Source organism: Phaseolus vulgaris, chromosome 10 (genome assembly GCF_000499845.2).
Source record: "Phaseolus vulgaris cultivar G19833 chromosome 10, P. vulgaris v2.0, whole genome shotgun sequence".
Lineage (NCBI taxonomy): Eukaryota > Viridiplantae > Streptophyta > Magnoliopsida > Fabales > Fabaceae > Phaseolus > Phaseolus vulgaris.
The window spans coordinates 7,299,473-7,371,368 of NC_023750.2; the positions used below are offsets into that span (position 1 = coordinate 7,299,473).

General features: G+C 33.3%; 5 protein-coding genes, 1 long non-coding RNA gene and 1 pseudogene across 10 annotated transcripts; 3 read left to right on the top strand and 4 right to left on the bottom strand.

Annotated features, from left to right (window-relative positions):
• The first annotated feature begins 1,283 nt into the window (after nt 1-1,283).
• Nucleotides 1,284-6,440, top strand: LOC137819048 (uncharacterized). Of its 4 annotated transcripts, XR_011082222.1 has the most exons (7): nt 1,290-1,732; nt 1,881-1,933; nt 3,787-3,933; nt 4,777-4,883; nt 5,040-5,146; nt 5,614-5,677; nt 6,059-6,440. XR_011082222.1 is itself a non-coding variant. In XM_068622771.1 (6 exons), coding segments are annotated over exons 3-6 (342 nt in total). In that variant the 5' UTR covers nt 1,284-1,741; nt 1,878-1,933; nt 2,056-2,102; the 3' UTR covers nt 5,041-5,151. The 4 variants fall into 4 exon arrangements, 2 of the variants coding, with proteins under 2 accessions (XP_068478872.1, XP_068478871.1); XM_068622771.1 differs by lacking the exons at nt 5,614-5,677; nt 6,059-6,440 and adding an exon at nt 2,056-2,189 and having other exon boundaries at nt 1,284-1,741; nt 1,878-1,933; nt 5,040-5,151; XR_011082223.1 differs by lacking the exons at nt 1,290-1,732; nt 1,881-1,933 and adding an exon at nt 2,196-3,196.
• A 3,902-nt stretch (nt 6,441-10,342) lies between these two features.
• On the bottom strand, nt 10,343-19,543 carry LOC137818819 (uncharacterized; annotated as a pseudogene).
• A 9,509-nt stretch (nt 19,544-29,052) lies between these two features.
• On the bottom strand, nt 29,053-31,052 carry LOC137813525 (uncharacterized). The gene is made up of 8 exons (XM_068615847.1): nt 30,894-31,052; nt 30,532-30,799; nt 30,362-30,458; nt 30,170-30,291; nt 30,073-30,077; nt 29,550-29,704; nt 29,327-29,447; nt 29,053-29,223 (listed from the first exon to the last, which is right to left on the bottom strand). Exons 1-8 carry the CDS (start codon nt 31,050-31,052, stop codon nt 29,053-29,055), a joined length of 1,098 nt encoding a protein of 365 aa, XP_068471948.1.
• Nucleotides 31,053-33,384: 2,332 nt separating this feature from the next.
• Nucleotides 33,385-34,555, bottom strand: LOC137819268 (uncharacterized). Its single transcript, XR_011082263.1, has 3 exons — nt 34,213-34,555; nt 33,761-34,122; nt 33,385-33,684 (listed from the first exon to the last, which is right to left on the bottom strand). It is a non-coding gene; the product is annotated as an uncharacterized lncRNA (long non-coding RNA).
• A 6,495-nt stretch (nt 34,556-41,050) lies between these two features.
• Nucleotides 41,051-42,329, top strand: LOC137813533 (uncharacterized). Its single transcript, XM_068615856.1, has 5 exons — nt 41,051-41,108; nt 41,185-41,246; nt 41,389-41,667; nt 41,747-41,848; nt 41,925-42,329. The coding sequence occupies exons 1-5, from the start codon at nt 41,051-41,053 to the stop codon at nt 42,327-42,329; spliced, it is 906 nt and encodes a 301-aa protein (XP_068471957.1).
• Nucleotides 42,330-46,507: 4,178 nt separating this feature from the next.
• On the top strand, nt 46,508-47,568 carry LOC137813542 (uncharacterized). Its single transcript, XM_068615869.1, has 2 exons — nt 46,508-47,198; nt 47,270-47,568. Exons 1-2 carry the CDS (start codon nt 46,508-46,510, stop codon nt 47,566-47,568), a joined length of 990 nt encoding a protein of 329 aa, XP_068471970.1.
• Nucleotides 47,569-55,522: 7,954 nt separating this feature from the next.
• Nucleotides 55,523-57,501, bottom strand: LOC137819425 (patatin-like protein 2). Of its 2 annotated transcripts, XM_068623276.1 has the most exons (7): nt 57,278-57,501; nt 57,006-57,190; nt 56,762-56,915; nt 56,539-56,685; nt 56,203-56,455; nt 55,934-56,102; nt 55,523-55,841 (listed from the first exon to the last, which is right to left on the bottom strand). In XM_068623276.1, the coding sequence occupies exons 1-7, from the start codon at nt 57,458-57,460 to the stop codon at nt 55,718-55,720; spliced, it is 1,215 nt and encodes a 404-aa protein (XP_068479377.1). In that variant the 5' UTR covers nt 57,461-57,501; the 3' UTR covers nt 55,523-55,717. The 2 variants fall into 2 exon arrangements, with proteins under 2 accessions (XP_068479377.1, XP_068479378.1); XM_068623277.1 differs by lacking the exon at nt 55,523-55,841 and having other exon boundaries at nt 55,938-56,077; nt 56,204-56,455.
• Nucleotides 57,502-71,896: the final 14,395 nt, after the last annotated feature.

Sequence of the window (71,896 nt, forward strand, 5' to 3'; positions counted from 1 at the left end):
AGAAGCATGAGACTTTGAGCCTTTAACTTTCATAACAGCAGGTGAATTCCTTAGCATCCCCTGTTCGAGGAAATCTGAAGTGTGAGTTGACAAGCCTTGCATGGATTCATGATCAAGAGAAGGCATGTCAACAAAATTATCCTCCACTCCACCTAGTTTATCAGAAGCGAGGTGGCCCAAGGGTGACCCTGCATTAGCCCCGCCAGGAACATTACTGTTCAATGTATCGTGGGGCTTTCCACGAGCTTCTGTTGCGGATCTTTCTTCCGATACTCTTTACATTGTTTAGAAACCACGATCCTCCCCTGATTTCGTTCATCAGAAATTATCTTCTGAGAAGATTTATGTTGAGGCCCTAGAACACAATCCTGATCATGAATCACCCGACACTGAGCAAGCTCATGCACTATCATCTTACAATGAGAGCAAAAAGGAGGGAGTTATTCGTATTCCACACCAGCTACAAAAGTATAGTTTGGATGTTCAATCCAAATGTGATCAAGAAGAGGGGACATCATATCAATATCCATCAGGACTCTGACAAACATACCCATATTCTTTCTCATATTATTCTCATCCGAAGGCAAAGGAGTACCGAGACCTCTGATGATGGAAAAAATCGCCCTTAGTTTACAATACTCCAAAGGCAATTTGTAGATTCGAACCCAAGCCTAAGTTTTGGTATTTTTCATGGTAGTTGGAACAACATCTTTTGTCCAGGAAAACAATCTCAAGAAACCTAGAGATAACTTCAAGGAACCCATCCCAAAGGCCCATCACATGTTTTCTAAAGAAGCGAACTCAAACTTGTAAAAACCCTTCCCGAAAGCAATTGTTTTCCACAGTCCAAGAGCCTTCCACACCAAGTGTGTGAGAGGTTTATCCCCTTAGAATGAATAACCTCACCATGAATATGGGTCTTATAATCCTCAAGGCCAACCAAGTAATTTGTCTCATTGATCCGGACCACAATCATGTCTTCTTTAATGCAAGGAGTAGGTAGCTGGTACAAATGAATAACACATGTAATTTCCAAAGTCTAAGTAAAAGATTCACTACAAGAAAAAGTTGTTTTACCTATGGATAATTACCCATGAATTTTTTTGGTAGGTAAAATGGGTTTTACCTACCAAAGATCCCGTAGGTAATGTTATTAAAAGTAAAAAAAAAAAAAAAAAAACAAGCTGAAGTGGCACATTACATACGAAAATGAGGTGGCAGGAAAATTTTTAACACTCAGTACCATGCTTAACCATAAGTAAAATAAAGTATTTTAAAAAAATAAAAGAAAATAATATTATGTTGAATTGGTTTCCTTTCCTCCACCACAGATTACACTCTTAGGTTTTCTTCAAAAATGTCAATGGAGGGTTCTCAAATCTAAGTCTAAACCGTGATGTGAGTAATCGAAACCTTAATACCTTCAGAGTTCTAAAACGCCCAAACAATGGAACTTTGAAGTTCTCGTTCTTTCTCCGTTTGGAAAATGTGTTTCCAATCTCTCTTTTGTTCCTGCAACCCAAATCCCGTGTCTTCCATAATCTACACTGAAATCTCCCATTTCTGGTTTCAATTTGTGAAACTGAAAGCCCTAATCTGGTGTTCGTAATTGTAAACCTAAATCCTCAACCCCGACTTCGAAAATTTAGTGAAAAACCCAATGGAGAGCTTCGTCGTGGTGGCCTGAAGCATAGACGATTCAAAGGAGATTTACGGAGGCTTCATTCATCCTGTACTGAGAAAGATATTGGCTTTTTTTTTCTTTCATTTATTGTAGGATAATGTTCAGTAGGTTTAGGGTATTTTCCATGATACCTAAAGTATTGATATTGATAATCTATTGTGATCTCATACTGTTTTCTTCATATGCGACCTTGAAGCGAAGAAGCTGGTGTTCTGTTTTGTATCGTGCAGGACCAAAATTTGAGGAGATGTAAGTCTTCTTTTCCAAAAACTTAAATTTTTGTCTTTGGAATGCATTATATATTGTCTTACTTTTTGTAACATGATTCCTGGATTGTGCAACCTACCTTACCCAACTCATGATTGGCACAGATTGGGGATCTTGTACTATAACTATTTTGCAATTATGGTCGGCCAATATGTATCTAAGTTTGCAGTTGTATGTTCAATCTGCTTGGCTGTGTTGGTCAGTCAGGTTAGCAAAGATGATGCAAACTGGTTCAGGGGTAAGAAAAATAAACTTCTGTTGAAAAAAATTAAAGAATCCTCCGGGTAATTCAAGGAACATGGACCTTCCGAATACAAACTGACCAATACAATGGCCCTCCCTCCAACTACCACACCTATTTATATTCCGTTCTCCTAACAAAACCTCCATTATTTGTTCTGTTATTCATAGGATTTGAAGTCCCTGTTGTACCCCTCTCCCTTCTAACATAAACCTACTCAGTAATAGGATGTTTCTTATTAATTCTCCTATCAAAGGACTAGGTAGTAATATATGCGATTAGGAGTGTGAGCATAGAGTGTTACCTGAGTTTTTGTAGCTCAATTCAAAATGTGGTTATAGTTAAGATATAAATTGCCTGAATTTTCTTTTGGTTTCTCTGATTGAATTCTTAACCCAAAAATCTGTTTAAATTTACGAGTTTAATATGGGAACTAGGTGAACACTCTTTCATTACTGTTGTTTGTTCTGTTCTAAAAGGCTGGGAAAGGACCAAGTGGTTTGGTTTTGTAGGATTTTCAAACAGGGATATCTTACCAATAAAAAATTAGTACCTACAAGCAAATAATGATGTAAATTATATTTTAGTATTATTTTTTAATAAAATGGAGATTATGTTGTATGATTCAGGGATTGAATTGAATCACTCCTTTGCTTGAGTTTTAGCCTATTGTACCCTCTTTTAGAGCCTTTTTTCATTTAATAAGCATAAGCTAAAATATTTGGTGTTACAAAAAGTTTACTGTAAATTGAATATTTTTTTAGGTTCATGATGCTTCACACTGTGAATTTTATGAATGTTGTGATAAAAATAGGTTTGCTTATTCTCTCTAAATCTGTTTGTCATGGCTTTTAATTAATCGAGTTTTGTGAAAGCTTTTTCTTTCAGTGCAACAAAGTTTGTAGGTTACAGGACCGGACCTCAAGCATCATTTAATGCCTAGAAATCAAATTATGAAATCATGAAGGACATATTACTGATCAAGGATTTTACATTATTTATATGTATTTTCTTTAACTACTGATGTAGATACTCTACAATTTTCTTTTTTTTTAAAATTGAAATGCTGCAAACCACCATTATCAATATCTGTCTATGATATGAAATTCATGTGATCCTAATAAAAACATATATGTAATTCATGTAATATTTTCGTTGGCTGAAAGTTCTCTTTTGCAGGACTCACTAATTAAACCAGTGACAAGGATCTTAGTTGGGGTAGCTTTAATAATCTTTATGATAACCTTAGTTTCGAGGGATCCTCCGGATTGGTTGAAGAAATTGAATTTCTCTAGTGTGAACTTCCCTTAATGAATTTTGGCTTGTGTAGTTATTGTCTTCACTCGCACGAGGAAGAGAACTAAAAATTTTCTGAAGAAGCGTGGTTGGTGAATGGACTTGAATTGATGCTTCTGTGATAGGGTTTTATACATCTCTCTATAATTTCAAGATTTGTTCAAGCTGACATAAGTTTTGTTGATTAATTATATTGTTGGGCGATATATAGTTAAAGCTGTCTATGACACCAATATTAAACTTTGGTTAACTGTTGAGTGGTTTTGAATCTTTGACACTTGTCTGATCTTACATGCAGGTGGGGAAGGCTTTGGTTGATGGGCAACTGCTGGATGTTTACTTTACCCCCGACCTCTACAAGCATATACTGGGTGTTAAGGTTACATGCCATGATATTGAAGCGGTTGATCCTGATTACTATATGAATTTGAAATGGATGTTGGAGGTGAGTTTCAATTTACAATCTTTAAGACTTTATTAGTTATTTTTCATAGGCAACATGCACACACTTAAGGGTCAGGCCATAATATAAGAGTGTTATTGGGTACGATAAGACTGATTGTGGGTGCTGAGGGAGAGAAGTGTCAGCCTCATCATAGAAGTGAGTGACTTGGGGGAGCTGCATGTGTTTTGGGAAGTCATGTATAAAATTGTGATTTCAGAAATTATTAATTTACCTAGGTTCGAGGCTAATCAATGGTTATAATTCAATAAGATACAAACTTAAGTGATTGGGTATTATAATATCGAATTCTCTAAGCTTTGTTGAATATCTAATATCAATAGTTCTTTTAAACTTTTCCTAATTTGAGTATAACAAAAGTTACTTTTAGTTTCATATTCTTTCCATTCTTATCTGGTTTAAGTCTAGCAGATCTTACAACTTCATTTATATTTGTTCCTCCCTACAATATATATATGGCTCAATGAATTATATAAATTCATTTCCTTTGTCAGAGATTTACATTACCTCATTCTATGAAATAGTTGAAGTATTGGAGAATATTAGCATTCTGCCAGATGTGTTGTGACAGTCGTTCGTTAGTGATATATGTTCAAGTATGCAACACCAATACATGAATTTTACCATGTAGTATGGTGTAAACGGTTGTGATGTATTCTCAAGGGTTTTTTGGGGGTGGTGGGGTGGCGAGGTTAATCTTGTTGGGGTGCTTCTCAGATTGTTTGTCATCTTAGAGTAAAAGTACTTAACTTTGTTAGGGGTACTTAAATTCTTTTAAAACACACTTGGTAACATATGTAGCCTTTGTTGTAACCTATTTTCCAGATTTCGTTGGAGGGCTTTAAGGCGTTACAGGGCATCTCTGGTCTGCAAAGGTTTCAGATTCACAAGGCATATGTAGCACCTAATCGTCTGCCATCAGCTCATACTTGGTAAGTAGATATGACTATGAATCTCTATATCTCTCTCTCTCTCTATATATATATATATTTATTTATTTTTATGTAAAGTTATACTTAGTTAATTTTATAAGTTTTTTAAAACACACTTGGTAACATATGTAGCCTTTGTTGTAACCTATTTTCCAGATTTCGTTGGAGGGCTTTAAGGCGTTACAGGGCATCTCTGGTCTGCAAAGGTTTCAGATTCACAAGGCATATGTAGCACCTAATCGTCTGCCATCAGCTCATACTTGGTAAGTAGATATGACTATGAATCTCTATATCTCTCTCTCTCTCTATATATATATATATTTATTTATTTTTATGTAAAGTTATACTTAGTTAATTTTATAAGTTTTTTAAAAAATGTTTCTGAAATTATTTATGACTATGAATCTCTCTCTCTATATATATATATATTTTTTATTTATTTATGTAAAGTTATACTTTGTTAATTTTATAAGTTTTTTAAAAAATGTTTCTGAAATTATTTATGACTATGAATCTCTCTCTATATATATATTTATGTACGTGTGTCTTTCATTTGATAAGGGAAAATACTCTTTTGCTTAGTTGGTCCAACTGATCCGAACTTCATATGCTTTTGTTCAAATATCATTGCATTTTCTTGCTTAAAACCACCTAAACTAAACTTAACCATTTCATTTACCGTATAAAAAGAATTAATATAAATTTTTAATGTTAATATATCTGTGTGCAGTTGAGAAAACAAGATATTGAAGCTAGACTTTTGGTGAAGATCAAAGTTGGATCCAGAAAAGCATGTGAGTATGTTAGAAAGCCGATTGCGTATCACAATTGTTTATTTAAAATATTTTTTTTTTAAATTATAGTTATATTATGTAAATTACATTGAAAAGAGAAATGGATATGTAAATTCTAAAATGTAAAATTCTCTAAACCAACAAAACAGAATGTAGCAATCAAGTATCATCACAATTCAGAACCATTTTAATAAAACCACAAAGGTGGTATTTAAAAAAAATTCAAATATATTTCTTCTTTCAATTTTAGATGTCCTCTAGAATTAATTCACACATAATTAAGAGGAAATAGGAAAATTGTCCGAATTAATTTACTATACATTAGAATTTGACAAGTGATTGATAAGGAGATTTTCCTTTTCTCTATTTTGTGTTATGCAGTTAGGTACCTATTCTCTTAGGTTGTTGATTGTTGGGATTTTCTTCCCTTCCTTCCTTCTGATATACGAAGTGTCGTTCAACAACAATTTTAACAAGTACTGTCACACCAAGAACCACCAAGGCGGAACTACCCAGGCAACAAGAAGATGACGATATTTATTATGCAAACTATTAGGATTATGTTTATAGTTTTTTAAATTGCGGATTATATAATTAGGTCACTTGACTTTTGAATTAGGGATCTTTAGTTATGTTTGAAGTTTATTTGGATTTTTACAGATATTTCAAGTGGATTTGAGTTTATCTTTCATAAATGTGTTTTCTTTTTCTTTTATGTTAGGTGTATTGGATGATGTTTGGTAATAAATTGTTCATTAGTATATCTTGGATATGAGTTGGATATATTAAATTTATACAAGTGTTAAAAAAGGCATTCATTTAAATACATGAATATACATTTTGATGGATATAGGATTACATACGAATTTACCCATAGAATATAGTTGGTGGGAAATATGTGTAGATTTTACCTACGGACTGGTGGTCGTGGGTATTACTTACGGACTGGTGGTCGTAGGTATTACCTACGGACTGTTATTACCTACGAACTCATAGTTCGTAGGTAAATTACCGATGCCAGTATTACATACGAATTTTTTTCCGTGGGAAATCTGTGGGTAATGCTGATTTACCTACGGATTTTTGCTGTTACATATGGATTTTGTCCGTAGGTAAATCAGTTTTTTTTTGTAGTGATTTCTTTTGGCCAGACTTATCATGTACGTTCGTATAAGAAGATACTTCACGATCCTTCAAACAATTTCATGAAATAAGGAAACTCTTATAATCCTTCGTCACTCCAAAAGACATAGGTTGTTGCCAAGAACCGTCGCTGACCGTCACAGTCCAGGCAGCGGACCACCACTACTCACCGCACCACCACCACAAATGGTCGTATCAGCGCGGCGCTCAGCTGCACCCCGCGCACGCACCACCGCTCACGACGCGCACACACCGCGCCGCAATACAGACCAGCACTCGCCGCTACCGCGTTCTGCAATCCTCCCAATAGATGCGCAAAACGCGATCCAGACTCGCCTCCGAGCACTGGCCGCCGTCGCGCCTTGGACAAACCTGCGCGAAAAACCTGGTCATCGCGAAGCACGATCTGGAACACCGCTGTCGTCCTGCGAAACCCTAGTCACCGCACGTCGCTATAGGACGCCACCGCCACCCCGCAAAACCCTCTTGTAATATAAATTAATTAAAAGTTAATACTTTTGTGAAAAATAATTAGCTTTTTAGTGAAAAATAATTAATTAAAAAGTTGATAATAAAAAAGTGATATGAATTATGTAACATTTAAATAAATTTTCATTTTTACATACTATACTCACAATAATTTTTACGATCTTGAAAACACGAGTAGTGTTTTTTATGAAAATTTGATAATCTAAACATATTTCTTAGGATTTCTTTAAATCAATAAATTTATTAATTTTGGTGTTTTTTTTTTATCTTTACTGTATTAGTTAATCTCGTAACAAAAACCTTGAATAAATTTTCACTACAAGAAAACCTTCATCTAGCTTCCATTTTTTTTGCGTGGGCCACTTGCGGACGGTACTCGCGTCGGCCAAATTGACTAAAAGCCCACGCAAAAATGAAATGGAACGCAGAAATGGATTTGATTTTTTTTTTAAAAAAAGTCAGCTTGCGTCGGCCAAAGCCCACGCATAGGCGTCGGGTTGCGTCGGCCTCAACCCATGCATATGCGTCGGTTTTGCGTCGGCCATAACCCACGCATATGCGTCCGCTTGGCTCACGCATGTTTAGGATTTTAAAATTTAAATTTATTTAATGCATATTTAATTCTTTATTATATTTATTTTAAAATTATTTTTTTAATGTTATAATAAATTATTTAATTTATCAATTTTGAATATAAATTAGTTAAATTAAATTTATTAAATTAAATAAGTGTTTGATTTAAAATTAATTGAGTAAAAGAAAATATTTATTTAAATTATTTAAATATTATATAAAATATTTTATACATAAATTTAAGAATATAAATTTAAAATGAAGTAATTAATTAATACAAATGGTAATGGATCTATTTAAAAATAGAGAATAAACTTGATCTAAAAAAAATTTATTTGGTTTAAGAAAAAAAAAATTAGATAAAACTTTTGATTGGTAACTGAAATAAATTTAAATGTTATATGTGTGCAATTGATGAATGAAGTAGGATTTTTGTTTTGATATCCATTATAATTTTAAAGATGTTATTTCTCATAAATGAAACATAAGATCATCTTAAAGAATTAGCGAAAATGTATATGATACAAACATATTAAGACTAAGTGCGTGAGTAAGTAACTTATTCTTAATTGTTAGATTGATAAAATATCCAAAATGTTCCAAAGTTGACTACAAGCTCTATAAATGTCATTGTTATAGTTACTGAGTATGATATCGAAAAAACATTAATGTTTTCCAACTGAAGCACATAATAACGTCATAAGTTGTAAGTAACGAGATGACACGTATGCAATATTTCTTATAAGTGTTTTAATATAGTTTTTCAATGTACTAAACTAGTATATGGACCCGTGCAATGCACGGGAATATTTATAATATTTTTTATTTAAATAATAATATTATAATAATAAATCTATATATGAAAATTAAGAATTATTTTAGAGAAAATTAAAATTATAAATCAAAATTACATCAATTATTGAAGTATTAGTAAAGAATTAAAAAAAATCAAATCGATCAATTATTCAATTATTAGTAAACAATTAGGAATACATAAAGAAACAAAAATAAAAAATCAACCCAGTGTATTATATTTATTGTCATGTATAAATATATTTAGATAGATGTTTTCTCAAATTTAAAAGGAAAGCAGGTTTCCATAAAAAGTAAAGTTTTCTTCTGAATAACTGTGCTTGAGCATTTTCTCTTTGAAATTGGCAATGAGTGTTTTGTAGCTGCGCATTTTCTTGTTCATCAAATTGTCAACGGTGTTTTGTACCTGCAAAATATAAAGCATACAAAATCTTTTAGATACAATATCCATGAGGTAGTCATATATTCATAATTTTATAAGTCATATATTCATGTAGCTGTCTTGTAGATGTTAACCACATAGAAAATGGTAAACACATTGTTTAAAAAAACAGCAAGCAGAACTTAAATGTATACACCTACATGTATGCATATTGTAAGTCGTTGTATTCTGTTTTCATATTATTAAATAAAAACTTTTGACATAATAAATTGTAACATAATGCAATATCTCATTAATTATAGGAAATACTATTATAAAATAAATATGAACTTCATTACTTGTGGCCAAGTGTATTTAAGGCTGAATTCAGAGAACAATAATTTCATGAGAAATGTAAAAAAATTCGATAACAAAAAGAAGTAAGATGTATTTTTATATTCAAAGTTTTATAACAGAAAATATACTCCGTAAGAGAACAAAACATACTAAAAAAATACAAATGGACTACATAGTTGCTTTTCTTTAGGTGCTATAATATGAGGGTTGATCAATATTGTATTCAATGTCAACACATCTCATTACACATCTGATGTTAATTGCATCATTGCAAATATAATAAATAAAAGAGAAATGTCAATAAAAGAATGGACAATTAATAGAATTATGTAAATATTAAAAAAGAATAAGAATGAATTTGTACCTGTGTTAGGTTTTTGATTCAGTAGTTTAAAGAAATCTACTGAAGAAGTGAATATTTATGAAACAAATAAGATAAAATAATATGATACAATAAATTTAATTAGCAAAAGTTCTATGGACTTTTGATGATTATGCTGCTTGTTTTTGTAAACAAAAAACCATATACCTGTCTGAATACAGCTGAATTTTGATCACTTTATTTAGGAAGAATTATGTAACAATACATGTGTAAAATATTATAATATAGAACCTGTGTAAAGTATAATAGCTTCCTATTTTCTGTACTAAATATCCCCTTCTTTCTCAATAATTACAATGGAGTTCCTGTATTAAAAACCTCCGAAGAAACAAAATCATCAAAACAAAATTATACACAATTTTAATTATGAAATTTATTAAGAAGAAATAGATGAATACCTTTCTTTGTATGCAAATTAAGAGGAAACCTGTAAATACCAAAAAAATATTAGTTTAGTCTTGCTATATTAGAAGAAAAATATCAGAATTAAAAATAGTTTTGTATTAAAGAATTTTCATACCTGATAAGTATTGCTGTAAAAATATTTTCAAATATTTTCAAATATTTCCCTGTAAACCACATTAGTAGTTGAATTAGTTGTATTTCCATCATCATCCAAAATTAATATTTTCAACCCTTTCTTGGATTTAACTCTGGAAATAGCAACATATAACTGTCCATGTGTAAACACTGGACGTGGTAAATATAAACCAACTTTATTAAGGGTTTGTCCTTGGCTTTTGTTTATTGTCATAGCAAAGCACAAAGATATTGGGAATTGTCTTCTCTGGAACTTTAAAGGCAAGCCTGAGTCAGAAGGAGTCAAATTCATTCTAGGAATTAATATGTTATCACCAATATTTGTTCCGGTAATAACTTTGGCAGCAATCACATTTTTCCCCAAGTGAATTACTTGTAATCTGGTTCCATTGCAAAGTCCATTGGCTTGATCAATGTTCCTTAGAAGCATTATTGGAACTCCTACTTTTAATTTAACACTGTGATTAGGAATTTCGGAACATTTGATATCGTTCAAAAATTCAGTTGTAAACCACTCAGCTTGAGCATTTTCTTGTCCTTCAGATTGGCAAGGAGAGTCTGAACTTAAATAAGTAACTTCTTCTCCGGGGATTAAGGTTAGAATGAAGTCATTGACTTGGTCCACACATTCTGTAGTAGGACACAATATTGCACAATCATCAAAAAATGCATCAGAGTTGAGATTCTGTATGTACCCTGGATAAACAAATTCAACCAAGTGCAATAAAGGTTGTTCAACATTTAGAATTAGAATGTCTTGTGGTATTTCAATAGTTGCATGTCCCAACTCATTTAATTCCATATCTCCATCTCCAATGTGAAGTATCCAATCTGCAAAATCTTTTATTTCTGATGCAGTTTGCTTTGATTTTTCACTGTTTAATCTCATATTTTCAGTAAGTTTGAAGACTTTGCAATGTTTCCACAATTCTAAGTAGTTCAATGTTGCCTTCACAATATCATATCTTGATCCCTTTTTTACAACAGGCAATATCTATCTAAAATCACCTCCCAAGACAATGACTTTGCCACCAAAAGGTTTAAGGGCATTTTCTTCACTTACAGCCCTCATGATATCCCTTAGAGTTCTATCCAGAGATTCAAAACAGAACCTATTCATCATTGGAGCTTCATCCCATATAATTAAATTAGTTTCAATCAACAATTTGGCCCAAAAGCTTCCTTGAGGTATGTTGCAGGTTGAATGTTCATTTATTAACAAAGGAATGCAAAATGTAGAATGAGCTGTTTTTCCTCCAGGTAGTAACAAAGAAGCTATGCCGCTAGAAGCTACATTTAACACAATCAACCCTTTTGATCTAATTGCAGTAGACAGAGTTTTCCACATAAAGGTTTTTCCTGTGCCACCATAACCGTATAGGAAAAAAAAACCTCCAACTTGTGACAGTACTGCTGTCATTATATTCTCATACACAACCAATTGCTCCGCAGTTAGAGATTGAAAAAGAGAAGAATGAATTTCAGACATTTGTATCTTGTCATAATTTAATTCATCAATAATTAATCTATTCTCATAAATAAAATAATCTGAATGAATAGGTTGTGGAAGACTGTTAAAGTCTTTTAAAGATTTACCATTAAGAATCAATAATTCTTCTATTTGTAGAAGACAAAGGTTTAGTATTTGACCATCTTCAATTGTAAGACCTAGCAAAAGAACAACAGTTCATATTTTGAACAAAATAATATGTTATAATGTTTGAAGAAAGCAGAAACTTATACCTGGTAGGTTAAACTCTTTCCTTTTTTTGTATACAATGTCATCAGATAACAATTTCCAAGTTTTGTTCCAAACTTCCTCAGGTCTAGACATAGTATTCATGAGTAGCAGTGTAACAAACAATCTTCTCAACTGAGTTCCTGAAGCAAGGGTGTTGGCCTCTATAATTGCATCAATAAATTCTTTATCCTCTGCCAACAGACCCATGGCATAGCATGCCTCTTTATAATTTTTGTAAATAACACCATTAATAGTCCTGATGTTATCATAATTACAACAACCCTTTTGAAAATTCAACAATAACCTAAGATAATATAATTCTCCTGTGCAAGGAGGAATATATGTTAGCCTTCCAATACTAACCCCCTTTTTCCTTGGTTTCCATTCTCTTTGTTCTGACATCCACACAAAATGGTTAGGGTATTGAGAATAAGTCAAATTTTTCCCCTCTGGATAGATTTTATTAGCTTCAAACCAAGCTAAAAACATTGTTCTTTTATGTTGATTTGTATGCAATATTTCATCAATATCTTCATTGTCCTTAAATAGAATGGGTTGCTCTTTTAATAGATGAAAAGTCAGCCTTTGAACTGGAGGCCATCTATGATGAATGTCAAAGGCAAGTATTCTCCAAACAGCTTCACAGGGAGATATATATCTACAATCATAATACTGTTTAATTTCATCTATAACTGGTGTCTCAGTAGAGTCTTTCTGAGGATTAGTAATTTTCAAATTTGCTCTATCTGGACCTTTGTTGACATATTTAAACAAATACTTGATTGAATTTGATTTGTTGCAATATTCTGTGTTAACATGAGCCTGATACCTCAGTAGTAGCAATGGGCTATATGGTACAACATTCCTATTGTCTAACTTAATTCCATTTTTAAGAATGAATATTCCTTTATCTCGACGTCTGTAACATGGATATCCATCCTCATCAATAGTAGTCAACAATTTAAATTTCTTTGGGTAAAATTTTGAACATTTACCGTTAGTCATGCAAGGTGAGGAAAACCGAGCTGCTCCGCATGGCCCATGTATCATATACGTTGCAACTGCCTTTGACTATTTAGGATATAAATCTGCCTGCGGTAATTCTGCTGAAATCACTCCATCAATGTCTGTTGGAGTTCTTAACTTTTTTTCTCCATCCAACCACAATAATATGTGGGCATGAGGCAAACCCCTTTTTTGAAATTCCACAGTGTACATGATGGCATTTTCATGTGTTCTTCTTGAATCAAAGTAGAAAATAAGGTGCGGAAGCAATGGGTGAGATGATTAAGACCCTCCTAGGAGTTGTGTTGGCCTTGTAGGTGCATGATGAGTATGGTGTTTGAGTGGTTCGGCCAGCTCAAGGGAGAAGGTGAAAGGATTGAAGTTTAGAGCCTAGATTTCTAGGAGAAGTAAAGCTTGTGCACAAAAATGGCAGCATAACCTTACTCAATTAAACTTGAAAATATAAGGTGTAGGCTCCTCCTTTTATAGGCTAAGGAGGACCATAATGCAACCCTAATGCTAGCCAAATGAAATGTAAATGTGAAGCACATGGGTGCACATGGCACATGGGTGCACAAATGAGCACATGGGGAGGGGTGTGTCTAGTTTTTATGCTCACCCCCCCTCCATGGTCTTTCTAGAATGTTCACACAAATATGCTTTCTACACTACTCTAATTACTAAGCACCCCTAATGGGCCTTTATGTAACAATTACAAAGGTCTTCTCTTCCCAAAACCGTAGCTTTGACCCATGTGTATGTGAAGCTAGACGGTCTAGAAGGAATCCTCATCATGGCCTAGACGCTCCTTATGTAGCCGCTCCTCATCATGGCCTAGACGCTCCTCTTCATGGGCTAGACGCTCCTTTTTGAGTCTAGACGCTCCTCATCATAGGCTAGACCGTCTAGTCTTGGAGGCTTGGCTTTCATCGTGTGGTGAGCTTGGGCCCTCCTCCATCATCCCCTCCCTCTTGAAAAGGATTTGTCCTCAAATCCAAAGCTTTTTCTTCAACTAGGGGGATGGTTGTGGCTGGATGGTGTCCATCATCTCCTCCTTCGGGAAAAGATCTATCCTCAGATCTACAGACTTGATCTCGGATAGCAACCTTTTGCTTCGCCAAAGCTTGTCCTCCTGGATCAAACGTCCACCTATAGACATAATCAAATAAGGCATAGGTGTTAGTTTGCAAATTAATTTTACTAGGTTGCCATTTTTGCTTTTCTTTTGGTTTTGGCAACCTTGGACAAAGTTTCTCTTTTAATGGTTGTGTGTGGTCTCTAATCATCTTATGTATTTTAAAAGGTTCATTTGTGGTTACTTTCTCTTTAGGCATAAATCCCATAGAAGATGGTAACAACTTAAAAGGAGAAAGATGATTGAACCCACACATAACTTTAAAAGTAGAAATATAAGTAGTTTTGTGAACTACTTTATGGTATGTTTGCTCACCTCTAGAGTTGTGTGTGCACTTCATGATTATTCTAGGCATAGTAGAAAGAGCTAGATTTTCAAATATATTTTGACCATGCGTTTGAGGATGATAAGAATTTAAAGTGTGCAATTTAGTTGCAAGTTTTCCAAAGGAAATCCTTAAATCATGGTTTGCGAAATTTGGAACTCTATTCAACACTATGCTTGAAGATAAACCATGAAGATGTATCACTTCTCTAGAGAAGAGTTTATCCATAACCATGAAAATTGAATCACAACCTTTTGTTGTCCTAGGGAGTTTTAATAGGAAATTTATATCTTCCCAAGGATCATTTGCAAAAGGTGAAGGAGTATAGAGTTTATGAGACATTGCCTTGGGCGTATTTTGAAAACAAGAATTGTACCTAAGGTAATGTCTTTGAACTTCTTTTCTCATGGGGGACAAAAGTTTTCCTTTTAAAAGCTCTAGAGTTTTATCAACTCTAATTTGTCCCATGAGTTCTCCTTCATGAAGACTTTTTCTCTTATGTGTAAGGATAGTCTCGTTGTGACAACCATTGTTTATAAGGATTTGTACACTTTGCAATGGTTGTCTCAATAAGACATGACAAGTTTCTTTAGGCACTACTTCACATAAAAAATTGTTTTTGTAGATGCTTATAAAAAACTTGACATTCACTTGGTGATATCCTAGCACATATGAGAAATAATCTATTTCATTTTTATCTATGCAAGCTTCTTTTAAAGACTCTTCTTTTTCACTTAGGCTTGCAAGTGTTCCTTTACAAAAGGTAAGGCTAGGTTGTTCAACAAGAGGTATATTTTCAAATGTATTTTCAACTTTTCCTTCTTGTTGAATGACCTTGTGGGAAGGAACACTCTTCTCCCACGCCTTTTGTTCTTCAAGGGTCTTCTCATGCTTTTCTTTTTCTTCTTTTTCTTTAGCTTCCCTTTCGACTTCCCCTCTCTTCTTTTGTATTTTTCTTTCCTTTCTTTCTTTATGGGAAGCAAACAATTTTTCTACCCTCATTTCCCAATCTAGGCAAGCTTCTATATTTTCTTTTCCATGGAAATGGGGTTGGTCTACCCTAACCTCTCTTGGGTTTTCTTGTTCTTTTCTATCTCCTCTATATCTTCTAGGGGGTGCTTGATAATAATCATTTACTCTAATGCTTCCCTCCCCAAAAGAATCATGATCTTTAGAGATATATGCATGAGAAGGTAATTTTTTTTAGAATGTGAGGCTTCTCATCCTTTGCTTTAGTCAAAACATTAAGTTTAGTCTCACTCTCCAATTGTCTATATGCAATTGATTGCACAGTTTGTGAAACTTCTTTCAAAAGAGTTTTTAAAGATTTTAATTCACTTCCAATAGACTTTGTAGAATGAGAAGAAGAAGACATGGCTAAAGCTTTGTGTATATAGGTGTTTTACTTTGAGAAAGTTTAGGAAAGTTAAAGAAGGTAGTTTCCCAGGTAAGGGAGGTGAGTCACAAAGGACTACTTAAATACCAAGCCTTTTCCTTGCCAAAAACTATCCTCCAATATCTTCACACAAGACTTTCTCTTAGTGAAACACTTAGAACACAAATAAGTTGAGAAATCAATTTTTTTTTTTTTCAATGCAAGAAAACAATGTATGCTAACTATTTTAACAAAGCTAGTCGGTTTAACACAAAATAAGCATGCAAAGCGTTACTACTAAGCAAAAAGAAAGACAATCACCAACAATTAACAAAATTAAACATGCAAAACGTAGCTATGAAAGCAAAAGAAAAGCAATTACAAACAAGTAACAATTACTAATCAAGAATGCTATACTATTCGGCCCTAGGTGAGGCTTCTTGGACACTTTGAGCCCTTGAAGACACACTCACCGTCTAAAACGTAATTAAAAGAGGTAATTAACAATAAACCAAGTTGCAAAAGAAATAAGAAAACTCCCTTTGTTGTTCCTCCTTTTGGTTAGTGCACTTCTTTGTTGTCTTGATTGTTGATCTCCTAAGTGTTTGTAGTGTTTGTTTCAAGAAAGCTTGTTTCGGCTTTGGCTTTGTCTCCTCCTTAGAATGTTGGCTTTAATTCTCCAATTTCCAGCACCTATTCACAAGGGCTAAACCTTAAACCAAGTCAAATTCCATGCACATAAGCACCAAGGGAGAAATTAAATTCCAGCACCCAAAAAGAGAGGTCAAGGAACAAAAGCAAGAAACAAATTTAATTGAAAGAAAACAGTACCACCAAAAGGATTTATAATATGACAACTTAGAAAGAGATTCAAGAAATTAAAGCAAACAATTAAAGGTACTCAATAAAAGGTTGGCACACAAAAAGAATTCCTAAAGAAAAGCACTAGATTAGATGACCAAATAAAAAAAACAGCACCACTGGAAAATGTTGTGGGCCAGAAAATGTGTTTGTTCCCCGATTTATGCTGATCTGTATTTTTGGAATTTGGCTCTGAAATTTGTTATGCAAGATATTCAGGGTCTTATCTAAAATCTGGCTTTGGATTCACTCAAAACGGATGCACCATTTTTTTTTAATAAATTTTGCAAAATTGGTGTTCGGTTATGCCAGCTGGAGCGCTTCAGATTTGCACTCTGATCTTAAAAGATTTATCATTTTTTTCTGTTGCTTCTTTTGACCTAATTATTTTTTTGTCTTTTCTATAACACTTTAAACTTGCATTTTCCAGAAAATCAGAATTTTCCTATGGGTGGAAATATTTTTCTGGGTTAAAACAGCCAAAACAGAGAAGGTGTAAACAGGGGAATCTGAAAACTGGAAACAAAAACAGCAAGATACCAAAGTTTAGACACAATGGAAATTTGTGAAATAGAATTTGTGTATGATCTAACACAAATGGAACTCAAACTAAAAATTAAAAAGGCACCAAAGGAGCAAAGAACAACAGATTCAAGCAAAATAAAGAGACCCAAAATCAAGAAACAAATAAGCCAAATAAAAGGACTACTATGAATTGTTGACAATATGGATGAACATGACTTGACAAAACATGTATAGATTCAGAAAATTAAAGACTCAAAGCATAATATGAACCAAAATAATGAAAGCAATAAAGACTCAAAGCCTAAAACAAAATAGCAACACAAAGGTGTATGGAATCCTATCACAAATTGCACAAGAACTTGTTCAAGATCAAATGAACAAGAGTGCTTCGGTTGGATCTTCCACAAAGCACACCAAGAACAAATTAAAAAGTAAAAAACAGCAAGACAAGTATGGAATTTAAATGACAATATGAAATAAAGAAGAACTGAAAATTTAAAAGACCAAGCTACTCATCTTGAAGAACCAAAAGCTCTGATACCAAATGATGGCATTTTCATGTGTTCTTCTTGAATCAAAGTAGAAAATAAGGTGCGGAAGCAATGGGTGAGATGATCAAGACCCTCCTAGGAGTTGTGTTGGCCTTGTAGGTGCATGATGAGTATGGTGTTTGAGTGGTTCGGCCAGCTCAAGGGAGAAGGTGAAAGGATTGAAGTTTAGAGCCTAGATTTCTAGGAGAAGTAAAGCTTGTGCACAAAAATGGCAGCATAACCTTACTCAATTAAACTTGAAAATACAAGGTGTAGGCTCCTCCTTTTATAGGCTAAGGAGGACCATAATGCAACCCTAATGCTAGCCAAATGAAATGTAAATGTGAAGCACATGGGTGCACATGGCACATGGGTGCACAAATGAGCACATGGGGAGGGGTGTGTCTAGTTTTTATGCTCACCCCCCCCTCCATGGTCTTTCTAGAATTTTCACACAAATATGCTTTCTACACTACTCTAATTACTAAGCACCCCTAATGGGCCTTTATGTAACAATTACAAAGGTCTTCTCTTCCCAAAACCGTAGCTTTGACCCATGTGTATGTGAAGCTAGACGGTCTAGAAGGAATCCTCATCATGGCCTAGACGCTCCTTATGTAGCCGCTCCTCATCATGGGCTAGACGCTCCTCTTCATGGGCTAGACGCTCCTTTTTGAGTCTAGACGCTCCTCATCATAGGCTAGACCGTCTAGTCTTGGAGGCTTGGCTTTCATCGTGTGGTGAGCTTGGGCCCTCCTCCATCAGTACATACCTATAATAAGATAGAAATTGATTGAATTATAATGCAGAAAATCTGAACATAATTTTAAAATATGGATTAATCATTACCTGCATTAACTTTGCCAAAATATTCATCTTTTTTGAAGTCAACCATCATTTGATCTAATTTCATCTTGAATACTCTGCAAACTATATCTGGCCTATCAGCAGCAGTTAATCCTCTTGATGTAACAAAGTCACGTATTTCAGGCCAATTTACGTTGCAGGTAATTGTGATAAATAAATCAGGATATCCAAACCTTTTACAAATTGCCATTGCATCTTGGCAATTGTTGAACATATATCTCATTCCTCCCGTGAATGATGCAGGTAAAACTATACGCTTCCCAACTGCAGAAGAATTTGTTTCTCCTCTATTCATTGCCTCTTGTACACCGTTGAGAATATCACAACGTATTGTTTTTTGGTTTGCTCTTATGAACGACAATCTTTGAGATTCAACCATAGTATATGCATCAACCAAGAATTGTTGAAACAGACGACGTGAATGAACTACATTTCCAAACTCAACACTTCTTTCTTGAATTCTAAATGCAATGAATTCTCTTAACGATATACGACTTCTTTTACGTTCTTTGCTATTGCGTACTGGAATATCTTCTTGATAACCATCTTCTCCAAAGGGGAATATTAAAGGATACTGTAATGGGATGAAGGCTGTATGTGTCTCATGCAACCTAAACAGTTGTCCAGAAATTTTTTTCACTATGATATCTCGTCCTACATCCAGGTTGCTCATATCACCGACAATTAACGCTGCTATCTCATCAGTTGTAGGGGTATTGTACACCCTTGGATCTTTTGAACAATGTCTAAATAACCTCAATCCAAAATCTGAATGTACATCAGAATTTACAAAATCTTTTACTCTTCTAAAACTTTTTGCCAGGACATTGTTATCATCAATCATCTTGGTAAGATCTTGAATCAATGATTTATCAAACTTCAACTCTTTCAAATTGAACCTAAATAAAATTTAAATAAATATTAATTCAAAATAATATTATAAATGAATCTGCTGAAAAGAAACTAACATAATGTAACACATACCCAAAGTGAGATACTCTGTTTAAGAGTTCATTTTATGTATCATATATGTAAAGTTGTGCGAACTTGAGCATTTCTCCACTGTGAGGTAGTAAGCTTCCAATCCTATGGTAGTTTTGTCCATGCAGAATAAATTGAGGAGGCCCAAAACCATCATTTACGGAAGAGTGAACTTTTCCTCCAATTGAAGTAAATGAAAACATACTATTGTAACTTCTGATATGTTGTAAATAGTGTTGGCTTCGTTGATCTTGACCATTTAATAACTCTAGAATCAATTTAGGAGGTTGTTGTAGGTAAGGTAGCTGTACTTTTCCTTTTTGGCAACATATAGAAAAATCAACCTTTAGGAAACTCTTTGTTTTGAAGGATCTTTCTTCATACCACACCTCAGCCAAACAATATTCACATTGTATATTTGGTTGTCCAAATGAAACAATATCTATATTGAAATAATAAATAAGGTTATATATTACATTTACATTAATGAATTTAATTTGAATACAAAAGTTAAAGTTAGAGACATGCACCTTCATTTTCAGCTTTTGAATACAATTCGGAAGTGTAAACTTCTATGCTCTCATCTGAACACGAAACAAAGTAAATCAAAGTGCTTTAGAAGCAATTAACTAAATTAAAAATAACATTTAAACTATTTTTATCACCATTATGTTCTTCGTTTTCGTCATGTTCTTCAAAATTCAAGGTCTTAGTAACTGATTGCAGGATTTGAGCACTGTATGTACTGCAACTTTTATCTAACCACATTGTGTTATTATCTTCAAAATTCAATCTCTTAGTCACTGATTGCAGGATTTCATCACTGTATGCCCTGAACCTGTTATCTAAGCTTATTGTTTTCTTAACTACACTTCCACGATTGTAATTACCTGTAGAAAAGTGCATTTAATAAGTATTAAAACGTTTGTTAAGTTACAAATTGAATATCAATTTGTAATTACTTTTTGTCATAAATGTATCAAAAATAGTAATTTTTTAAATTTATAATTATAGTACCTCTTCCTGGATGATATTTTTCCCGCAATCTACCAATTAAGTTTTTGGTATTTCCTCCTGTATTTTTGGCCTCATCTGGATTAATAGAAACAAAATAACATTTAACATTTATCTATATTAGTATATATTCCACTCTGTATTATCAGTATCAAATTTAATGAACCTAATTACATGAGGAGTTGTGAACTCACCATGAAGGTATTCTGTAAGGCTATTTTGTCCTTTAGTAATAGTTCCCATTGATGACACTACTTTCGTAGTTGAATGCATAGTGTTGACTTCTTTGTTTGCTGTCATGTTTTCAGAAACTGCGTAATCTCTTCCCGTAATAACCGATGATTGAGAAGAAACATAATGAATTGACTTGACAGTATTTTGACCTACAAAAAATTATTTTGAAATCAGTTATTTGAATTATCTTCAGTACTGTAGTAATATAAGTAATGTAGTAATATAATTAGTACACAATTCATTGTAAGAACATAATGTAATTAAAAAACTTAGGAGATGATTACATTCAATGACATAGTGTGTTAGTTAAATAAAAAACGAAATGCAATTGTAACAAATAAATTGATTCTATGGTTTAAATTTATTGTTCTTTTACAGAATTCAATTTAGTTGAACAATAATTTTAACTGTACTTCGATTATAAAGAGAGGTAGAGTACCTGTTCTTTTGATATTTGTATTGTGCATTTCAGACTGTATATTTTTTCGTTTTCTTGTGGCAGAGTTTGCATCATCAATATCGAAAACTAAAAAATAAGTAATTAGTAAAATATATATATATATATATATATATATATATATATACATAAAATATGGTAGTTTGAAGTAAAAAAACAGATAAAATTAAGTTTACCATGGCTTCTCCCAGATAAGGATATTGTTTTCTGACTTTGATGATAGGATTTTGTTGTTCTTGCATTTCTTGCTTTTTCAGGATGACAACCTAAACAAATTAAATTAGAAAATAAAGTAAAAAAATTTACACTAAGATTTCTCATTTAAAGCAAAACAAAAAATAAAATCAACTTACCATTACTTATCTCAATTAACGGTTCTCTGTTGGGAATGACTTGTTCTGCAAATAGTAATAAATTATATTATATACATATATGTGAATAAGAAATAAAATAGCATAGATTCAATCAAGCTGAAATAGTTATCTGAGTTAATGCTATTCCATTTACAATTTCTCATACTATAATTAAAAAAAAAGGATTTATTTGACGGAAACAGAAAAAAAACATATAACAATATTTTCTCATTATTTTGGCTGACAAATAATATTTACGAATTCAAACTACAATGATGTGAATGTTCAGAAAAACAATGAAGAACATATATGACTCAAGAAACGTAAATATAAATATATTGTATTCCATGATTCATTACCGTTTGCTTGAGAATGGGAACCAACTCCATTTGTTGTAGTAAACTTTGGCCTCAGTTGCTCCATAACTTCAGAAAGTTTTGTACTCATAAATAACTATTTTCAGGTATAGAAATCCTATTGTTATAAATACTTAGTGTCTAAACTATCTTTCTTTTGCCGCCAAATTCTTTTAGAGATTTGGAGGAACATTAGTTCCTTATTTCTCATTTCTTTTTCCATAATACATTTAATAAAAATACTTATCTTATTTGTTACTGTGCAAAATATATAAATGTCAAAGTAAGAAGTTAATAAACTTTTAAAGGATATGAAGTTAAAACAAAAAATCAATTAAACATTTAATTCAGTATAAGTAATACCTAAAATCAAATGTAATATTCTATGTCATTGGTCATTAATAAAAAAAGGTTAAAGAGACAACTCCTTTAAAAAGTTACCTTTCACCAGTGAACAGAGTTGTAGTGTTGTCCATCATTTGGAAATGTAACCTAATTAAAAACTTATAATCACAACAATAAACTGAATAAGCAATTTAGGCAGTATAAGTTTTCAATGAAGACAATGGAATGAATGAATGCAATGGATATCCAAAATGGGATCTTAACTTTTTATATGTGGAAACAAATTTGCTTTTCTATTCAAAAGAATGTCTTTCTATTTTAAGCATTGTCATTAATGAAATTTTTGTTTGACTTTAGAAAGAACCCACCTGCAAGTAAATATATTTGTCAGGTTGAATACAGAACAAATTTAAAGTAGCAATTATTTGTAAAGAATAACCTTAAAGAATGTCCAATTTAGTGGTCAAAAAGATGAAAGCACAACATTTAAACATGGATAGCATTATTTTGAGAATCGTAGTAAGAAAAAAAGGAAAACTTTATGTATGTTTGTTCTGCACAAATCAAAAAGTTGTCTTCAATTTAACACAAAAAAGGAAACCTTGCAAGAAACCCTAAAATTTGTCAACGACCCAAAAAATCTCCCATTTTCTTACATTGTCGGTTCACTGTGTTCTAATGCCTAATTCCATGAAAAAGATAAATGAACAAACAAAAATCATGCATAAGTAAACTCTTAATAAAATAGGGTTGATTTTTAAAGAAATGCTTTAACATTCAATCTCTGAACTGAATGCATGTAAAACATAGAACTTTCGTTGTATGGATAATCAACAAACAAAGAAATTTACTTTCACTTCAGAAACGATGCATTCCTCTAAAGTGGCTATGGCAAAATAAAGGAGAAAGAGGGTCTTATGTTGTAGAAAATAATATTTAAATATGTAAATATTTAAAAATAATAAAATAGTCAATCATGAATAGAAAATAAGATAAGTATGTGAACTGTAATTATTGCTACACCTTTGTATTTGATGACCTTTCAACTTTCCACTGCATTATACAATAGAATACTTGTCTTTCAAGTATCTTATTAAACAAATATCTTATTACAATTTTCTAATTTTTATAACAAATGATAATTATATTAGTAAATAATATAATTTTATTTAATAATAATTAATATTTATATGAAAAAGCAAATAATTAACATAGTTCAAAATAATAATATATCTGTATAATTTTGACATATCTAATAATTTAATAGTAAAACGAATAGACTTAAAATTTTTACCAAATTATCTATATATTGAAATAATTACCTGTTGCCATATCTAAAATCCCTAGGAAGACTAAAAGTCTACATTGAGAAGAGTGTAGAAGGGATAGAGAATGGCCACAGTTCTGACACTTATTTATTGAACATTTTAATTAAAAATAAAATAGTTTACAAAAAAAGGTTAGTACAATCAGAAATATAAAATAAGGATTAAAAAGGGTAAAATCATTATGATTTATAAAAAAAAAAAAAATGTTAAAAACCACATATCAAACATAAATGTGAACAATAATTGAATGGGAACAATAATTTGGAACCATGTATAAATAAATAACTGTTGTAAATCAATGATGAAAGTAATTACGTAGAAGGCAAAACTTAACTATAAATACAATGATGAATAAAAAATGTTGTGAATAGAAATTAGAAAGAGTTAACAAAATTACAAATACAAACTAAAAATGTGAAAGAGTACAGAAATACATCAAAATTCGTCTTTCATAGTACTCCTTTTTCAAGCTAAAATGGTTATTCGAATTAATGGTATTCCATTTTGAATGAGATGTAATGGAAATAACAGCAGAAGTACAATTTATGATGCTATAATTAAAAATAAGCTGGATTTATTTGGGGAAAACAGAACAACAACATATAGGAATGTTTCAAGTATTTTGTATCATAAACTGTTGGTTCATTATTCTGGCTAAAAAATAGTATTTACGAATAAGAACTACGCTCAAGTGCATTTTCAGAAAGCCAATGAAGAACATATATGACTCAAGAACCATAAATATAAAGGTAGATGAATTTCTTGATACATTACCGTTTGACTGAGAATGGGAACCAAATTCGTTTCTTGTAGTATAACCTTTGGCATCAATTCCTCCCTAACTTCAGAGAGCATTGTACTGAGAACAAACTATTTTTGTTCATACAAATCCTATATTATTATAATTATTAAAAAAAGGTACCTTTCAACAGGGAAAACAATTGTTGCATTCTTGTCCATCATTTCCAAATCTAACCTAATTATAAAATAATAATAATAATAAGAAAAGGAAGTCGTGCAAGAAACCCTAAAATTTGTCAAGGATACACAAAAGATCTCCTTTTACTTACATTGTCGGTTTCCCTGAATCTGCATTCATTGTCTGTAACGACTAATTCCAGAAAAGAGATATCAACAAACAAAAATCATTGATAAGTAAATCGTAAATAAAATATGGATGATTTTTTCAATAAAATGCTTTAAACTGAAATCTATGACCTAAATGCATGTCAAAAGCATAACTTTAATTATAATTTCTGTGAATAATCAAGAAAGAAGGAAAATTAATTTCAGTTCCGAAATCATGAATCCCTCTAAAGTAGGTATGAATACTAAATTCCTTATTCTCATGTGAATAAAAGAGAAATATAGTTCTTATGTTCTAAATCTCAAGAATAATGAAATAAGAAAGTACATATGAAAATAAAACTCACCAGATTCTGTCAAAATGGAGATAGGAAGTAAAGCAATCTGAAGAAAAGGATGAAAGCACAGACTTTTGCAACTAAGTGTCTTTCTCTGTTGGAAAATTTTTTTTGCATTGAATATGGACATTCCAAGAGATGAAAATTGAAGAAAAAATTGAGGTTTAGGCTTAGGAGAACGACCCTTAGTTTATTTTGTTTCCAGAGAGTTCCAGAGTTCCAAGGTCTTAACTTTTTATTATTATTATTATTATTTTAAGTGAAATAAGTTAGAGATTAATTCTATTTTAATTTTAAAATTTGAATATTGTATTAATTTTGATTTTTATTTTGATTTGATGTTGATGGCAAGTTTTGATAATTTTTATAGTGTCTGCAATATTATTATAAATTTTGGAATAAATTTAAAAACTAATTTCTTCATCCAATTCAAATTCGAATTAAAGACAATAATTCAAGATTATTATTCATAAACAATTTACTATATTTAATAATCATAATAAGAATTAAAAATTAAAAATAAGATATATTACAAATCGTTGATAAAGACAATTTGACTTCAAATGTGAATAATTGAAATTCAAATTAAATATAGTACATAAACATTAAAAAATTGAAGATTAGAGAACATTAGCTTACAATGTAAACAGTACAGGTACTGTAAAAGAGGAAAAGAACTAATTTATTATCCCCATATAACATTTACATTACAACAAATTACTAATTTGAGATTACAATGAAAATGATATAATTAAATTGGATTGTTGCCACAAACTTCACCATGTAGGTAGGTACATCTTCACTTAAAGATCCTGCACTTCTTTCTCCAACTTCAAAAAAGTATGTAAAAGTATAATTAATGACATAAAAGAAATAGAACTAAAAATAAATTTAAAGTAAAACTCATAAAAGTGAAATGTGTGTTTCTTAACAGAAACATGTATTAGGTGAAAAACATATTAAATTATGCAATCACCTTCTTTGAAATAATTTGAAATCAAATCAAATATATGAAATATATAATGACAAATGGACAAATATTAATATTAATACAATGAAATAGTGCTTATACATCGAAAAAGAAATTTAAAAAACCATATAAGAGAAGTCAAAAATTATGCCAAGACAGTTTAAAACTATCTTATGATTTAATAATTAATAATGAACAATATAATCAAAATCATCATTCCACAATATATTAAAAAAAATGAATAACAGGAAAAAAAGAATGAAACTTCTGTGAGTTTAATGTACTGGCAACTGTTTTAGTGTTAAGCATATTTAACAATGCTAACACATTATACACAGGCCAGATAATGAATGAAAGTTTAAAGTAAAACATAAAACAAATAAAAATGAAACAAATCAGATACAACTTAAACATAATAAAATCCAAATAAACATAAACATTAATAACAACAAATTGTCCTGGTGTCCAAAAAAGAGAAACCTTAAAACCAACTTGGAAAGATAAAACCCTAAAGAACAACAAAAAGTAAATAGTTCTTATACTTTCAAAACAACAGAAAGTAGTATCCCAAACCATTAACAAATCTAATAATAGACTTTGGCCTGTCTTTTGTAGTGACATATCTTGACTTGCAGAACCCTAATATCAGAAAGAGGCATCATCATATGACATTCAAATATAATTTTATCATCTTTACGGAAGGAATGAAGAAGGCAAAAATTTTTCCAGCCCCTGCCAAGCTTGATGTTTGTGCAAGGAAACGTTGCTCTTATGACTTTGCATTTAACATCGTGTACTGGTCCATGTAGGGTAACGTATTTGAATCTCGTTTGCCGAAGATATTGAGCAAGTCCATCACGCAAATCCTTCAACAACATGAGACAGTATTGAAAAAAAATATAAAACAAAGATTTAAAATAAAAGATTCTTAAACTTACCACATAATTTCTTTTTATCCGTAAATCAGCCAAATCCATGTAAAAATGTTCAAAGGGACCCTTGGTCAGCGGTTCCCTTCTTTGAACTTCCTTCAAATAACTATTAACACCTATTTCACAGATCTCCCCCATAAAAACAGTTATTTTGAAAAAACTTTGACCTGCGTAAGAATAGAGTATAGAGTGGTCGCCTTTAAAGCCATAAATGGAACTCAAAGTCGACCATCCATCCAATATCTGGGGAGACAGTATATCCTGGTTATAATATACTTTATGCAAGTTCCCTACAGTATCTGCGAGGGTCCACTCCTTAGAAAGTTCTGATTGAAACTCAACAGCGAATGCACGATCAACATAACCATTCTATTCATTATGAAAAATAAAAGTCAATAAAATGCATTGATAAAAAAAGTAGGTATTGAAGAAAAGAAATGAACTTCTTACTTTCCCGCGGATGTACATTGATGAAAAAATAGCTCGTGTATCAAGTTTCATAATTTCTTCAGCACACCAATCCATCGAAGTGAATGATAGATAGTGAACAATGAAGGAAGTATGGAATAGTAAGATAGGAACGTAGAAAGAAGAAAAGAGTAGGTTTCTAAGTGAACAAAAGGCAAGTGTCATACGTATTTATAGCCAAATATCATTCGTGACCTTTGATATCCATTCTCTCAAACAACATGACGTTTCAGTTGAAACAATATATTAAATAATAAAGAGAGGAATAGATAATTAATAATGAATAATGAATAATATTACTAAATAATAATAAAAAATTGATTATTTAGATAGGAAAAAAAATACGTAATCATGAATAAAAGATAAAAAAATTACCTGTCTATATTATATATTATTATATTATATTGAAATAATAAATTGCTGCCAGATGTAAGAGAAGTACCTAGGAAGATTAAAAGACAACATTGAAAAGAGTGTATAAGGGATAGAGAAAGGCCACAATTCTGACAGCTATTTAATGGACCTTATTAATTAAAAATAAGTTAGTTTAAACAAATTTAGATGAGTAGAATGACAAATATATTATATTATATGGTGTTTATAAAAAATTATTAAAAAAACATATATATAAAAAGGGTGTTTATAAAATATACATACCTGTAATAATACATCCTCTGAAAGCAAAAAATCCTTGCAATCAGCTTCAAAAGAAATAGAAGAATGGATCAGATATAGACGTTGATAAGTAATATCTGGAATAATTATAAATTTAAAAAATAATTCACAAACCTGTAAGTTTTGTGCCCAACATTCTTCCAAAAAATAAGTCATTGTAGTAATTAAAAAAAAAAACTGTTAACATTTTTTAACTATAACGTAACGTAATTACGTAAAAGAAGGATAACGTGGAATACTGAATTCAACAATATTAAATAAACAGACTCAAAATGTACTGATACATCATAAAATATTCTGAATAGAAATTAAAAATAGTCATAGAAATGTCCAACAGTGATAGAAATACATGAAAAATCATCATTCATTAAACTCCCTTTTCGATCTTGATATTTTTCCTTAATACCCTTAATGGAACATCATCATCCGCTGTGTGTGATGGTGAAGCAAAATCTCTTTTAAGTCCAGGAGGAACTACTTCAGCACTTAACTGACTGTCACTCACTAAGTCAACAGTTTCAGAATGCAATTCAACAACTTCATTGGCAAAATTTTTAAACAAATCCTGCAACATGAAGTACAAATATTAGTAAGATTTTTATTTGTAAACTAATTATTTAAATATAAAAGACCTGAGGAACTTCTACAGAGGAATGGTCTTGTTCGACATCTTTAATATTGAATAGTCTTTTCTTCTGAGATTAAAGTTCCTTGACAACATAAAAATTAAAGTAAAAAATATAAATAATCCTTTTAGAAATAAAATGAAACACAAAATATAATAAAATAAAATAAAAAATACATACCGAACTTTCCTTAACCACCATTAGAAAATATTTGGATAATACTGTCATCAGTACAAATTTTTTTCACACGGAATGATTGATCAAACCTGTTAGATTGATCTTTAACACAACCAACTTTAAACAACACAACTTTGTCTATCAAAAGACCAAATTCTTTGGGTAGTACACCAGAGTCAGAGTTCTATAAATTAAAAAGAAGAGTAAAATATTACTATATTAATTTATACAATAACATTTTCATATATGCATCAATAGACATAACATAAGCACTATTGGAAAATTACCTTGTCATTACTTTCAAATAATTCCGCACAAGATTTATTTATCAGTGTAGTTGCATCTCTGTCAAAAAGAACAAAAGTGGTGGAGTCTGTTTCATCCATTACACGGACCTTCAGCTTATACCTGAAATATAAAATATAATGAAAATATTAAGAAATATAATATAATAGATTTTACTAATATAGAAAGTAATGAAAAGAAAATTATAACGTTTACAAAGAATACCTTGGTTGCACTTTCATAACATGTTTATTACATTTTTCACAAAAAAACATCTTTGAATCAGGGTAAACGGCTTTATTGCATAAGCAAGCCGTGTACCACCATTCATCATTAGCTACAATATGTTTTATAGTAGCTAAAACAACAAAAGTGCTTTCCTGAAAACAAAAACAGGTTTTGCAGTTAAGAATACATAATTGATTTAATTAAATTTTTCTAAAAAAATATAACTACACCTCTTTGCAATCTTTCAGGCCTTGAATAGTGTTTCTTGGAATGAAGTGGATAAATTCATCATCAATATTTTGTTTTCCAGAATCACACAACTGACTGACTCCTTAAGTAGGAGAATCTGTATTTTCCATCATCCTACAAATGTTAAATTTGTAGTTAGAATGTGTCATAATTTTCAAGTAATGAGTGACAAAAGTAAGTATTGAAGTAACCTTTGCTTAAGTTCGTTTGCTTCTTTAGACTGTAAGTTATATTTTATTTTCGTACAATCCAAGCAGTTTTGTAGGCAAACCTTGTCTACAATGAAAATAAAATACATTAGGTTATAAGTACATAAATTTAAGTAGAATAATAAAAAAAATAAGTTACAGTTGCATGAGTAAACATACCATGGAAAATCTTGACTTTAGCAAACTGCACACTGATGACCACATTTTGCAACTCTCCAGAAGACAAAAATGCATTCAGCTCATCAACGTAATTGCCAAATAAAGTACACTCCATGCGCAAGCTGTTGTAAATAATATTTGAATTGTTTAAAACATATTTTCGAATGGTTGAACTACAAAATTTTAGCTTACCCATCAGCTTCAATGGAAATCACATTTAACTTAGTTGATGAGCCTGTTCTATTAATCTCCCTCTCAGTGCCTACACCAGTCAGTAAACCAATAACATCTGGAAGAAGAAAATTATGTAAGCACATATGGAAACAAATATGTTGAACCAAAATCATTATAAGTAAACTTACCAACTAAATAATCAGTATCAAAACCAGGGGCTCTTATCACAGACATTGGGGTGTACTGAGGTATTGCACATGATACCAGTTCATTTCCTACACAGGTTACCTTAGTTCCAAACTGGAAATTAATCTTGTACTTGTGACGGGTTGTTCTATAAGATCCTGAATTAGTTGTCACACTAAAGAAATTGAAAGAATAAACCTTATCCTCAAAAATATGATTTTGAAATTTATAAATTAGAGTTTTTCTAACAGAAACATGAATTCTATCACCCTGGAAAAGAAGAATCAAGATTAAACATGATTAGAATAATTGATATTAATATTTAGATCAAACAAAAAACAAAAGAAAATGATAAAACAGTTACCTCTTTATCTTGAATCACCATTTCCATTGAGAATGGAAACTTGCTTTTCTTGAAGTCCGACACAAACCACAATCGAATCACTTTTGCTATCAGAATCCAATTTTCATTCTCTGGATTGATATCTTTGATTGAATTTGTATTTTGTCTTAACAAAGACATTGTAAGATATTCCTTTTAAGAAAAAGGAAAAGGCAGACTACAAATGTTGATGCTAAATGAGGTTCCAAATAACATACCATGCATCTATTTATATAGAAGGATTGGTGCTTAATTATTTTGAAAAAGTAAAAAATAAGTAAAATATAGATTTCAAAATGAGTACGAATAGTAAGAAAAAGAATGAATGATGATTCATTTATACAATGTTTCACGAAAGGAAAAGATTTTTGAAATAATCAAACCATAAAATGGTCTAATACATACGGTACGGTTAACATTGTGATAAAATTCTTAACTTTTAGGTACAGGAAACAAAATTGCTTTTCCACTCAAAAGAGAATCATTCTACTTTAAGCAATAACATTAATGAAAATGTTGTTTGACTTCAGAAAGAGAAAAATGCTGCGAAGAGACTTTCCCAGACATCTATCTATAAAAAATGACGTTATACAAAACAACGTACATGCAATATGTAAAACAGATGAAAACCAAAGTTCAAAAATTGGTGCATTTACAGAAAGATGTTCCAAAAATAGAAACTTCACATGCATTTTTTTGCAGATTTGCAAAAGAACTTTTCTGGTTTACAAAAAAAAGGAACCCTTGATTTGAAAACCTATCTATAAAACACAGATTGAAAGCTTACAAAATTGATACTACGAAGATTGAGAATGTAAGTTTCATGAAGAAGGTAAAATGTCATAAATCTATACATAATCGTACAAAAGAACGAAAAAACCGTACCTGGGGGGTTCATATAACTTGCAATCAGTTTCAAAAACATGGAAAAAAAGTGAACCCTATGAAAAGGTTTAACACAGTTTGGGAAAAAATCAGTATGCTAAGCAAAACATTCTCAGTAAAAATTCCAACAAAGGGTAAGGTGGGGTTTAGGAAAGGACGAAGTTCTTACCAATTTCATTTCATGATACAGTATTGATTTCGCATGCATACAAAAGAAAGAAAAAAATCTTACCTTAGGGTTCATAGATCGTGGATTGAGATTCCCAAACATGCAAAAAAAAGGAAAACCTATCAAAGTAGCGGTGGCTGGGGGCAGAGCATATGTGATGGGGCAAAGCAAATGTGATGAAAAAATAATACAAAATGGAAGAGAGGTGGTGAGTTTAGGTAATTGCATCTTAAGAAAATCCTTGTATCAGCTGCACAGAGCATATGTGATGGGGCAAAGCAAATGTGATGAAAAAATAATACAAAATGGAAGAGAGGTGGTGAATTTGATTCATTTTCAAGTTCAATATTTTCATTAATTATTAAAATGGAATATTGTTATTTTTAACTTTGTTAAATAATTATTTAATTATTTAATACTATTAAACAATTTTCAATCTGTGTTATTTTACAATATTTATATTTGAATTCATTTTCAAGTTAAATATTCTTTTAATATCATTTGATATTATTCATATATAGTATTAATATTATTATATTATTTTCTGTATTTGAATTCATTTTCAAGTTTAATATTTTCATGAATTATTAAAATGGAATATTTATATTTTTAACTTTGTTAAATAATTATTTAATTATTTAATACTAATAAACAATTTTCAATCTGTGTTATTTTACAATATTTCTATTTGAATTCATTTTCAAGTTAAATATTCTTTTAATATCATTTGATATTATTCATATATAGTATTAATATTATTATATTATTTTCTGTATTTGAATTCATTTTCAAGTTTAATATTTTCATGAATTATTAAAATGGAATATTTATATTTTTAACTTTGTTAAATAATTATTTAATTATTTAATACTATTAAACAATTTTCAAACTTATTTTACAATATTTCTATTTGAATTCATTTTCAAGTTAAATATTATATATGTTGATGTTGATATTATTTGATATTATTCATATATATATTATTAAGATTATTATATTATTTTTTTTATTTGAATTCATTTTCAAGTTTAATATTTTCATTAATTTAAAAAATGGAATATTGCTATTTTTAACTTTGTTAAATAATTATTTAATACTACTAAAAAAATTTAAATTTGTCTTATTTGAATTAATTTTCAAGTTTAATATTCTATATGTTGATATTATTCATATTATTAATATTTTTGTATTTGAATTAATTTTCCAGTTTAATATTTGCATTAATTAAAAAAATGGAATATTGTTATGTAATTAATTTGTGATAATGAATGAACAATCTAAGACGTGCATCCTGTAATGGACGAATACAACGAAAAATAAAGTAAATTAACAAAAATTAAGTAATAATTAACAAATACTTAACAACTAACAAACAGAATTAAATATTTGTCTTCGTTTCAAAACAACGACTGGAGAAGTTTTGCCTAAAACCATAAAAAAAAAACTTAAAAGACATGTTAACATAAAAAGTTGTCCTCAAAACAGCAAAACCCTGATATGAGAAGATGGGTTCCTGCTATCACATTCAAAGATAATTTTCTGGCCTGAACGAAAAGAATGACGACGACAAAAATTCTTCCACCCGCTACCAATTTTGATGGTTCTATAAGGGAACTTTCCTTTTAAAACCTTGCATTCAACATCCTTCAATAGTCCATGAAGCGTAACAGTTTTGAATCTACCTTGGCGAAGATATTCAGAAAATCCAGGAGGTATAACCTTCAATAAAATCAAAATAGTAAGTAAACAAAAAGAATACAATATAGCATGTCAAAAAAATCAATGATAAACTCACCAGAGAACTTGAATTTAAGTCTACCGGAGACAAATTCATGGAAAAATGGTGAAAGGGACCAATGGTCAACGGTTCCTCCCTTCAACTTCTTCCAAATAACGATTGAAATAAATTTCAGGGACATCTTCCACATAAACGGTTATATGGAAAGCGTTTTGGCCTACATAACGGAATAAAATAGTGTGATCCCCTTCAAACCCATAAAAATCAGCCAAAGTCCACCACCCTGTCATGATTTCTGGCGACAACAAATCTTGGTTATACTCTACTATATGTAGATTGCCTGCGCTATCTGCAAGGGTCCACTCTTCACCAAGTTCTTTTTGAAACTCAATAGCAAATGCCCGATCAACATACCCAAGCTAGAAATTTTGAAAAAAAGAAATAAATTAAGCAACTGCAGAAAATGTATAAAAGTAAAAGTTAAGAAAATAACGACAAAAAATACATACTTCATCGCGGATGTTCATTGAACAAAAAAGACCTCGTGTGTCAAGTTTAACAATTTCTTCAGCAGTGGGCGCCATGGCAGTGAATAATAGAACAACAGAAGTAAGGAAGTGGGAAAGAAAGTAGGACTCTGAATAATAAATGAATGGCTTTAAATAAGGGTTTAAAGAATAAAAATAAAAATAAAAAAGGCTACAATATATAATATAATTTAACAATAACAATGATTACTTGTTGCAGTAAATATTGAAAGAAGATATTATGATTTGAAAGTAGTGTATAAAGCAGAGTACTGTCACAATATATGGGAAAACCAAAACGGGCACAGTATATATTAAAAATTAATATAAATATATTAAAAATTAATATAAATATATTAAAAATTAATATAAAGAAAAGAGAAGCATCCAGAATATAATTAATAATAATAATAATACTATATCATAATGATTACTTGACAAAGAAGAAAGAATACAAACAGTGTCAGTATAAATTTATCAGAATCTCTTTACTTTAATGTTCGCATAATGATTACTTACTGCAAGAACTATTTTTAAAAAAACAGCATTCAAAAAATAAGTTAATATGTTAAAGGAAGTGTATATCTGAGAAGAACAGCTGCAGAAGAAGGCTACAATATATAATATAATATAACAAATAATGATTACTTGTTAAAGTAAATCTAGAAAGCAGATATTATGATCTTGAAAGTAGTGTATAAAGCACAGTACTGTCACAATATATGGGAAAACCAAAACGGGCACAGAATATATTAAAAATTACTATAAAGAAAAGAGAAGCATCTAGAATATAATTAACAACAATAATACTATATGATAATGATTAATTGAAAAAGATCAAAGAATACAAACGGTGTCAGTATAAAATAATATATAAAAAAATAAAATTTATCATAATCTGTTTAATTTAATACAAAAAGAATATATGAAAGCTAATAATATGAAAAAATGAAAGAATAAATAATAATAATTAATAATAAATAATAATAAAATGAAAGCTAATAATACACAAACACAATTGCCTCTTAAACATTTTCAAACTTGAATCAAAAGCAAAAAACTGGATTGGAAACCTGCAGATGAAATGGTTGAAAAAAGTATGAGATGAACAGAAGAACAAATCAAATGAAGAATTTAAAATATCAAAAGCAAGAAATAAATAGAAATTTCATGAACATATGCCTTACAAAACTGGAAAACAACTGGTATAAATGAAAAAGACCAAAAGAGATGTACAGAATGAACAATAATCTTGAACAGAAAATAAAAAAAAAACTGCAATAGAAAACACTTGAGATAAAAGAGAAATGTACAGAATGAGCAAGAACCTTGAACAAAAAGTTAAAGGCATCAAGAAGGCAAAAAGAAATTCAGAATGCAATTAGAATAGCAGGAAACAAACCTAGAAATTTTGAACCGAGAAACATAGAAACAAATAAACAAAAAGTGCCTTGGATATGAGAAGAGGACGCAACAAAAAACCCAAAGAGGAGGTGAAAAACATTACCTTTTACGTGCTTTGTTAATCTTGAGGTTTTCAACCATAAAACAACAAACTGAAAAAAAAAAACAGAAAAAACAACAACGCCATTAACGATTAAACCATCGAAAACCCTAGAATGCAGAAAAATATAAATTAACCGTAAAAATAAAATATCTATTAATCACAAAACCCTAAAAACAGAACATAGACGTGATAATGAGACGAACAAAAATATAGAAAGTAGACGTGATAATGAGACGAACAAAAATATAGAAAGCATTACCTGGTCCATGGAGAATGAAGAGAAGAAAACGAAACACAAAATGAAAAGGCGTTGGATACAACACAATATATAGTGAAAAAGAAAGTGTCATTACCAATTCAAATTTAAAAAGAAGGCGCCATTTCTGAAGATGGGTAATGCTGTTTTTAGGGAAAACTACTTTCCAATAGAGCAGCTCTGCAGTTGCCGAAATGGTGAAAAGAGTAAAGGAAAAAAAAGGAGAGAAGGGGGCAAAAGATGAAGAGGAGATTAGGGTTTCAGAGAAAAATGGAATGAAAGAGAAAGAGAGTGTTAAAGAAAGAGAACAAAAAGAGAGCGAAATGAGGAAGAATGGGGAAACGAAACGGGAAAGTGAGATTTAAAACAGGACACGTGTCACATTTTTGTTTGTCCAGGTGTGTTGTGTTGATTGGTTGAAATTTTACTACTTTTGGTATTAAATCTTTTTTATTTTTTTTTTCAAAATTTTCTGGAGATGACACGTGTTTAAACTTACCCTGAGAGTTCCCTCTATTTGTATTATGTATAGATAATTGGTCTTTGACATAGTAATTTTAATAGACTTAGTTCTTAATAAATGTAACATAATTAAGTAAGTTTCGACTGGGTGTGATATAGAATGAACTTAAAATCATGGAATAGAGTTCATGATTACATTTTGGATTATAAGTTATGTACCGGTATGGGTGAGACCGACAGTTGGTCTCCCTGACCGGGACCCACCTGGCTGTCCGAGACCTGGTGTACTTGACAGAGACCAGTGGGAACCTGGCCGAGACCTGAGAGACTTGACCGAGGCGAGAAGGACCCTAGTCAAGCACCCAACACGAAGACAAAGACTTCAATAGTTTTCTAGGTCTCATCCCCTTAGCAGGAACAAGTTAATAACCCTAGTCCATTGTCAATTTAAGAAATATGATTCATTTCGTGATAATTATAGAATTAACTTAGAATAATGGAATATAGTTCATTATTAGATTTTGAATTATAAGTTAGAAGGGATGATGAGGGTATCGTGAGCAATTTCAATAATAGGGTTCATTGATATTTGTGGTAGTAGATGTTATGTGACATAAAAATCATACTTATTTTAGTTTTTGTATAAATTAAATTTGTTTATTGTTGTATAAATTAAATAAAGTTTTTTTTTACAATTTAAATTAATTTTATGTTGTAGAAATTAAATTAAATTATTTTATATAAATTAAAGTAAATTTTTATTGTCTAAATTAAATTAAATATTTTTGTATAAATTAAATAATTTTTTTTTTAAAAATTTAAATTAATTTTATGTTGTAGAAATTAAAATAAATTATTTTTTATAAATAAAAGTAAATTTTTATTGTCTAAATTAAAAAAAAAATTTATATAAATTAAATAATTTTTTTTACAATTTAAATTAATTTTATGTTGTATAAATTAAAAAAAATTATTTTATATAAATAAAATTAAATTTTTATTGTCTAAATTAAATTAAATATTTTTTTATAAATTAAATATTTTTTTACAATTTAAATTAATTTTATGTTGTAGAAATTAAAATAAATTATTTTATATAAATAAAATTAAATTTTTATTGTATAATTAAATTAAATATTTTTATGTATAAATTTAATTAATTTTTGTATTGTATAAATTAAATTAAATTGTTTTTTATAAATTAATCAAAGTTTTTGTTGTATAATAAAATTAATTTTTTTTAGATTAAATTAATTTTTTTGTTATATAAAAAGAATATAATTTATTTTATAAAAATTGAATTGATTTTAAATATTTTAAAGTATGCGTCGGCGTCGGACCTGGCCAACGCATACTGGGATTATATAAAAAAAAATTTGGTTCCCGGTTTTCCAACCGCCCCAATTCCCCAATTAAAACCCTAACATTCACTCGTCCCTCCGCATCTCCCTCTTCCCTCCTCCGCCTCAGCTCTCATCGTTCAGCGTCTCCCTCCTCCCTCCTCTGCCTCAGCTCTCGATCGTTCAGCATCGCCCTCCTCCCTCCTCTGCCTCAACTCTCGATCGTTCAGCGTCGCCCTCCTCCGCGTCACGTACAGGTCTCCCTCCTCCGCGTCCAACTCTCCCTGCTCCGCGTTGCTGTCCTTCGCGTCCAGCCGCGTCGCCCTCCTCCGTGTCCAGCTCTGACTCCGCGGCCGTCACTCCTCCTCCGCTGCGTAGCTTCATCCGCCTGCCTAGTCTCCTACTCAGGTTCAGATTTGAGTATTTTTTATTTGGATTATTGAACTGATTTTTGAGTTGGATTATTGAGCTGTGGTTGCTGGTATTATTGATTTTACTTGTGAGTTTTGTTTTGAGTTTGAGTTTATGCCTGAGTTTTGTCCTGTACTGTATATGTTGTGTTGTCGCGCCTTTATATGAGCCTCGTGCAGTTTCTCAACGGTGTTCAATTTCGTCTTTCCTATTTTGAATTTGAATTCATCCACTTTTATTGTACTGAACAATTGTTGTAAATAATTCTTTTGTTAATTGGTTAAAATTATTAAACGAATCCCGTCAATGAAACTTAATTATTCTACCAAATATTTTGTGTTCAGTTCTCTTTTTTTTTCTTATAATAATTGATAGTGCAATGTTTAATCAAATAGAAAAATACCATCTCGTTTTTGGCTTTGGATATTTGTGTACAGATACATGATTGCCTGTTTAGGGTTTTTTCTTTTATCTTTCTTTACAACAAAACTTGATCATTCATACAGTTTTGCATATGCCTTTTTGAAGTCATTTGTTATCAAAGTTGACAACTTTATTTTGAATTGAAATCAAACTGTTAAGTAAGGCTAACTTCCAGTAGAGACAAGTCAAGTAAGGCTAATGTAATGGTTTAAATAATTTAAATTTTTATTTATTTAGAATTTTTAATAATTATGAAGTTTTTAATTTTTGTAGTGTTGAAAAAAAAATATTGATGATGCAAAGAATAAAGTTCATTTAGTGACTTATATCCTTTTGAAAGGTAAACATTATGTTAATTATTTTAATGTTTAAGAACATGTGCAACTTATAATAATTACTACTTTGCTTTAGGATGATGGGAGATGCAAAGAAATCAGTGGATAATTTGGCACTTGTAGAAGGATCAATATGTGCATTCTACCTACATCGTGAGATAACATATTTTTGCTCTTATTATTTCAAACGTGTCAGCTTGTCAAATAGAAGTTTGAGAAATGATCCTCGAACATTTATAAATGAGGAAGACCCGCACATTGTCGGTTTTGAATAAATGTGGACGCCCTAGTGGTTCTAGCAAGGACTATTGGTTAAGTGATAAAGAACATCGTTCTGCCCATGTTCATGTCCTCATCAATTGCGATGAGGTCAAACCATTTATTGAGTAAGTTTAATTGTACATAATTTGAATTAAATTATTGTAAGTTGTGTAATTCGCTAACTAATTGTAATCAATATTTAAAGATTGTTCTTACAAGTGTACTCAATCAATGACGAAGATGCTTCGACAGTCATACATGCTAATTTTCCCGAATGGTTCAAGAGCTACGTAAGTGTAACCTAAACCCATATGTGCTTCTTATTAAATCACAGTTTCATAAATAAATGTAATGTTTTCTTATCACTAAAACATAGGTTCACGATGAAAGGAATGTAATAAATCCACACTTGAAGGGACTTTCTTGGGGACCTAATTCAAAGACAACATCATGGAACATCTACTTCGTCAATGGATATAAATTTCATACAAAGGCATGGGGTGATGGTAAGAAAAGACAAATAGTGGGTTGTATGTTAAAGGTATCACTGCGGAGGAGAAGATGACTTTTAAGGTACAATTCATCATATATATGAATTGGAGTATGTTGCTCTCAATAAGAACATCCCGCTTTTCTATTGTGAATGGTTTGATCCTACAATTAATGTTGGGACTAGATTTCATACACAATATAATTTAGTTGAAATCAAGTTAAGTGGCAGATATGGACCCTATGATCCATTCATTCTTCCGCAGAAGGTCAAACAAGTTTATTATCTCACTTATCCAAACATATGTAAAAACCTTCGTGGGTGGTGTGTTCCAATTAAAACAAAACCTCGAGGATATGTGCAAGTTGACAACATCAACGATGAATTGCCGTATCAAGCTGAGGAGACGTCTAATGTGTTAGCAATTACAAGAATTGAACATTTACAATGTTTAGCTGACACATCTAATGTCGAAGTAGTTGATGACGATGATGATATTGAAGCACGTAATGATGACGATGATGAAGATGTTGACCTCTTAAATGAAGATTATTCAGAACATCACATACTCACTGACGATTCAGATTTTGATAACAATGAAGACTAATGTATATACTTGTAGTCAATTATAAACAAAACATGTGATCATTACATATTTATACTAATATTATGAACGGATGATTTTTCAGGAAAAATGGTTAGGACTAGAGGGAGGGATGGTAGGATTGTTAGGCGTGGGCAGCCGAGACGTGGAGTTTCTACATCGATGCACGGTGAGCTAGCTATAGACCTGGGAAACATCCCTTATTCTGGTATTTTACCACCGTCTGATCCTGGTAGTCCATATATTTCATCCCATTCCTCGACACCATCTTCTAGCCCGTCTTCCTCCATCCTCTCGTCCTCTGGGCATGGAGAATTTTGGCATGCTTGTCCCCACCCCACTATATCACCTCATCACACACATGTTTCATCATCTTCACACCCTCTTAGTATTCCAGTACCACCAGGATCATCATTCTCTGCTCCGACTTACCATCAGAGTGTCCCTACACCACTCCACCAGACTCAGAGTTTTCCACTCCAGCCTACCCCTGGTACATTTGTGCAGCCCACCCTGGGTACTTTTGTGCAGGCCACCCCTGGTACATTTGTTCAGACCACCCCTGGTACATTTGTTCAGACCACCCTTGGTACATTTGTGCAGACTACTCCTTATCCCATTCTCCACACCACATCTTCTCCATCTGTCCCGACTACTGCTGCCTCTGTGCAAGGCCTCTCTGACCATGTTGACCATGGTGCCACTACTGCTTCAGAGCATGACCTCCCCCCATGAGGAGGTTCAGCGTGACCCTACTGGTAGGGTCATCATCCAACTTCTTGGTAGAGGGTAAGTCATCCTAAATGTATATTTAATTTTATCTTTATATTACTATGTTTGTAATTTTATTTGTTTATATTTGTAGTTGGACGCCAAATCATTTTGCTAGTGAGGCCATTGGACATTGCATTCGATCTCAATTTAGAGGTCCATATCATCATTATGATGCCATGCCTGAGGAGGACAAACTGAAATGATGGACTGACTTTCAGGTAATTTTAATTTTTGACAAACTACAGTCACTTGTTTTCTTGTGGACTCAAAGTAACTATTTTCTTCTTTTTAACAGACTAGAGTCACTTGGGCACCCCATGATGAATGCCAAATTAAGAAGGTCTACGAGTCTAAAGTCAAAAAAAGACTTTGTGACATGTTGACCAAGGCTAGGACAAAGGGTGTCCGCCCTAATTGGATAGGAGAGCAAACATGGGTTGAACTTCTAAACTATTGGGATTCACAACAATTCAAAAATAAATCAACTCAAAATAAAGCCAATAGGAGTTCAGCTCGTGGTGGAGCACTGCACTCTACAGGTAGAAAATCACATTCAGATATTGCAGTTATCTTAGTAAGTACTTGTCACTGCCTTACATGAAATCATTTTACATTTGCTACCTATAATGCTTTTAATTGTACAACATTATTAGGAACGTCAATATGGTCGTCCTCCAGAACCTGATGAACTATTTATGGCCACCCATACAAATAAGAAGGGTGAATGGGTTGATTCTCGTGCGAGAGAAACTTATGTAAGTTATTCTTTTAACTTGTTTTATATTTATATTTTAATTTTCTAACATTTTCATTTCCTAATGATCTGTGTAGGAAAACTATCATAAGCGCTTGAAGGCTCTTCAAGTAAATAGTTCTCAGGATTCTAATACCGATGTTCACCAACTTGATCCTGCAACTAAGCTTCAAACATGGAAAGAAGCTGCTGGAGGAAAGAGTAGAGGTCGGGTGTATGGTACAGCAGACTTGGCTGCTAACATCCGCCAAGGAGTTTCTTCTCTCACCCAAGCCTCTGCTTCTGGTACTTCACAATTTGCACATGTGGTTGAAAATCAAATGCTTCGTGCTGAACTTAGTATGCGGAGTCAGAAGTATGCACACTTGGAGGATGAGCTGAATGTTATGAAAGATAAACTTATCTCAATGGAACGTGAGAAAAGCACAACACAATTCGATCATCAGTATGATCCAAAACAGGATGATCAACCTGTTCCTTAAAGTGCATTCTATAATGTAAGTTTAACTATTTGACATTTTTATTATATACTAAGTATTTTAATTATTTCATTTATTTATTTATATTCTTTACATTTTTTTACAGGTTTATCCTATCACTATGGAATTCATTTTGCTACTTCTAGTTAAATTTTTAAAGTACAATTTTAATTGTAATATTTTCTTTAAGTATTCATATCATTTTGAATATTTGAATTGATAAAAATTTTGTCTAACTATTTGTATTACTTTTGTACTTTGGATGTGTTTGTGGATGATAGATATTTTCTGAATGTGATTTGGTTGGGATTTTTTCTTTACAGGTAATCTGGCTTGCAAAAAAATAATTTTTTTTTCTTCCCTATATGCGTCGGCTTTTGCGTGGGCCTGGCCGACGCATAATCTGTTCTCATTTGTGTGGGCCTAGTCGACGCAAACACCATATTTATCTTATGCGTCCGTTTGGCCCACGCATAAGCCGCCACATGTGCGCCATTTTGCGTCCGCTCAATTTCTGTGTTTTGCGTCCACTTTGCGTGGGCTAGGCCGACGCAATGTGCGTCCAACATAGTGGCCCACGCTATTTTTAATTTGCTTCCAGCCTTTTCTCGTGGGATGCCCAGCGAACGCAAAACCGACGCATAAGCGTCCGTTTTTAATGTTTTGCGTCCGTTTTTGGCCCACTCTAATAAGTGGTTTTCTTGTAGTGTTTACTATGTTTTCTCCTATAAGTTGAACTTCACTAGTTTGAAAGTCTTATTTAAATTTTTCACTTGTTTTATATTTAAGTTATAGGATAGATTTAAATAAACTATAAACTATATGTAACATATATTAATTATTGCAAAAACTAAATCTATTTGGAAAAAACAATAGTTTTTTTAATAAGTCAATAGATGTTTTCAATAAAATGATTAAAAAGTAACTCTATTATATATATATATATTTATTTATTAATTGTGAATTCTGTTCACTATGTTTATATTTTGGTTTCTTTTGTTTTCTTATTATTTTTTTTTTTACATTTGTGTATATTCGTTGTTTTTTTTAATTGAAAATATATTGAGGAAATGTACTAAATGGGTTAAATGAGATAATGAGAATCTCTTAAAATAAATAAATAAATATATATATTTAAATGGTCCTTAAAATTAAATTTAGGTTGGAAAGTCATTTAGGTGGAAGAAAACCATATTAGGATATTCCAAAGATAGTTATTTTTAATTAAATATACAAAGTTAATGTAATTTCTAAAACTCTTAACAAACCAATTATGTTTTTATAATTATGTCAATTAAAGTTCGGTAAACGACATTACATTGTTGTTGGTGGACTTTAACTTATTTTTAATTATCTTCTTTTGAATGGTCTTCAAGAGGGAAGCTTTTCTATATGGATCAGGACTACAAATCTAATTGAACGAATGTTTTACTTAAATTTAATTTAATTGATTAGTTATTACATTTGGTTAGTTTTGTTATTTTTATATAATCTTTTATTTAAATAATTTTAATAATTAAAAGTTTTGATGTATATTATCATGAAAAGAGTGCTTAAAACTGGGTCTAGTTGCATCATTAATATAATTTAGATTTAACATTTTAAAATTTACATTCAATCATTTAATTTATTTCATTATTCGGATATTATTTGGATATGGATTGTTTAGTGTAATGAACCTACCAAATTTTTTATAAAAAAACATCATGTTTGATTTTAATAATTATTTTTAATATAATTTTATATAAATGTATAATTGTATACAATAACGTACAATAAATTCGTATAATAATTATGTATAATTTAATAATTATTATTTAATTTCTTAATATCATTAATTTTTAATTTATTTTAGATATATAAATATTTAATTGTGTGTTATACTATTAGGATTTAAGGTTTAGGGTTTAATATTTTATCATATCACATGCCTCTAATAATGTTTTCACAAGAGTTAATTATCATAGTTGTTCCTTTATAATGATTTTTTATTAATATTTTTATTTTCTGTTACTGTTAATTAAAATAAGAAAAAGAGAATATATTTTGTTATATGTTATTTATTTCATGTTACATATATTTGTTTGTTATGAAACAGTGAAGAAATATGGTTTTAAAAAGAATTAGGGTAAAGATAAGAATTTTAGTAATTTTTGAATTGATAATAATTAGTTAAAGTGAAATCTGAAAATCTATAACCCTAATTATTTTATTTGAACAAAGGAAGTTGGATGGATGGAGACATTTGAGAGCATACTTGTCCAAACAGAAGAGTTGCAATGAATAGAAATAGGAAAACCACAAAGCAATTCCAAAGAATTTCATCCTATTACGCACGCTAGAGGCACACCCATCTTTCTTACTTTCTTTTTTTTTTAGAAAGAAAAAAACAAAGGAATGAAAGCTCTGAATTTTGCCCTCTATTTCAAATAATTTCGATTGCAATGACAAAGTCTAATCAAGAGGTTGAATGATACTGGCTACTGAGGCAGTTACGCTGTAAAAACTGTATTTCCTCGTTTTTTTCTTCTAATTCTGAAATGAAGTAGGAAAACTTTCAGAACTAAAAATACAACTGAACTAATATTTTGTTTTACCATCTTTTATTTAAATAATTTAAATAATTAGAAGTTTGATGTATTTATAAAAAAAAATGGGTAAAACTAGTCTTGGACATGGGTCGGGTTGTATCATTAATATAATCTTTTAAAATTTACATTAATTCAATAATCCCTAATCAATTTGAAAGAGTTATTTAGATTTTAATTTATATTAAATTAAGGTTATTTTAAAAAATATTAGTTTTAAAGGAGGGAAATGAACCTACCAAACTTTTAATAAAAAAACATCATATTTAATTTTAGATTTTAATAATTATTTTTAATATAACTTTATATAATTGTATAATTGCGTACAACGTACAATTATTTTGTATATATAAATAATGTTTATAATTATGTACAATAACTTAAAATTATTTTTGATATATAAATAACGTTTAATTGTGTGTTTTCTTATTACGTTCAAATGTCATCGATTAAAGTTCAAATGTCGTCAGTTAAAGTTCTATTAAGTACATTATATAAGGACATTATATTATTGTTTCTAAACTTCAAAGCTTAATATCTCAATCAAGCAATATTCAATGAAATCATGAATTAGTATTTTCTTATAATTTTAGGACACATTTTCTGTCGAGTTTTAAGTTGGAGAGAGTTTGCTCAGAGACACTTGAATTTCATATAAGAACATCTCTCCAAAGTTAATCAGTTTTATTCCTTCCAAATTATTCTGCAAAGAATATAAAACATTAAAATTTTAAATACATTAAAGTAAACCCTAAACCCTTAATCAAATCTAAGTCAAGTGTATTCTCTCTGTTAATCAAATCTAAGTTTATCAGTTGTATCTTTCTCAATTGTATTGTCATCCGAATATGTAATCATGAACAAAATAAATATTTCAAAAATCAAAACCTTTCGATTTCCAAACTCCTTCCGTACTTGTGGTTCAGGGGAATTTGAACGCACTCAGAAGACTTTTCGTCGATATCCATTGAAATGAATGTGACAAAAAATGAAATGTCCATATTATATTATCTTCTATCCCACGAATTGAATTGTCTTCCAGGAAGCTATTCTAAATTGATTTCAAAATTAAAAATATAATTGAACTAACGTTTTACTTAAATTTAGTTTACTTTTTTAGTTATTACATTTGATTCCTTTTGTTATTTTCATATAATCTTTTATTTAAATAATTAGAAGTTTTGATGTATTTATGATGAAAAAAATGGATAAAACTAGTCTTGGACATGGGTTTAGTTGCATCACTAATATAATTTAGATTTAATATTTTAAAATTTACATTCAATCATTTAATTTAATTTATTTCATTATTTGGATATGAATTGTTTTAGTGGTAAATCAATTTGAAAGAGTTATTTAGTTTTTTAATTTATATTAGATTAAGGTTATTTAAAAAAATATTAGTTTTAAAGGAGGGAAATGAACCTACCAAATTTTTAATAAAAAAAATATGTTTGATTTTAGATTTTAATAATTATTTTTAATATAAGTTTATATAATTGTATAATTACGTACAACGAACAATTATTTTGTATATAATGGTTCTCTAGTTTCTATTCTGCAAGTGCAACCAAGCAATCATTGTACTTGTACATGGCGGAAGTGAAGTTTTTTTTCACAAATTTTCCTCATGAGTACGCGGAAAGGGACATGTGGAAGATTTTTCAAAGGTGGGGAAGGGTCGCCGACGTCTTTATTTTAAGAAGACTCAACTCCGGAAACCGGCGTTTCGGGTTTGTGAGTTTTCAAGGGGTGGTGGATGCACACGCTTTAGAGAGGAGGCTTGATGCTATTTGGATTGGGCTTTGGAAGTTGCGGGTAAATCTACCTAAGTTTAGGAGGAAGGAAACACTCAAACCTGAGGTGGGTGGCAGAAGGAAGCATGAACAGGTAAGGAAGACTTGGAGGCAGAAGAATCAACAAAGAACATTTGCTCAGGTGGTTAGGGACGGAGATGAGTCTGCCTCTAAGAAGGTCCAGAACGCGAGTATGGATTGCTTCCAAGTTGTAGTAGAGTCTACAAAGTGGTTGGAGGAGTGTTTTGTAGGGAGACTTATTGAGTTAAAAAATGTGATGTCCATTAAGGAAAGTTTTATGTTGTGTGGTTTTAATTCAGTGAAGTTGAGGTCCTTAGGGGAGAAGTTTGTGTTGTTATCCTGTGATGAACTGGGAGTGTTAGAGAAGATAGTTGCTGGAAACAAAGACTTGTTAGATGGAATTTTCGAGTCTCTCGTCCCTTGGGATGCTAGTTCTGTGGTTGATGAAAAATTCGTTTGGGTCCGATGTAGGGTGTCCTGCTGGCACTTTGGAGCTACTAGTGTTTCGAAACTATTGGGTCTCTTGTTGGTTCGTTAGTAGAGATTGACGAGGCCACGATAACAAGGGAGGTGGTCGAGTTTGCTCGGTTGCGTGTCAGAATCCCGATAGGAAGTGTGGAAAAGTTGGTAAAGCAAGTGCAGATTAATGGCAAGTTATGCAACGTATCCTTTGAAGAAGAGTTAGAGGTTCCGGTTGCCATGCAGAGGCTCCTTGATCGTCAATGGGGAGTGGTTTGTGAGGAAGAATCCAAAGCAAGCTTAGTTGAATTCGGAGGAGTTGGGTCTGTTAATTCTCTAGACTCGGAGCTTGGCGAAGGGTTTGAACCAAAAGAATGAGAGGAGGAAACGGTTCAGTATCCTGTGGAGGTGAATGGAAGCTTGCTAGATGGTGAAGGTGGCGCATGCAAATACAATCATTGCGGAAAGAGTCAGTCTATGCTAGGTGAAGTAGGTGCTATGTGTAATTCTGGGGTAAATCTGTCCAACTTGGATTATGATTTTTCCTACTTTGGTAACCCAATAGTTTTTTCAAAAAAACTAGAGGAGAGCATTAAAGTTAGTGGGGCCCAGTCAGGTGGTTGTGCAGAAAAGAATATTGGTCTTAATGACGCATTAATTTCTCAGGAGAAGGAATGGTTTGATGACCTAATTTGTGTTGGGCCTATTCTGGCCCAAGAAAGACACGCGTCTAGGGTTGGGACTGAGTCAGCGGTGGCGGCGGCTGCCACGTGCGTTGTCACAGAGGAGCTTGCAAGCGTAGAGGCGATGCGGTCTGCGGTGGTTGGCGGTAAGGAGGCGTCGCGACCTATAGTGGTTGGCGGCGAAGAGGTGTCGCGGCCTGCACTGGTTGGTTGCGGTTCTGGTGGATGGTCCGCTTGTTTAAACGGAAGGTTATCACCGTCCGATAGGGGCGTTCGCGGAGCAGCGCTGTCCAGCGGTGGAGTTCTTTATGTGGACTTGAGTGCAGCGGCAGGTGGCAGTCTTGTGTCCACGCCGTCGTCGGCAATTGGTGCCAATTCGATCGACGAAGTCGGAAGATTGGGGTGGAGCGGAGACATAGGAGGTTGTGAGGGTGCGAGTATGGTGAATGGGAGGGAAGATGAAGTAGGTCAGCAGTTCAGTAGTGCGGTGGCGGACGGTCGGAGGAGTTTAAATGGAAGTGAAAACAAGGTCTCGAATCCTTCTTATTCAATCAATGGTGTGACCCGTCAAATGGATGGAAGCTTTGTAAGTCGCGAGTTCAACTGTGTCCCTTTGGTCAATTTTAGAGGAACAGGCTCACAACCTCGAGCTTTGTTGGACGTTAATGTTAGTCGTGAGTCCTATGTTCCTCTCAGCCGAAGCATCGACAGTGCTGTCCAATATGGATCTAGGCTTAATCGATTGAAAAACGATAACTTTGAAGCTGCTAGAATGTGGAGCATAGGAAAGGAACTCGGGTTCTCCTTTATTGGTGACGAGGAAATTGTTATTAGCAAGTTAAAATCTTCGGAAAATCGAGACAGCGGTAAGCAGAAAGTTGTTGGGAAGGAGAGCAGTGTTTCAGATGATGAAGGTTGTTAGTCTGAATATAAGAGGGATAGGAGGGGGTATTAAACGAAAATATATTAAAGATCTGGTCAGCAAAGAACAGGCAGATATGTTATGCTTACAGGAGACTAAATGCGACAAGGTTAGTAAGGAGTTGATTTTTCATTTGTGGGGATCTAATGATATTGGGTGGATTGAAGTTGGTGCTAAAAATAATGCAGGAGGGATCATAACTATGTGGAGAAACAACCAATTCCAACTCGTCAATTTTGTCAGAGGTAACAATTTCTCTGCTGTAGAAGGGGTGTGGAAGGGTGGTGGAGGGGTTCAGGTTGTTATAGTTAACGTTTATAGTCCAAGCTTGTTGAGGGAAAAGAAGGTTCTTTGGGAAGACATCGGTGAGCTTAAACGACGCCAGAACAATAGGGTGTGGTGCGTGATTGTAGACTTTAATTCTGTTAGGAGACAGGAAGAGAGAAGGAGTTTGTTCTCCACGTCTGATTACAGCAGAGATATCAGAGGGTTTAATGACTTTATTGAAAATTCTGAGCTTGTGGATGTACCGATGGTAGGGAGAAAATTTACTTAGTACAAGCCAAATGGGTCAGTTAAAAGTAGAATTGACAGGGTCTTGGTGTCCAGGGAATGGCTGGATGTGTGGCCGGATTGTAAACAATTTGTTTTAAGCAGAATTGTTTCTGATCATTGCGCTTTAGTGCTTAAGGTCTCAAAAGTGGATTGGGGTCCGAAACCGTTCAGAAGTTTGGATGCGTGGCAGAGTGACAAGAGGTTTAAAGATTTTGTCAGAAGCAAATGGCATAGTTACGAGGTACAGGGCGGAGGCATGTTTGTGTTTAAAGAAAAATTGAAAAAGCTGAAGGCTGATTTAAAAATATGGAATAGGGAGGTCTTTGGTTATGTGAACCTTGAAAGGGATAAGTTGGTCAAGAAAGTTCAAGAGCTGGATGAAAGAGATGATGAAAGTGATCTAAACGAGCAGGGTAGGGAGGAGAGGCGGGTGTTGCTGGTAGAATACAGTCGGTTCCTTTTTAAGCAAGAGGCTATTTTGAAGCAAAAAGCTCGTCATCAGTGGTTGCAACATGGGGATCTCAATACAAGCTTTTTTCATTCGGTTGTGAAGTGGAGGAGGGCGAGAAATGGCTTAAATGGAGTTTTTGTGGATGGCCTATGGTGTGATAATACAGAGGTGGTAAAGGATAAGGTTAGGAATTTTTTTAAATCTCGGTTTGATTAATTTGAGGGGGTTCCTATAAGGTTGGATAATGTTGCTTTCAGTTCAGTTTCTGGGGAGGAAAATAGAATGCTAGTAGAAGATATTTCTGAAGAAGAAGTTAAAGTTGCAATATGGAGTTGTGAAAGCTCGAAGAGTCCCAGTCCTGACGAGTTTAACTTTGGTTTTTTAAAGTTTTGTTGGGAGATCTTTAGAGAGGATGTTCTGAAGGCAGTGAATGAGTTTGCAGATAGAGGATGTTGGCCCAGGGGGTCAAACGCGTCTTTCATCTGTTTGGTTCCCAAGATGGACAATCCGCAGCAGCTAAGCGACTTCAGACCTATTTCTTTGGTAGGTTGTTTATACAAAATTGTCTCGAAGGTTTTGTCTCTCCGGTTGAAGAAGGTGATGAGTAAGTTGATTGATCCCAAGCAATCAGCTTTCTTGGAAGGAAGGGGCATATTGGATAGTGTCCTCGTGGCAAATGAGGTTTTAGAGGAGGTGAAGCGAAGGAAGAAGAGTTGTGTTTATTTTAAAGTTGATTACGAGAAGGCCTATGACTCTGTAAGCTGGGAGTTCTTATTCTACATGCTTGGAAGGCTAGGCTTCTGCGAAAAATGGATCAGATGGATTAAATCTTGTTTGGTTTCTTCCTCTGTGTCCGTGCTTGTAAATGAGAGTCCTACCTTAGAATTTTGTCCAAAGAGGGGTCTTCGTCAAGGTGACCCTCTTGCGCCTTTCTTGTTTCGCATTGTGGCAGAAGGATTGGCAGGCGTTGTAAGGATAGCTGTAGAGAAGAATTTGGTGGAAAGTCTGGAGGTTGGGGCACAAAAGGTTAAGGTGAACATGCTTCAATATGCAGATGATACTCTGTTTTTATGTGAAGCGAATTTTAAATCGGTCTGCAATCTGAAGGTTATCCTGCACTATTTTGAATTAGCCTCTGGTTTGAAGGTTAATTTCTCAAAAAGTAGAATTGGAGGGGTGGGGGTTGATCATACTGTGATTCAGCAGTATGCTGCAACCCTTAATTGTGAAGTGATGAAAACTCCCTTCAAATATCTGGGGTTGCTCGTTGGGGGGAGTCACAAGCGAGTCTCGTTTTGAGACGGTGTATTAGAAAGAGTTAAGAGCAGGTTGGGTAGATGGAAATGCAGATTTCTCTCGTTGGCAGGGAGAGTGTGTCTTATTAAGTCGGTGCTTTCTGTCATTCCGTTGTTTTATTTATTCATGTACAAACTGCCTGTTGCTGTGTTAAAGGAGTTTGAAAAGGTACAGAGAAGGTTTTTGTGGGGATGGGGAGATGAAGGAAGGAAAGTAGCGTGGGTCTCGTGGAGAAAGGTGTGCGAGCCTAGAGAAGCTGGTGGTCTTGGAATTTTGAATTTAAGGTTTTTCAATGCAGCACTGCTGGGAAAGTGGATTTGGCGTCTGGAGACTGAGAAGGATGGTCTGTGGAAAGAAATTCTTGAATCTAAATACGGAGGCTGGAGAAATTTGCAAGAACAAAGGAGTAATGCTAAGGATTCCAGCTGGTGGAGAGACTTGAAGGGGGTTTGGGGGATGGAGGATTGGGGTAAATCCTTTGAGAATTGTTGCGAGTGGAGAGTGGGAGACGGGAAGGATATTTTGTTTTGGAAAGATGTTTGGGTGGGCAACGAAGATTTGAGAAGTAAATTCCCAAGATTGTTCTCTTTGTGTGGTAATAAAGAAGGTAGTTTACAGTCTTGTGGGGAGTGGGTTAATGATAGATGGGAGTGGAAGTTAATTTGGAGGAGAGGTCTGTTTGATCGGGAAATATGCTAGGAAGTCCAGCTGTTACAAGAAGTGCATGGAAAGACCCCTATCTTGAATTCTGCAGATAGTCGAGTTTGGAAGGCTGGTAAGGATAGTGGTTTCTCGGTAAAATCTGCCTATGATCTTTTAAGAGGCCCTGTTGAGGGAAAAAGTGTGTTTGTCTTCCTCTGGAAGATTACTGCTTTGCCCTCAGCACAGATTATCGCTTGGAGGGTGTTTGTGTTGATTAATTCGATTGTCACAAAAGCTAACTTGGAGAGACGTGGAGTTTTGGTGGATACCAATCTATGTAGTTTTTGCAGGATGGCTATGGAGTCGACAAAACACATGTTTTTTGACTGCAGGATAGCTTGGTTAGTCTGGAATCAGTGCTATACATGGTTAGGGATTGCGTCGGTTGACCATGCTGTCCCAACAGCTCACTTCTTGCATTTTATTTTGCTAAATGCTCCTGTCCAGGTTAATGTAGTTTGGAATTGTGTTTGGATAGCTGTAGTTAGTGAATTATGGAAGCACAGGAATAAACATATTTTCCAAGGAGGGGTGATCGATCATTCGGAAGTGTTCACTTTGGCACAATTAAAGGCTTGGTCTTGGGTAACTTCTAAAACTGTTTCTGCTAGTTTTACTTTCTGAGTGGAGTGGTGCATTGATCCTAAGGCTTGTATGTTTTCAATAAAGTGAGCTTTTATAAGAGTTACTCCTTCGGTTGGGTTATTTGTTGTTCTTAACTTCTGTTGTTCTTTTTGCCCCTTGTTGTGGTTGCAAAGAGATTGTATTGGGTTTGGTTTTGAGTTTGTACGGGTTAGTTTTGAATTGGTACGGGTTAGTCTTGAAAGTGAACAGACTATACGGGTTTTTAGTGGTAGATTTGTTTGTCTCTCTATTTGTTGGTTTGAGAGACCAAAGAAATTGTCTCATATTTTTTAGGTATGTATAAGGGTTGAACCACCCTTTAAATGTTCCTGTTATTTAATCTTTTTGCTGATAAAAAAAAACAATTATTTTGTATATATAAATAATGTCTATAATTACGTACAATAACGTAAAATTATTTGTATATATAAATAATGTTTAATTGTGTGTTTTCTGATTATGTTCAAATATCATCCTTAAAATATGTCGTCAGTTAAAGTTAATGTAAAGGACATTATATATAAGATGGTGAACGTGTTCTAGCTTGCGAACAGGGAACAGTGACTCTTGAAGAAGGACTTGAATTGAAAAATGTCCTTTATGTTCCCAAATTAAAATGCAATTTTACTTTCAGTACCTCAATTGACGGATAAAGAAAATTGTGTTGTAACATTCACTGATAAATTGTGTATTATACAGGACCGCACTTCGAGGACGCTGATTGGAGCAGGTGAACGGAAAGATGGGCTTTATTGGTATCGTGGGGTACGGAAGACTCAAGCATGTCATGTCAAGATGGAAAATTAACTAGCACTTTGGCACCAAAGATTAGGACATCCGTCATTTCAGATTGTGCAAATGCTTCCTGATATAAGTGGGAAATGTACTCGTGATGAGTTGAATACAGTTTGTGAAGTTTGTGAAAAATCGAAACAAACGAGAGATAAGTTTTTCTTAAGTGCGCATCAAGCTTTGAATATTTTTGATTTAATTCATTGTGACTTATGGGGTCCTTATAAAACTCCTTCATCCTGTGGTGCTTCATATTTTTTGACAATTGTGGATGATTGTTCACGGGCAGTTTGAATCTATTTGTTAAAAGAAAAAACAGAGGTATCAGTTATAAAACTCCTTCATCCTGTGGTGCTTCATATTTTTTGACAATTGTGGATGATTGTTCACGGGCAGTTTGAATCTATTTGTTAAAAGAAAAAACAGAGGTATCAGTGACTTTAAAAAGTTTGGTTCTAATGCTATGGTTATATATAAGATGATCATGATTTTTTGTTTGTGCATGTAATAGGTGATCCTTAAGGACCCACTAGTAATCAAGGAAGGGTTAACCAGAGAAGTTCTTTAGTCATATTATCATTTTTATTTTACTTATAATTATTAACATAATTTATACATATTAATATTATATTAACATTATTATTAATATTATTATTATAATTAATATTATATTAATATTATTAATATTATTCATATTATTAATATTTATTAATATTATTCATATTATTAATATTATTAATATTATTAATATTTATTAATATTATTCATATTATTAATATTATTACTATTATTATTATTATTATTATTATTATTAATATTATTGTAAATATTATTAATATTATTATTAATATTATTATAAATATTATTATTAATATTAGTATAAATATTATTATTAATATTATTATAAATATTATTATTATTATAAATATTATTATTAATATTATTATAAATATTATTATTGATATTATTATAAATATTATTATTAATATTATTATAAATATTATTATTAATATTATTATAAATATTATTATAAATATTATTATTAATATTATTATAAATATTATTATAAATATTATTATAAATATTTTTATAAATATTTTTATTAATATTATTATAAATATTATTATAAATATTATTATTAATATTATTATAAATATTATTATTAATATTATTATAATGAATAGTTTCCAGTATCTGATTCTTCAAAATTTGATACTGCAAATGTAACCAAAAAATAAATTATGATGATGTATATATGTGATAAGTTAATGTCACTTCACAAACAACTTATTTTTACTTATTGAAATTCATAAAAACAATCTTTAAGAATTGAATAATAATTTCAATTAATGAAGTGCCTTCTAACTTCAATTAATAAATCAACCTCTAAGACCTAAGTTCAAAGCATATTTAAATATATATACCAGTTTAGGCTAAACTCACTAAAAAATTTAATTATATCTATTTATTAAGAATTGAGAAAATATAAAATATAAAATATTTTATTGATGTTTTACAATAAACTTTTAACACTGAAAAAAAATTAAAAAACTCTATTATTTTGATGAGATTTTAGAATAAATATTTAGAATTTAACGAAGGTTTTAAAATAAACCTTTGGAAATTAACGAAGGTTAAAAAAATCTTTGTTATTTTATGGAGGTTTTAAAATAAACCTTTGTAAATTAACAAAGGTTAAAAAAACCTTCGTTATTTTGTGGAGGTTTTAAAATAAACCTTTGGAAATTAACGAAGGTTAAAAAAACCTTCTTATTTTGCGGAGGTTTTAAAATAAACCTTTGGAAATTAATAAAGGTTAAAAAAACTTCTGTTATTTTACTGAGGTTTTAGAATAAACCTTTGGAATTTAGCTAAGGTTAAAAAACCTCTGTTATTTTGTTGAGGTTTTAGAAAAAACCTCCATTAATTAAATCAATTCCTAAGGTTATATTAACCTCCACTAAATAACCTCTATTAAAACCTTTTTTTCTTGTAGTGACATATTTTTATATAAAACATGAGACATAATTCAGATAATAACACGTGGGAGTTCATCCATCATTTTGCACTTATCAATATGAATTATAAAAGAAATAAAAGACAGAAGCAAGTTGATGAAAGAATTATTAATCCAACATTATCTTAAACTAAACCATCAATCATAATCTCAAACCCATCAATCATAATCTCAAACCCATTTATAGAAATTAATTCTTTCTATGAATTCAAACTTAACTAATTATCTATTCGTTCAAACGTTGTCTTTTATGCACAGAAGAAAAAGAAAAGAACTGCACAGAACTCACATTCGTTGAACATAATATTATTATACATTGATGCTTATCACATTCACAAAGAGATGCATAGAACTCTCATGACACAGATGCTTGCTGCATTATTCATGGTTTTTGCTAGCTAAGAGAGTTGCACATAACTCTCATACCTTCAACCTTATTCTATACAAAAGTACAACATAATTAATACAACCTCATACAATTGACATTAAATAACTTGCTTGAGTTTTTCTGAAGGAACCCTAAGAGTTTGAGGAAATGGTCTTCCTCCTTTTTCCATAGATTTTCGTTTCAGACGATGCTGTCTTTCTCCATACAAAATATCAGCAAGCCTTCATAAAAACACATAAAACCATTATCCTCAAAACTAGTTAAATTAATAATTGACTAAACCAGAAGGTAATGAATTCATTATTTTTTTCACCTGTCAAGAGCCTCAGCATTTGTTTCTACAGCTTGTTCTAGATCAAAAGTATCCAAATTCCTTTTTACAACTTTTTCTTGTAACAGTTGTTTTCCGGTGTCTTCAAGGCCGTCCATGTTTTCTTGTGTAACATTACTCGGGTCACTAAAATCAGGATTCAAGTTGTATTCTTGCCATTGGTTACAAGATTCATCAATATATAATCCAAAACTATAAATAATTCTTAAGAGAAATGAAAACCTCTTACCACCAATATATGAAAAGAAATACCTGAATTCGAAGGTAGCTACTGTTGGGTTGAAAGTCTGAGAAGAGTGAAGCAAGGTTGTATTCAGTAATGGCTGCAGAAGCATAAGGGACAAGTTCCGCATTTTCCTTAGAAAGCCAGTCAGAATCTGTCCAATTGGAAGCGATCTGAGCATCATAGATGTCCACAAATTTTGTGATTCCAGTTCCTAAAGACAACACTAGGATTTTGGGATATTCATAGTGTTGTAACACTTCACTCACTGCTGCTTGTGTCTGGTGAAATTAAACTTGATAGTGTTAAACTTGATACCTTGTATCATGATTCATATTTGTAATCAATAATTAAACTACTTTACCGGATCCCCAGCTGCTAAACCACCATCAATCATATTGAACTCAACACCATCATTCTCAAAATAGTAGACTGGTAGAGCCACGGGTAAAGCTGAAGTGGATATGCATATGTCCGACATCAAGGCATTGAAGTAGGGAACATTCTTCAGCTGCATCACCAAAACATTATATTAATTGGTGTTTGGTTATTAATGTATGTTTTCAATACGAGGATATGCTGCTAACCTTGTAGTTTGAGAATATAACTGGCTTTTGTGTCTTGAGGTCGACAGCTGGGATTACAACATTGGTGAGTGTCTGACTAAGTCGTGTGTCTCTCAACAGTTCACGGGTTATGTTATGTAAAGGCTCCCCATCGAATAAGGGACCGGGGAAAACTCTGCATGTTGGTTGTTTCATCATCAGAAATTGATAGAATATTAACATTGATGATGTTGCGTTGTGAGAATATTAATATTATTAGATATACCCAGATGCTTTGAATATATTAGGGCCATTTTGTTTGTAGAAGTCTACAATTTGTGCAGGACTAAAGGCAGCACGATTAGGATTCTGAGGGCTTGGGGTGGCTAACATAGCTGTCATGAGTCCACCAGTGCTAGTCCCTCCTATCACGTCAAAATAATGTGCTATATCTGCATTTGGATTCTTAGCCTGCAACTCAACCAAATTCAAATTAACCTCATAAATATTCATTCATGCCATTTCAATACATGCATAGTATTAACCACAATAATCAACCTTAAGAGCCTTATCTAAGTGATCAAGAACTTTTGCTGGAATAATCCCCTTGATACCACCACTATCAACGGTCAGAATAGTTATCATGCTTCCATAGTCTGGTGGAGGTAGTTTTTGGGTACTCAATCCACCAATCAGTTGCCCCCCAAACACCAAAACAAAAAACAAAACCAAATGAGCCATTAATTGCTTCACAAGAATATTGTACTCAATTACTGTGTTTTGTGCTCAAATGGGGTAAGTCTATTTATAGAAATAGTTTGGAGGATAGATGCAAGTACCATGATTAAACAAATGTTTTTTTTATGCATGATAATGCCGTTCATTGCTTACAAAATCTTTGGAGTTTTCAGTGATTCCAAAAGGAGAGGATAATACAATAAAATCCACTGTCCATCCTCATCATTAATCAACATTAAAAGCAAATGCACAACTGATTTTTTAAGACTTTACTTTTACCAAAGTTATCCATTTGGAAACACCTAATATAATGCAAGATGAATTTGAGGCACTAATAGATTCAGACTCCTCACATTGAACACAAAATCTACATTCATGAAAAAAGAAACCTAAAATTCTATGGTGATTAAATGTGACATTATTAGGTCCCTATAACTTTCACATCTTCTCGCTCAAGTTGTTGAAGTTGAATGTTTGAAATTTGTTACATAGCGTCTTCTCTTGCAGATTTTTTTTTTTTTTTTTTTATTTTTCATTTTTTGCAGGTTCGCTACTTGTCCGTGTGAGGTTCTCAGGGCTCTAGTCCCCACAACTCAAGGTGTCACTGTTCATTTATACTCATAATTAGGATAACAAAACAGACAAGTTCTACATGTTTTGTTCTGATTTGCCACTGGCATGTCAAAAGTGAGATGAGTCACGTTAACCTCTCAAGTTCTACAGGTTGTAATTAGTAACTCATCTCGTGAGAGGGTGGACTGCTCCGCTACTTTTTTAAATATTTTTTTTAATTATTTTGTTTTGGATCTATTTACTTGGTTGTAGTAATGGATATTAACAATACTTCAATGAATAAAATGATCTATAAAGAAATTAATGTAAATTAAATTCTATATAAAACATTGACCACTGTCAATTTTAATTCCTAAACACATGAGATTCCTTTTTAAAATTACCAAACACAAATACGAACGGATTGACAGGCTATCCCATTCTACCCCGCTTGTGATCTGCCAGATTAACGAGTTAGGCAGACTGATCTAATATCGGTTGACAAGTTCAAAAATTTAACCCGCCTCGCCTAATTGATGGTGGAGCGGTTGACGGGTCACCCTAGTTTGCTATCCTACTCAAAATGTGGTCTGAGTTAGGAGGAGAACAACTATCTTCTCTACCACTTTAAGAGGAGCACGAAGCTTTGGTTATCAAGGAAAGCTAAAGATTTTAAATAAGGTATAATGATACATTGAAAAACCTAATTTTTTATATAACCACATTACAACTCCCAATATTATTATTTTAATATTTTTTTATATCATTTAATTATAAATTTATTCTTTATTATATATATTTATTTCTAAACCTATCACATAAGTGATTATATACAACTTCAAGAGTTGTCAAACTATCATTTTCCTTTTGAATATGTATACATTTTAAATATGTATACTGTCATGGGCTAAACTGTTTTTTGGTATGTAGTGAGGTATTTTGTCAAAAAATATATCCAAGTTGTAAGGAACTGGTGAATTTGTAATGTTGCAGGGATTTATTTTATTTATGTTAAGTCTTCAGGAGAGTGCATGAGAAAGTATATGTTTCTTGGAAGGCTTGTGATGCTCTTGTTGAGGATGGATAGAACATTTAGTATTTCCTGCTATTTTTGCTTAAAGTTTTATTTTATTTTTATATGGAATAGGGTACTCCCATTTATTTTATTTTTAATTGATTGATAAAAAAAATGTTTATTAACCAGATAGTTAAATTAGTTTAAATTTAAAAATATAAAATTAATTTTTAAAGTTAAAAAACATAAAATATAGCTCATATAACAAGGAAGCTCCTGGATACGATTTAAAGTTGGTTTTTTTTTATATTTTTTTTAAGCTTTTTGTAACGCATATTTGTTGGTTTGCATATATGAAATATTGTATAAATGCAGGAAATATCACCTAACTACAACTTTTTTTAGTTGTTTTAGAAAGATTTGATCTTTCTCTTTTTAAATGGATACCTTTATTTATTTATATATGTTTTTAGCTGATAAAAATAATAATAAAGGAACCCATAAACCCCAACCCATTTAGACAGATTTATTAGGAGAGGTAGGTTTACTTAAAATATTTAATACTACCAATTATTAAAGATCAACCACTTTTTTTTATCCAAAAAATAAAATAATATATATATATAAAGGAATAATTAAATTGTCTCAATCCTTTTATAAAAGAAATATATACAAAACAAAAATTGGCCATAAAAGTCCTTTTTATAAAAAAAAACTCTAATCTTCCACTTATTTTAAACATATCAGCATGCCTCAATCATATCCCACATAAATGTCTAATATGCCCTCTTTTGTTCCCAAAAAAAACCATATGGATTTATGGCTCTTAATTATATTATGCCTTCAAAACTAAACAACTTCATATCAATCATTTTCTGATTGGTGCCTAAAATTCATGGTATGTATGTACTCAATTTAATGCATTTGATTGTTTTAGGTGGGTTCAGATGATTTCTTTGTGTCTTTGAGGGGAGCTTGATTTTGTAGTGGCCTTGAGTGGTTGGTGTTTAAGTCGTTGTTTAGATTAATCCTTGCAATATGGTAGTTGGATGACTTGGTTGGGGTTGTTTGGTTAGTAGGTAGTTGTTGACTTATGTTGGGTTTGTTTCGGTTGGGAGAGAGGTATGTCTATCATGTTTGTTCTCTATTAGGATTGGTCCACTCTTGAAGTGGGTCATATTTATTTATTTTTTGCTTGTTGCTAAAAAAAACAAATATCACCCTTTCCTTACGTAATTATTAAAGACAAACTACTAACTTCAACATAATTACTAAAGACAAACTACTAATCAACATGTGTATTGTCAATTAGAATGTCCTTTGAAAATAAATGGTTTTAGAGTCGACAGAAAACGGATGCAAATAAAAAAGTCAACATTAAAGTGAGGTTAGTGTCCGCCTTATGTTGGATAAAAAGCCTATGCTTCATTTATGACCATTGAATTTTTCATCGGCCTATAAAGGGAACACTAGTAACATCAACCTAATAGAAGCAAATTGTACGACCAATGTTTAATAAGATAATGATAGGATAGACTAGGTGAATGCTACCTAAATGAAATATATAAAAATTACAACATTTACATCGGTCTAATCGACGTTAAACAAAATAAAAAAATGAATTTATAGTGGATTAGGATAATGCTAATTGGTAGTGTATGTTAAGCTGACACTACGGGTGATAAAAGAATTTAAGTTCAGTTTAAAAGTATTTTCAATCCTTTTTAAAATTTGAAACGTGCGTATATCAATTATTATTCAAAATTCAACATTATTCCAAACCCAATGTTAATTTTAATTAAAAATTCAAATTCAATATCAATTTCAATTGTAATTCCACACCCAATATGAAATGTAATTCCAAATTCAATTATAACATTGTCAATAAATTGTTTAGTTTATACTTTTAGTTCTAAAGAAAACATTTTAAAGAAGTGACAATCAAGGAATAATGAAGGAATATGTACATACACATGCCATGAACAATTCAAAAAGGAAGATTGTTTAAGAAAAATACGTCAAAAAGTTGAAATGAAGATGTTTGATAACTAAAAGTAGGTCCAAAGAATATTTGAAAGGCTTTCCTAAATTACATTTAAATACATCTATTGTCGTAGAGTTTCTCTCAAGACTTTCAACACTTATGACTCAAAGAGTTTCTCTCATTTCATTTGAGCTTTGTGATGGTCATCAATGATTGGTTATAATTTACATTTCTCTTTCTAATTTTTTTTTTTTGATAAGCAATCAATAAATAAAATTAAGGGGATACTTCAGGGGTATCCCAATCCATATACAGTAGCCCAAAAGTGGGCTTCCTACATCGTCCACAAAAAAGACTCTCCTTTATGGTTGGGGCAGAGCAACCTTAAAGTGAGACAACCAACCCAAAAAAAACAACCAACAGGTTACCTTAAGCAACATACAACTTGAGACGTCCACAACCGTTGCCCTCTACATTCACCTCGCCACGCGACGAGTTACCCATGCACATTGCCTTCGGCAACCACCGACTACGCCCATAAAGAGCATGCCACTTCCTCGACCGGCGATAGTCTTTGCATAACTTCAACGAACACCGACCGGCGATCATGTTAGCCTTTGCATTACTTCGACATCCACCGACTGCGCACGCATTGAGATCGTCGTTTCATTGAGCGGCGATTCTGTTGACCTTGTTTAACTTTGGCGACCACCGACTACATACATATAGAGCACGCCGTTTCAAGTAACTTCGGCGACCACCGACTACATACATATGGAGAACGCCGCTTCATCGATCGATGATCATGTTGACTATCACCGTTTTAATTACCGGCGATCATGTTGAGCGTTGCATAACTTCGGCGACCACCGACTACAAAGATATGGAGAGCGCCGCTTCATTGACTGGCGATCATGGTGACCTGTGGATATCGTCGTTTCAATTACCGGCGATCATGTTGAGCTTTGCATGATTTCGACGACCACCTACAACGTACACATGGAGGTCGCCGGTTAATCGACCGGCGATCATGTTGACCTTGAATAACTTCGGCGACCACCGACTACACACAAATGGACAATGCCGCTTCACCGATCGGCAATCATGTTAACCTATGTAGAGCACTACTTCACCGACCGACGATCATGTTGACTTGCATACCTTCGACAATCACCGACTGTAGTACCATCCTCTCCAGATTTACCACTTCCATCAGAGAGACCTACTGTACCCATGCCACTTCCTTGCTCCAACCATAGTGGCTATTACCCAGTCTTTATCCTCCTTCTTTCCAGCAACACCACCATTAGCCCGTCTAGCCTGCTATATGCCTCCCTTTGTTATTTGATACTGCAAATGCAGGTCAGCGGGTTCATAACCCATTCTGCATAGGAGTAATTAAAATTATTTTCCTTGTGTTTCAACCATAACCACGATTTAAGTTGGGCATTGTGGAAAACTTCTTCTGCATCTACAACTCTTTGGTTGAAGACTATTGAGTTTCTATGTTCCCAAAGACATCGGACTACAGCTGCCCACACACCTTTCCAGACCAGGTTTTGTTTGTAGGAGTGTTGGGGGAGGGAAAAACCTTCAAAATTGGTCCTAAGATTATTGTGTTGGACAGACCATATACCAACCCATCTAAAGCATAAGTCCCACACCCGTACTGCATACTTACATTCTACAAAGAGGTGCTGACACGTTTCCTCCTTGATCTGGCAAAGGGCACATTCTGTGGTGTTCACCATCACCCCTCTCTTGCTCAAACACTCCCTTGTTGGTAGTCTACCCAAAAACACTCTCCACGCAGTGATCAGCACGTTAGGAAACGCTTTTGTCTTCCAAAGATAGCCAAAAGGCGGTATTTGTGTTCCTCCTTCGGGCTCTTCAAGGCATTTATATGCAGACTTCATTGTGAAGTTCCCTGATTCGTCCCTCCTCCATACTTGCTTATCCTGTTCGTCCTTTTTCATAGTGACCCTGGAAATAAGCATACCAAACTCGGTTTCGAGGGGGATCTCCCACTCAAATCTGTTGCGTCTCCACCTTAACTTCCACTGCCACACTAACTCCTCCCACATCCCAACCTCTCCCATATTTCCCTACTTTCCATCTAACCTCTTTTTTAAACCATCCCTCTCCCCCTCCCTGCCGGCAAACCTTTACTAGATCTCTCCACCACCAAGATTGATGGTTTAGTGGGGTATGGTTTCCATCTTGTTTCGTACCATACTTTGACTCCAAACACTCTTTCCATTTCCCTTTCTCGTTCGATATACATCTCCACTTCCATTTAGCTAGGAGTGCTATATTGAACTTCCGAATGTCACGAATGCCTAAACCTCCTTCCTACCGCGATTTACAAATGTTTTTCCAGCTTATCCATGATATCGGCTTATTATCCTTTCCCCAGCCCCACAAGAACCTCCTTTGAATGTTGATGATGCTTTTGCATACCGACTCCGGAGCTTTAAACAGAGAGAGGTAATAGAGCGGTACTGCAGAGATGACAGATTTCACCAAACATACTCTGCCTGCCATAGATAGGAATCTCCCTTTCCATACGCTAAGTCTAGACTTCAGTTTATTCATGTCAGGCTCCCAAAACTTCTTCTTCCTTGGATTACCCCCCACCTCAATACCCAAGTAATTAAACGGTGTTTTCATCGTAGAGCAGTTTAGAGTCTTGGTGTAGCATTCAATGTCTTTATCAAGGACATTAAAACCTGTGAGCTTTGATTTGTGGAAATTGATTTTTAGCCCTGATGCTATCTCAAAACCCCTTAGAATAGCCTTCAGAGTCACCACATTGATGAAGGAGTCCTCACAAAAGAATAAGGTGTCATCTGCAAACTGTAGGAGGTTCATAAAAGTCCCCTTTCTTCCTATCTTCAGGCCAGTTAGAAGGTCGGCCTTTACAGCTTCCCTTACTAACCCCGTAAGACCTTCTGCTACCACCAGAAAGAGAAAAGGTGCTAGTGGATCACCCTGACGCAGCCCTCTAGATGGTATAAACTCTTCTGTTGGGCTTCCATTTACCAGGACTGATACCGATGCGCTCTCCATACACCCCCTAATCCACAGGATCCACCTATTGTGAAAGCCCATCCTTTGTAGCATATCATAGAGGAAGTCCCATCTAACTGAGTCATATGCTTTCTCAAAGTCCACTTTTAAGCAAAGACCACTCCTTCCGCCTCTCCTCAAGTCCTCTACCACCTCATTAGCCATAAGAATGCTGTCTAGGATTCCTCTTCCCTTAAGAAAAGCCGATTGGCTTTCATCAATAACATAAGGGAGAGCGTTCTTAATCCTTTCCGCCAACACCTTTGCGATGATCTTATACAAGGCGCCCACCAGGGATATTGGTCTGTAATGCTCAAGCTTAGTAGGATCCCTGACTTTGGGTACTAGAGCAACAAAGGAAGCGTTACAGCCCTTCGGAATATAACCAGTTTCGTGAAACAGAATCATGGCTGCCACAACTTCAACTTTCATAACTTCCCAGTTTTTCTTAAGGAAGTTAAAATTGAACCCATCCGACCCTGGACTCTTCGTGCCTTCACACTGCCACACAGCATCTCTTATTTCCTTTTCCGTGAAAACAACTATCAAACTGAGACTGACCTCTGACGAGAGAGACTTAAACTCAACCCCATCAAGCCTTACTCTGAGATCTTTCGTTGCCTTGAACCTAGCCTCAAACAGCTTCTTAGCTTCTAGACGCACCGTACAAGGTTCCTCACACCATTGTCCCCCTACCTCCACTCCTTTAACTTCATTTCTAAGTCTTCTCCATCTCAGAGTGGAATGGTAGAATCTGGTACAAGAATCACCATACTTGAGCCAGCTTACTCTGGCTTTTTGGCACGCTAAAGAGTCTAACTTCTTATCAAGTTCCCTTAGGCGAGATACCAACGCACTCCTTTTCAGCCTATCAGCCTCTGTAAGGATTCCAGAACAGTCTTGACAGTCAAAAATCTCAATTTCCTGTAGAGTTCTCTTCTTACTTGTGTTGATATCACCGAACACATCCTTATTCCATACCTTTAGGTCACCCTTTAAACACTTCAGTTTTTCTTTAAAATTTTCAAAGGCACTCCCCTGGGCTGGGTAGGAATTCCACTTCTCCTTCACCATTTCACAGAATCCCCTCTCCATAAACCATGCATCAATGGTATGGAAAGGCTTCGGTCCCCAGTCTTTATCCACCGACTTCACCACTATTGCACAGTGGTCTGACACTTCTCTATTTTGAACATACTGTTTGCACATGGGCCATTTATCCATCCACTCCCCAAAGACTAGAATTCTGTCTAATCTACTCTTTGCCGAACCATTCGCATTGAACCAAGTAAATTTTTTCCCCACTAAGGGGATATCAAGCAGAAGATTGTCATCAATAAAGGTGTTGAACCCCTTGATCTCTCTTGAATGGTCGTTTGGGAGAATTCGCGTGCCCGCACTTCCTTTCCGTTCGCTACGACTTCTTATGGCATTAAAATCACCACATAAGCACCACACCTTGACTTGTGATGTAGCTTTGATGTTAGATAACTTCGCCCAGAGAGACTGCTTTTCAGCCAGGTTGCAACTGGAGTAGACATTCACCACTGCACAATCAAGATTAGATTTGATGTAGCAGCCAAACACAACTATATACCCCTTTCCCATCAAATGGCTAGAGTACCTAATCACTTCTTTAGACCATATTGACAGAAGGCTTCATCTTCCGTTGTCTCCTCCATAATGTAACCATCCAATGTTGTTGTCCCCCCATAGAGAGTAACATTTAGTATCTGATAACTCCTTTGCTTTCGTTTCTTGAATACATACAACATCCGCTCCCTCCCTAGCTATGAGATGTCTCAAGTACCTAGCTTTGGTACTACCCCCCATTCCTCTAATATTTAAGTTCACTATAATCATGGGATACCTTTCACACCACCCTCCTTACATTGGTTCACAACCTCCAAATCTCTTTCTTCCAGACTACCATATTCTTTGATGACCTCACCTTCATCTTTTCTGCAGAACAACCCACACTTTTTACCGACTTCCCATAGATTGGGTGGTTCTTCTATTTCACACATATGGTTCAGCTGAGAATTACAATTATTTATATCCTTATCAGAGATTGATGCTAAGGATATATAATTCCTATTGCTAGCCGGAGTGGCCACCTGTGCATACCTACAACTCAGTCTTGCCGATCGCCTTGGGTGGGAATAAGGTTCTCCCAAATCAGCAAGGCCTTTCTTCTTCCTCCTACGTGGTGGAGAATTGGATTTACTTCTCTCCTTCATCCCCTCCTCTCCTACTGGAATACTTAATATTGACGCACCTGAGGGTCTCAGTCCGACTTCTCCACTGTCTTCGTCAACTACAGTCTTGTGCTCCCCCCTGATGATCTCTTCTGGCCCTGACGACACCCCACGTTGTGATACCCAAACCCCTGAATTTCTGTCGTCACCGGTTGATATAATTGATGGTACTCGCTGACCTCCTTCGAAGCTTCCTCTCCGCGTGCAGATGAGTCCTTGATCATAGCACTGACCGAGCTCCTCTCCGCCGGGCCTGCCCACATACCCCTCTGCTTCTTCTCCTTGTTGGGTTGCAACACCGAGCCCTTCCTCTGCTATTTGAGCCTCCAACTTCCCATTACGGCCCAAAGCCCCATATTTTTTGTTGGAATTATTTTTGTGCTCCAAATCCATGACCAATAATGCCACATCAGGTTGTACGAGTGACCCCTCTAAACCTGCTCCGCAGCCTAATTCTGAACCACCCACCAAGTCAACTCCTACACTTCCCTTCTGCCCCATACTTTCCTTATTCGTAGTAGTTACTTTTTCTTCTGACCTCTGCCCTGCTTTGCTTTTTGTCAAAGAGCCCCCAAAAGGTGATTTTGTCTTATACGAGTACTGTTCATCTTCCACTATTTTCTCTTTCCCTTTCTCCTCCACATTTGCACAACGGTCGTCCTCCTCCCATAGTTTGGACACCTCCTCTTCATTGTTCACAGATAAATTTGTCTCTTCTATATATGTTTCTGACGAAGAAACGCTATCCTCCGACTCAGGTGAAGGATATAATTCCTCACACCTTCCTCTAGGATGCTCCGGGGGTTCTTCTTCAATAAGAATGTTACACATCTGATCATTTACCCTCACGCATTTCGCCATCTTCGCATTCTCCAGCTTTAACATTCTTACTTGTATTCGAGCATACTCTAATAGCTCCCATGAAGTAGTAGAATCTGCAATAGCCTTGAGAGTGGCCGACGGAGCCATAAGACCTATAACTTTAGAAAAGCAGTCCCTATTCCAGAAAACAAGAGGTAACCCATAACATCTCACCCACACTATCTTGTGGCTCAGATTGCTGTCAGCTGACCAAGGCTTGACACTCACAAACATAGTGTCAATCCATTCCTTATTAAGCTTGATAACATCCTCCATGTTCTCCCCTGCTCTTGGCGTAATTAGCACTAGGTTATGTCCCAGGGACCTCATTTCAACCATATTCATACCCCCTTTCACTAACTCCTCCCCTAGCTGGTCAACTCCCAAGTCATCTCTGAGCTTTCCCACAACGCTTCTTTCCATCCACGGTATGATACATCGTTCTGCTTTAATACTTTGGCCCTTCCATTGCTTTTGGAATTCACCTCTTACAGCATCGACATAAGACTTGCTCCCGTTCCTTTCCACCCACTTCTCCTCCCTTAACTGTTGCGGACTAGGCTTGTGTTTCAGGTCGTCTTCCTGCCCTGTGACATTCTTCCTCTCCCTGAACGGCTTCCTCAGAATCCTCCCCTCCACCCCAGCTGATTCAAGTTGTTGACGACAGTATTTTGGTACATTCACAAAGAGCTTCTTATTCCCTATGTAGATCTTATCCAGATCTCTCTCCAGACACCCTACATTCTTTACTCCGAGAAACCTCACAAACCCAAACCTCCTTTCCCATTTGTTTGGTTTTCGTGCGATGAACACCTCTTTCACTCTAGCCCATCTTTGAAACACCTTGAACATTTCAAACTCACCATGATCGTCTGGGAAGTTCGAGAAGAAAAAAGTTGTAGATTCTTCATGTTGCCGACCGATGTGTCTTTCGTGTCGGTATTGTCGTCCTCCGCCACCCGTCCTCCTTCCTTCCACAATCATCATTATAATGGAATTAGGACAACTATTTCCTAATTAAACTCTTTCTCCCCAACTGCAAGCCTCCCAGCAAAGGATAACATCCTACTCTTTCTAATTTTTTATTTTCCACTTAAAAATAGAATGCACAAGGTGTTAAGAAATCTGCTAAGAAGAAATGATTTTTTAGTTTTTCTTGGTCCTTGCTTTGTGTAGGTCTTTTTTGGAGTTTTCATCTACAGGTGTTTTGGTCTGATTCTTTCTAGTGTATGAGATTTGGTCTAGTCCTTTCATACTTGCTTGTTCTATTTTTTTTTTCTTGTTTAATAATACTTTTTCATGTAATGATAAAAATGAATATCATGAAGTTTTAATATCTTTTACGAAACCTAAAAGGTAGAAGGACTATTGGTTATCGACTGCCAAGATGAACCTACACAAGTTCTAGCAATACCCTTCAACCGAGATGAAAAAAATAAAAGGAATAAATGTTGTTTTACTTATGTTGTTTTATAGTGTTTGTAATTTGAAAGGTGATATTCTTTACATATCTCAAATAAAATTATAATAGGCAGTACCTAGTTTGAAAAAAAATCCTTCTCTCTATCTCTAGAAGTTTTAGTAGCAGTTTTCTTTGAAATTGAGCCACTAATTTTTTGTAGTAAAATGATAATAACTAATTGATGGTTGTAATTTATATTTATATTTGTATTTAGATACAATTTTATTACTTTTATTATATTTTTTTATAATATATAATTATAAATTTTATCAATAAAGACTTTAAAATTTACTTTCATTCTAGGTTGGTCCTTAAACTTAATATCTTTTGTAAATACACATTTTAAATGTAAAACATTGTAGATGAGTTTAAAATTCGTATATATATATATATATATTATATTTGTGTGTTTGTTTTATGTACGAGGTCAAAGCTTAAACTCAACGTTAAGAGAAGGAAACATGATTGAGAGTGTATTTTATAGTTGTTTGTACTAGATTACAACTTATGTGATCTAGTGAATTTGATAATAATAATAATTTCTTCCATTAAAATAAATTTATCTCTATTTGAGTTGTTAATTAATTAATAGCATGATTAGCACATGAATCTAATTAAGCCGCCCATGATTAAATGCATGGAATTGGTTTAATTGTAAGTTACATTTTTTATACATAAAAGATGACACACAATGAATGATTATGTGATGATAACACGAATAGGACATGGGAATTCATCCATCATTTGCTACTTATTAATATGATGAATTATTAAAAAAATAAAACATAGAACCATACAAACGTTATCTTTTATGTAATCTATTCGTACAAACGTTGTCTTTTGTGTAAGTATGGGATGACTAAAAAAAGCATAGAGAAAATAAATGTTACCATTTATTGCATGTGTGAAGTATTAGGAGTTGGTTTTGTACCCAACGCTTACGTAGTGATAATTTAGTGATAATTTAAAAAGGAGAGCCATTATACGTATACAATCAAATTTTATTTATATAATTTATATTTGGATTAAAAAATCATGCACCGTCTAATCATATTATACGTATACAATCAAATTGTATTGATATAATCATGCACCGTCTAATTTAATACCAATCATTAAGGTGGTGATTAATTTTTTTCTAAATCCAATCTATATCCAATCAAATTCAAATAATTGGATTGAATTGATTTTTTTTTAAATCCAATATATATCCAATCAAATTCAAATAATTGGATTGAATTTAAAATTCGTATCCATTTTAACTAGATCTAATTTATTTAGGATATTTTCAAATTCATTTAAAGTGGATTAAATCTAGATTAAATTCACTTTGTGAATTAGATTAAATCCATTTTGATCTGAACATGACCTAACCCAACTTAGCTAGATTTATATTTGAGTCCACTTAGTTAGACCTGGTTCCGGGCCGAATCGAGTGGATATGGACTTGGGTCGACTCGTGTAAACTTGGACTCGGGCAGACTAGGCTAAACTTGGAACTAGCAAGACTTAGCTCAACAAGGACACGAGTTTACTCGAATCGATATGGGCCTGGGCAAACTTGACTCAATATGGGCCCGAACTAACTCAACTCGACATGGGCCCCGATCGACACTGTTGGCGAAACAATCGGTTGTTTATACCAACAGTGTTAAAAACAAAGCAAAAACAGTTTTAAAAGAGAGAAAGCTTAGAGAGATCAACATAGAGAGTTTATACTGGTTCACTCTTTACCAAGAGCTACATCCATTCCTTAGTAACCACTGAGAATTCACTAAGCAATAAAAAATCTTAATTACACACAATACACCAAAGTGGTGATCTTGAACCCTTCAAGAACACACACCACCTTTGGCAAAAACACCACAGATATCAGAACAACTTCTGAACCTGCACAACACCAATTCTCACGGAAATACCGTAGTCAATAGAGAAAGGAATGAGTATAACTGGGTACAATTTCATATTAAAGCAAAATGAATACAACAAAATCCTATTCCACTCTTAGAAAAGATCCAAAGCACTTAGCAATCTTGGTAAAAAATGATTTGAATGATTTCTCTTGAATTAATTAAGACCAGGAGCGTAAAACAGATTAATTAAACTCCAATCAGTTGGTTAAAACATTTAATGCAAGATCCAAAATAGTTTTAAATCAATTAAAACAGATTAAAACCACTTAACAAATTTTTGTTAAGGTTTTCAAAAAATCAATCGATTGAAAACACGAAACAATCGATTGAATTGGTTTGACAACAAAGTCAACAAAAGTCAAGTTTTTTCAATTCCTTTTCAAAATACACTAAGTGTAAAACAATCGGTTGAATCGAAATTTCAATAGGTCGATTTTTCAATTTCTTTAGAAAACATATCTTTTTCAAAAGAACTTTAATAAAAAAACCTTGGATCATTACTTTGAGTTCATTATCAAATTCAAACTACACAAGACACATACCAAACCAGCAATAGGATCTTCAAGCAATCTACTTGGATTTGAAGACATCAAAGCACCTTGTTCAACACATGGGCCCAGGTTGACGTGGCTTGTTATGCTCGGGCCGACTCTGCTCGACATGGGCATAGGCAGACTCGGGTCGACTTGACATGGGTGCGGCCAACTCGACTCGACATTGGCCCTAGCGATGCAGCTTGACATTGGCCTGGGCCGACTCAACTCGCCATCTGCCCAGGCCAACTCGGTTCGACATGGGCTCAGACTGACTCGGCTTGACATCTGTTGGGTCGACTCAGCCTGACATGGGTCAGGCTGACTCGGCTTGACATCTGTAGGGACGACTCGACTCAACATCAGCCAAGACCGAATCGGCTCAAGATGGTCCTAGGCTAACTCGGCTCGACATCATTTAGGACTAACTTGGCTCAACAACAACTCGACATCGGCTTGGACTGAATCAGCTGGACATTGGTCCAGGCCGACTCAGCTCGACATCGACCCGAACCGACTCAGCTCGACATCGGCTTGGACCGACTCTGCTCGACATTGGCTTTGGCCGATTTGGCTCGACATTGGCGCGGTCTGACTCGGCATTGGCCCGACCTGACTCGAATCGATAGGGACGAGAGCCGATTCAGATCAATAGGGATGTAGGCCGACTCGGCTCAACTGAGCCCAGGTCGACTTGTCTCAATATGGCCTTGGCTCGACATGGGCTCAGACTGACTCGACTCAACATGGGCTCAGGCCTCGGGTCGACTTAGCGTGACATGGTCCCGGTAC

Bases quoted from the DNA above. Each gene is read 5' to 3' on its own strand.
- LOC137813525 (XM_068615847.1), bottom strand. From the start codon at position 31,052: ATGTCTTTGTTAAGACAAAATACAAATTCAATCAAAGATATCAATCCA. The intron at 30,459-30,531 runs GTAAGTTTACTT...TTCTTCTTCCAG, and splicing joins TGATACTGATTATTTAGTTG to ATGTTATTGGTTTACTGACT. The intron at 29,448-29,549 runs GTATTCTTTGTA...TTTATATTTCAG, and splicing joins GTTATGAAAGTGCAACCAAG to GTATAAGCTGAAGGTCCGTG.
- LOC137813542 (XM_068615869.1), top strand. From the start codon at position 46,508: ATGGCGGAAGTGAAGTTTTTTTTCACAAATTTTCCTCATGAGTACGCG. The intron at 47,199-47,269 runs GTAGGGTGTCCT...TTGGTTCGTTAG, and splicing joins AAAATTCGTTTGGGTCCGAT to TAGAGATTGACGAGGCCACG.
- LOC137819425 (XM_068623276.1), bottom strand. From the start codon at position 57,460: ATGGCTCATTTGGTTTTGTTTTTTGTTTTGGTGTTTGGGGGGCAACTG. The intron at 56,103-56,202 runs TATTTCTTTTCA...ACCAATGGCAAG, and splicing joins TAGCTACCTTCGAATTCAGG to AATACAACTTGAATCCTGAT. The intron at 55,842-55,933 runs GTGAAAAAAATA...GTTTTTATGAAG, and splicing joins AATGCTGAGGCTCTTGACAG to GCTTGCTGATATTTTGTATG.
- LOC137813533 (XM_068615856.1), top strand. From the start codon at position 41,051: ATGAGGAGGTTCAGCGTGACCCTACTGGTAGGGTCATCATCCAACTTC. The intron at 41,247-41,388 runs GTCCATATCATC...TCTTTTTAACAG, and splicing joins CATTCGATCTCAATTTAGAG to ACTAGAGTCACTTGGGCACC. The intron at 41,668-41,746 runs GTAAGTACTTGT...CAACATTATTAG, and splicing joins CAGATATTGCAGTTATCTTA to GAACGTCAATATGGTCGTCC.
- LOC137819048 (XM_068622770.1), top strand. From the start codon at position 2,103: ATGTATCTAAGTTTGCAGTTGTATGTTCAATCTGCTTGGCTGTGTTGG. The intron at 2,190-3,786 runs GTAAGAAAAATA...TCTTACATGCAG, and splicing joins TGATGCAAACTGGTTCAGGG to GTGGGGAAGGCTTTGGTTGA. The intron at 3,934-4,776 runs GTGAGTTTCAAT...CCTATTTTCCAG, and splicing joins ATTTGAAATGGATGTTGGAG to ATTTCGTTGGAGGGCTTTAA.